We start from the raw sequence: 72089 nt of genomic DNA on the forward strand, positions 1-72089 counted from the left end.
TAGGTAAAAGAGAAGGACATCACTTTGCTATAAATCGGTATTATTCAAAGACAAAATGAACTACGACGGTGGCTAGCCGCATACAAGTCTGACTAAGTAATTAGATGGATCTCACTTCAGACTGAGACGTCGCCGGTGCAATATAACGCATTATTCGTTGACAGTCTTGCTTGAGAAATTAAGCTGGAGCTCACCATCTGCAGCATCGTCGATAGAACCGCCTGTGGTCCTTTGGTGCACAGCCGAGTGGAGGGTCTGAATCTGAGGCTCAGTTGGTTCTGTGACCGTGTAGGCTGCAGATTCCTTGACTTGCACCATCGGGTGGTGGGTTTCAGGGTTCCGCTTAATAGGTCAGGAGTCCACTACACACAGGAGGCGGCTACATCGGCAGCGGGGGCTGTGTGGAAGGGACTGGGCGGTTTTATAGGTTAGAGGGTCTCAGGAAACCACAGAAGTGACGTTCGTCTAATAGTGGGCAGGTAAAACACAGTAAGGTAGTTGCAGAAACGATTGGTATTGTAGTTGTAAATTGTCGTAGCTATGTCAGGAAAGAACCAGAGCTCCAAGCCCTAATGGAAAGCACTGAAGCTCAAATAGTTGTAGGTACAGAGAACTGGCTAAAGCAGGAAATAAGTTCAGCCGATATTTTTTCAAACGATCTAACAGTGTTCAGAAAGGACAGATTAAATACAGTTGGTGGTGGAGTATTTATTGCTGTCAGAGGTAGTTTGCCTTGTAGCGACATTGAAGTACATAGTTCGTGTGAAAAGGTGTGGGTAGAGGTTGCATCTGACAAACGGGCTAAACTATTAATTGAATCGTTTTACCGACCCCCCGACTCAGAAGATGTAGTTGCTGAACAGTTCAAAGAAAACTTGAGTCTCATTTCAAATAAGTACCCAGCTCATACAATTATAGTCGGTGGTGACTTTAATATACCCTCGATATGCTGGAAAAATCATACGTTTAAAGCCGGCGGCAGGCATAAAACGTCATCCGAAACTGTACTGAATGCTTCCTCAGAAAATTATTTTGAACAATTAGTTCATGAGCCCTCTCGAAGCGTAAATGGTTGCGAAGGCATACTTGACCTTTTAGCAACAAATAATCCTGGACAAATAGTGAGTATTGTGTAGAATACAGGGATTAGCGATCACAAGGCAGTTGCAGCACCTGCAACCATCGAAAAGAAATGAAAAGTATATCTATTTAAAAAAAGCTGATAAAATGCTCTTAACACCTTTTTGAGAGACATTCTTCACTCCTTCCGATCTGATCACGTACGTGTAGAAAAGTTGTGGAATGTTTTCAAAGAGATAGTATTGACAGAAATTGAGAGATATATACCACATAAATTAATAAGTGATGGCACTGATCCCCCACGGTACACACAAAACGGGTCAGATCGTTGTTGCAGAAGCAACGAATAAAGCATGCCAAATTTAAAAGAACACAAAATCCACAAGATTGGCAAAGTTTTACAGAAGTTCGAAATACGGCGCGTACTTCAATGCGAGATAGTTTTAATAATTTTCACAACGAAATTCTGTCTCGAAATCTGGGAGAAAACCCAAAGAGACCCTGGTCATACATAAAGCACACCAGTGGCAAGACGCAATCAATACTGTCACTGAACGATAACATGGGTGAAGTCACTGATGACAGTGCCACTAAAGGAGAGTTATTAAACACGGTTTTCCGAAACTGCTTCACCAAAGAAGACGAAGTAAATATTCCTAAATTACAATCAAGAACAACTGCCAAGATGAGAAACATAGAAGTAGATATCCTCGGAGTAACGAAGAAGCTTAAATCACTTAATAAAGGCAAGGCCTCTGGTCCAGATTGTATACCAGTCAGGTTCCTATGCTGATAAACTAGCTCCATATTTAGCAATTATAAACAACCACTCTTTCACAGAAAGCTCCGTAACGAAAGACTGGAAAATTGCTCAAGTCACACCAATACCAAAAAAGGGAAGTAGGAATAATCCCCTGAATTACAGGCCTATATCACTAATGTCGATTTGCAGTAGGGTTTGGAACAAATACTCTATTCGAACATTATGAAGTACCTTCTAATGTATTACTATCTTTGCGACGTTGCTCATCGAGCCATATACGTTATCTCGCATTTCTAGATGCTTCTCTCACACAATTAATGATAAAAATTCAGAAATTCAGGATCGCCACCAGCCCAAGCGCTTCCTAAACATTTAGAAAAAAACGGAGCTGGAAAATTATTAGTTTAATTACTTTAATAATTTAATTACAAGTACGCAAGTTTCTTTAAGCAGCCAGATAAATAGCACTCCATGTCGTGCATGAAGAAAGTTGATTAATTAAGGATTGGAAATAGGAGTAGGGGGGTAAGATCGACACCAAAGATTTTATGTTTCACGTAGATTATTTATTGTAACTAAATATTTGGTTGTACATCCTAACTACACATAACTGGTGCCTGACTCGAAATATTTAAGTAAGAATTACGTGAGAATGAAACAGAGCACAATTTAACTACAGCAAGAAGAAACACAGAAGACGGGGGTGGGAGACAATTATACTATCATCTCCTTTGCATTAATGCTATAAAAATGTCTAAGTGAGATTTGCATTACGATTCTACGCATGCACAATTCTGGACAGAGGTTTAACCAATACACAAGACTGTGCGATAATTATTTAACATACTAAATGCGTCTGCTGCTTGCAAACGGCCGAACTAGAGCACGTGGTGCATTCTGACTCAAACTGTTGTGCTGCTTTGTAGAAAGCGCACGATAGAACAGATATTCTTGCAGAAACTGCAGCTCATTAAACAAGCAAACTGTTAAAAATAAAGCCTATTGCGGTGACGTGGAGGGCCAGAAGGGTCATTGATTAATTGATTACTAAATACGTGGCACAAAATCGGCACACAAAGACAAAAGCAATTTCCACAAAATATAAGATTAAAAATCATTAAAAGAATAACTCGCTTCACACACTTCAGTTAAGCTGAAGTTCTTAAGTATTTCACCAGTTAAACATAAAGAAGTCCTAACTCAACCTGCTTCCTATCACCTGAAACCCCCTTAAGAGCTACGATCCGGACCCACCAAGCGTTCACCGAAGAGTGCCCCTTTCTCTTTCGAGATTAGCTAGCTCCCCGTGCAGCGGAAGCTACCAGAGGGGTAGCTCTCCGTCACCAACCTCACACACAAAAACAGCCTTCGACTAAGATGGGTAAACCTCTCTGTTCAGGTATTGGAAACCTAAGTTGGTCATCCTGTGCTCTCCTTCGAACGAGAAGCAACATCGTCTGCTCCCAGTAGATTATTTCAGTGCTCAGTCTTTCTGGAAGAGTTCATGAATTGAGCTAAAAATCAAGCAGTAAAGTGAGTAAGTTGTACCGAATTCGACAAGCGTCTTACGAAACGACTTCACAGAGACGTTTCAACCTCGAAGAAGACGATTTATTGACACATAGTCAGCACGGTTTCGGAAAATATCGTTCTTGTGAAACACAACTATCTCTTTATACTCATAAAGTAATAAGTGCCATCGACAGGGGATGTCAAATTGATTTCATATTTTTAGATTTCCAGAAGGCTTTCGACACCGTTTTTCACAAGCATCTTCTAACCAAACTGCATACCTACGGAGTATCGCCTCAGTTGTGCGACTGGATTCGTGATTTCCTGTCAGAAAGGTCACAATTCGAAGTAATAGACGAGAAGTCATCGAGTAAAGCAGAAGCAATATCCGGCGTTCCCCAAGGAAGTGTTGCAGGCCCTCTATTGTTCCTGATCTATATTAACGACATAGGAGACAATCTGAGTGGCCGTCTTAGATTGTTTGCAAATGAAGCTATCATTTTACCGTCATGTAAAGTCATCAGCTGATCAAAACTACTTGCAAAATGATTTATATAAGACAAGTGTATGGTGCGAAAAGTGGCAGTTGGCCCTGAATAAGGAAAAGTGTGAAGTTATTCACACGAGTACTGAAAGAAATCAGCTAAATTTCGATTACGCGATAAGTCACACAAATCTGAAGGCTGTAAATTCAACTAAATACTTAGGGATTACAATTACAAATAACCTAAATTGGAGCGATCACATAGATAATATTGTGGGTAGAGCAAACCAAAGACTGTGATTCATTGGCAGAACACTTAGAATGTGCAACAGGTCTACTAAAGAGACTGCTTACACCACGTTTGTGGCCCTACCCTGGAGTATTGCTGTGCGGTGTGGGATCCGCATCAGATGGGACTGACGGATGACATCGAAAAAATACAAAGAAGGGCAGCCCGTTTTGTATTGTCGCGAAATTGGGGAGATAGTGTTACAGACATGATACGAGAACTGGAGCGGCAATCATTAAAACAAAGGCGTTTTTCGTTGTGACAGCCGGCCGCGGTGGCCGTGCGGTTCTAGGCGCTGCAGTCCGGAACCGCGGGACTGCTACTGTCGCAGGTTCGAATCCTGCCTCGGGCATGGATGTGTGTGATGTCCTTAGGTTAGTTAGGTTTAAGTAGTTCTAAGTTCTAGGGGACTGATGACCTGAGATGTTAAGTCCCATAGTGCTCAGAGCCATTTCGTTGCGACAGGATCTTCTCACGAAATTTCGATCACCAGTTTTTTCCTCCGATTGGGAATACATTCTGTTGGCACCCACCTACATAGGGAGAAATGATCATCACGATAAAATAAGAGGAATCAGAGCTCGTTTTTCCCGCATGCCGTTCGAGAGTGGAACGGTAGAGAGACAGTTTGAAGGTGGTTCATTGAACCCTCTGCCAGGCACTTTATTGTGAATAGCAGAGTAATCGTGTAGATGTAGATGTAGAGATGTAGAGTATGTATCAGTGCATTTCACGTGTGTTATTGTTTTTATACTTAACAATAATAAACAAACATTACCCACAGTATTCTGTTTTTTGCTTATAGAGTGAAAATTACGTCAGGCAAAAAATGGATGCGAGTACCTTCTGCTCTGCGCAACAAACGAATACAAGAAGTTGTGGATTTGGGATTCTACATTATTAGTGAGATCTCGTATTAACGCCATTTCAAAGAACATAGTGTTGCCACAATCATACAATAAGCAACCACGTCACTGAAAAGATCAGCCTGACAAAGGAAATGAAACATCCAGAAGAAGAAGAGAAAACGAAATGAAACATTAGGGACAGAGAGGATAAGTGATGCTATATTAGTGTTTTCAATATTGAGCCAAATGTAGAAAGAACTTGGCGGCGTGAACCCACGCATATGAATGGCGCTGCACCACCTGTGGCCTGGATGGGTCCATTGATTCGGCTGGGTAGCGTATCGTGAAGTGTCTTCTCCACAGGCGTCTACCCAAAAATTTTTAAACTGGCCTTTGATATCCAGGCTACTGGCACTGGTACAGACTTGACATCCGAGATGGTCCCACACATGTTCTACTGGGGACAGATCCGGGGATCTTGCTGGCCATGGGTGTACCTCAACATGACGCTGACAGTTCTCGGAGCCATGTGCCGTGTGTCGACGAAGATTGTCCTGCTGACAAGTAGCACCACGTTGACGTCAAATGAAGGATAATGCGTGAGGACAAAAAACGTCCCTTGTAACACCCCACCCGTCACTTATCTGGTTTTGGCGTGTGTTCATCCCAGTTAATTGACTAACAGATCAACAGAGAGTGCAAAACTGCCGCAATATCGGATAACGCAAAAAAAGTAAGAAGGCGCTGTGACTCCTGATTGATCTTTGGTGGCAGTGTTGACATTAATTGATTCAGAATTGATCACTTTTAATTAAAAAGGGGTGCACATTGATGTTATATTCAGCTATTGAACACCAGATGCAAATGTTGAACATAAAATTAATTAAGAAAGTGACTTGGGATTTCAACTACTTGATTGAAAACAGATGCAGTCGATTAGCACAAATTTATTTTAACTCCCGACCCTCAATCATCACATTACAAGACTCTCCTATCAGGCAGTGGTAATAAATTGCGTTTACGTGGAGTAAAGTGCGATAAATCAAAATTAATTCCTATCGACTGACCCAGGCGTAATGCCAAGTGCGAGAAGAATTCCCCAATACACGGCCCATGAAACCCTCGTGGAAACTTTGCCGACGTGATCCAACAAATTAATCTGCGGGAGCGTGTGCAATATCACCGAATTCAGCGTGGCAGGGCGGCGTCGTTGTGAGGACGTCGACCGGCCTCGTGGTGCTGCAAGGCTGTGCTCGTCTATTCACTCCTAGCTATCTTGCTCAGTACATAGCTGAACCAAAACTTTTTATCTCCAAGCTCAATTGTTCCGTTTGCTAAGTCCTAAACTGCAGAGATGCTGACTCTTTCTCAGGCAAGCTGAGTAAAGAACGCCACGTCCGCACTCTAGGCAAGCTGGGAATGGAAGACCGCTACGAAGACTTTTCCCACTGTGCTCTTCGTCTCGGTTCCCCCTCCAGCAAAATCACTTACGCCAATTGCAGCGCAAGTCGCGTTAATTATGCGTCGCTTCCCAGCGCCAACCAATGCCTGCTCTGGGAAGTGAACACATTCCCACAAAATCTGCCTTCCTCTCAACTTCTGCTATTTAGCTCCTCCCAGGCCACCCATGAAGGTTAGCGTCTGCACAAAACACCAATTTTTCCGGAATTCTGACTCCCAGAAGAGTATTTCAAATTCCTTGGTCGTATGTTCCCATCGGAGGTCGGCGTATTTCATTCTGTTGCTCTTCACCTGATTTACTTCAGACTCTGCGGACCATGAATTCAGCGTGAAGTTGCTGTAGTCACAAACACGCATATTTTGACCTCTGTTGACCGCTCCACCGTAGCTTTGCGCGGCTTTCTCGCATGTTTAACTGAAAACAGGATGACGGAAATTTATCAACAGGCGTACATGTTCTGCGTCTGCTTCCCGGTACACCAGCATAGGGTCAACCACCCACTCACTGCCACTCATCTTAAGGCAGCTGGAGGCCGCACCCCGTTACCACTTTCTCAGAGCTTGAGCCGCCCTAAGCTGCCTATCGTCGCTTCCCTTCGCCGCTTCCCAGCTGTCCATGTTCAACTCTGAATACTTCCCTGGGATAAACTAGCCTCCAGTAAATCGATGCGTTTCCACAAAGTTTTCAAGTCGTGTGAATTACTTTACATCACCTGACATTAATTAATTCAATATGTCCATACTATACCCTCTACAAGCTGCATTGTGCCTTGTGTGTCATTTTTGTTCAGCCCTACTGTTCGCTCAACGTGAGTTAGGTGATCTTTAATGACTTCATGTAAGGGGCATAGTTCTTGCCATCATACACCCTCACTCACTACCAGACGTGACCTGAATCATGCCCCATAGCTTCCCATTCCATGACGCCAAGAGTAACACTGGTGTGGAAGAATAGGACTTCTCCCAGATGTCATCGCATTACTTGCTCACTATAGTCATCCGGGGTAGTGTACTGCGATTCATAGCTGAACACAGTGAGACTCCATTCATCAGGAGTCCATCTCTTCTGGTCATAGAGCCACTCCAGTCGCAACCGTTTGTTTTGAGCTGGTACCGGCACCCCACGCATTGGCAATGGTTCTCTTGTACTGTGCTGCTAGTCTCTGATCAATGGCGCGGATCACACAGACCGTTGCAGCGAGTCCATTATCTGTTTTTGGATGGCAAGCACAGATTTAAAGGGGTCACGATACGTCCGGTGCACAATAGGGCGTTCCTTCACTGTGGTGATCAGAAGTAGCAGGTCGAAACCTTCACGATGAGTGCGCCTGGTCCCATGTTCCCATGCAGTTCAATATCGGGCAAGTGTCTTATCCGAATGCCACACAAATCCAGGTATTGCACGATTCGACCAACCAGTCAAACGGAGATCCACAATGAAGCCCCCTTTGAAACTCTGTCAGGGTCACAGTAATCACTCAACATCACGCCACTTAACACATCCTACGAGGCATGGTAAACCTACTTAAGGCGAACAACATGAATGTACTCAGGCGTTCGCCATATATGTGGCAGAGAATTTCAACTCTTGTAATTTACATATCGAAATGACATTGAAATCCGACTACGTTTTGCTGGTGCTTCACTTTGTTGTCAGGCAGTGTACACTGTGGTGACAAAAGTCATGGGATATTTCCTAATATCGTGTCGGACCTCATTCTGCCCGGCGTATTGCAGCAACTAGACGTATCACGGATTCAACAAATTGAAAATTCTTTGTTTTTATTGAAGCTGCTGAGTGCAACTGAACCCATTGTCTCGTTACTTATTTTTATCATTTTAACACTGACCTACAGAATTTTCCCTGACAAAGACAACTCAAACTTAACCTATTCATTTATTACCCACAACATACAAACGCAACGCAATCTGACTGCTCGAAAATGACAACATGACTTCAAATAATTAACTCAAAAGAATGGGCCGGAGTTAGAAGGAGTCCTAACAATAACCCATACATTTCGTAAGTCACGTACCTCACAGAAAATCTTCATAACACGAACTTCAGAAATTACAGCAAGTAGCAACTACAGCTAGCTGAATAAAAAGATTCTAACTGCTATAGGCTCTAACTACTAGTAGGCAGATGGTTAGCAAAAGAAATATGTTGTTGAAGAGCTAACTGTATTTAGCTGATTTTACCTTAATCATGTGACATCCAGTTCGAAAAATTATATAATTGTCAATAATTCCACTACCCAAACATTAGCAAATACATCAATCATCATTTTACAATGTATGTAATACCAATACTGAATCTCCAAGAACTCATACGTCCAAACAGTCCGCCCGCTAACTGCAAATCCGTCCAACCGCAGAGTTTCTTACCGAGAGCACAGAGCGCTGTCAGTGATGTTAATACAGTATATAGCGCTACCAACGTACGAACAGACTATTTACATAGCCCCCTTGCTCCCCTCAAAAAATTTTACAAAGTGTTTTGGGCAGTGGCCAAGACTAAATTGTTAAAATTTTTTATATTAACAATATCAAATAGATCAGGTGCACACAAAGGTTAAGTAGTATGATGTTGGTGAATAAAGTAAAAATTCTCCTCACAGTCCCTAAAGACAGCTCTAACAATTCGGCAGGAGTCTATGCCAGTTTTATGTACAAAGTCGGAGCAGTAAAAGAAAAGGCACACGTAAGTAGTGGACCACCATGCAATCTTAAAGAAGTAGTGTTGTCCTCCCCACGGAAACACAGTTTTAGTTGAAAAGATTGGTAATGGGCCACAACACAGCAGACCCACAACAGAGTCAGTCGAAGTCTTGAAGAATATTGGTAGAATTGGCAGGTCACCATAGAGCAGACCCACAGTATTCCTTGTAGAGATTATGGTAGTAATGGGCCACCAAAGGTACAGACCACTGTAGTTATTGTAGAGATGGTCAACAGCCATCCATTGCGACTGTACAGGTGCAAAACAACACATGCTGAGTCTTAAGAATAATGTAGAAAGTCCATGAACCACCACTTGCGCACTCACTAATTTTTTTTTGCAATATCCTTAGAACAAGCGATGCTGTTAACCAGTCCTTGCTGAATTATTAACATACACGCAGGCACTAACACAGTCATATACTTTTTGAGATAGTATGACCAACAGACAAATGTATGCAGTAAAATGAATCCCTACTATGTACATAACTTGAAGAATTGGTGTCAATACAATTACAATTTAACAGCATGTGGATTCAGTTACAAATGTAAGGAAAACATCATTGTAATAGAGAACATGATATCACGAATAACATTTGTAGTAGTACAAGCTTTACAAAAAGGATAAAAATAAGCATATATACGAGTATTACGGGAATTATGACATTAGTAAGTAAATGAAAAGTGTAAATATCAGGAGAAACATTAACTTGACACACGAATATTACAAGAAAACGTAACAGAATAAGTAATGTCTGAACATCTTCCTAAAGTAAAGAACATGGTACAAAAACAGAGATTAGATTTGAGGATAACAGTTTTCCTCATCATAGTTAAAACGTCCCCTTAGAAAAATTGTGAATTACTGTGCTGGTAAAAAATGGTTCAAATGGCTCTGAGCACTATGCGACTTAACTTCTGAGGTCATCAGTCGCCTAGAACTTAGAACTAATTAAACCTAACTAACCTAAGGACATCACACACATCCATGCCCGAGGCAGGATCCGAACCTGCGACCGTAGCGGTCGCTCGGCTCCAGACTGTAGCGCCTAGAACCGCACGGCCACTCCGGCCGGCACTGTGCTGGTAAACTTGTACGTTATTTGATACAAAGACAGCTGAGTAAAACTGAACGCATTCAGACAGTTCTCTCTTTACTTATTCTGATCATCACTAAACTGACACACTACTTTTTTTTTACCGCAACTCAGTCTGACTTTCAATAATCCCTACGAAAGAATGGCCCAGACTAACAATAACCTATACCTTTCATCAATCACTTACCTCACAAAAATCTAACTACGGAAGGCACTAACTACTGATAGGCATAGTTAGCAAATATATATATATATATATATATATATATATATATATATATATATATATATATATATAAAACACGTCCACATCGTCCGCTCTCAAAACTCTGGCATCTCTAAAAAATGATTCAAATGGCTCTGAGCACTATGGGACTCAACTACTGTGGTCATCAGTCCCCTAGAACTTAGGATTACTTAAACCTAACTAACCTAAGGACATCACACACATCCATGCCCGAGGCAGGATTCGAACCTGCGACTGTAGCAGTCGCGCGGTTCCGGACTGCGCGCCTAGAACAGCTAGACCACCGCGGCCGGCCCTGACATCTCTGTCCCCACATCCACCACTGCTGGCGGCTGACCTCCAACTGCACAACGCTACGCACTGTTCACATCCAACTGCCCAGCACTACACAAGCGAATATTCCAAGAATGAGTCCAACCAACGACAGACTGCACACAGCACAATCAGTGATTTTCATACAGAGCGCTACACGGCGTTACCAACATAAAAACCTAAACAGCCCACTTACATAGTGAATGCAGCCTATTATTAGAAGGAAAAAAATTCTACCACATTTATCTTATCAGGTAAACACAAAGAGATAGGAAGAACACAGAGACTCAGGGGAACACATAAATATCTCGGAATAACTCAAAGGAAAGGACAGGATCTGTTTTCAAGTGTAAATGTGTAAAAGTGTAGGTGCAACATCTTATAGTGCAGTACTTGTGCTGTGCATTTTATACCTAATATACTTAATTCTAATACCTTCTTTACTTTCAACCAAAACTACTTCATTTCCAACCAAAACTTTATTTAATTCTCTCAGACCTCTCTTACTTCAACATTTGTTTCCACAAAAAATATCCTATTTATCTGTATTTAACCAAAACTACTTCATTTCCTCTTTCAGAATAATTATTCCTCGCTATACAATACTTTTTGGCCAGACCTTTTCCTTATAGCTTCTCATTTCATTTTTTCCCAACTCATCATTATTTATTTTCTTATATAGCATACCGCCTCTTAAGCTAACTTAAATCTACTGAGCTCAGATACATAAATTAGAGAACGAGGCAATGCAGCAGCACAAAAAAATCAACACAAACACCAACCAACAATAAAAATGCGAACTGGTGTAAGTAGGCTGTTTAGGTTTTCTTATTGGCAACGTTACGTAGCGCTCTGTGTGAGAGTCGCTGGCTGTGCTGTGTGCAGTCTGTGGCTGGCTTGCATTGTTGTCTGCCATTGTAGTGTTGGGCAGCTGGATGTGAGCGGCGCGTGGCGTTGCGCAGTTTAAGAGGAGCCGCCAGCAGTGGTGGATGTGGGGAGAGAAATGACGGAGTTTTGAAATTTGTAAGACTGGATGTCATGAACTGCTATATATATTATGACTATTAAGGTAAATACGTTGTTTGTTCTCTATTAAAATCATTCATTTGCTAACTGTGCCTATCAGTAGTTAGTGCCTTCCGTAGTTTGAATCTTTTATTTAGCTGGCAGTAGTGGCGCTCGCTGTATTGCAGTAGTTCGAGTAACAAAGATTTTTGTGAGGTAAGTGATTTGTGAAAGGTGTAGGTTAATGTCAGTCAGGGCCATTCTTTTGTAGGGATTATTGAAAGTCAGATTGCGTTGCGCTAAAAATATTGTGTGTCAATTTAAGCACAGTCATGTATAATTGTTCAAAGGGGACGTTTCACTGGCAAAGCAAGCTGCAGCATATCTAAATTAGCAAAGCAAATGAAACATTGCAACTAATATAAGGCAATATGCAGCAAACAAGAAAAATAATTCAGTGGTATAGCTGGCTTATCACAGTAACGCGAAGTAAAATTCAGTAGGACATTGCCTGACAAATAGCAGCCGCTAATGCAATAACTTATACCTAAACATGACAAAACACAAGCAGAAAAAATATTATAATAAAGACAGCAATGCAGATAAGGGAAAGATATGTGTAAGTTTACAATAGCATGTATGCATCTGCGATCATCAAAACTATGCAAAGCTCCAGCACAAGGAACAAGATGTATTCTATATCCCATGTGAAATGCAACGATTCTATGTCACATCTTAACACTAAAGTCGTGCACCACCGGTAGGCAGCTCGTGGTCTCGCGGTCTCGTTCTCGCATCCCCAGCACGGGGGCCGGGTTCGATTTCCAGCGGGGTCTGGGATTTTTACCTGCCTTGAGATAACTGGGTGTTTCTGTTGTCCTCATCATTTCCTCACCATTCATGAAAGTGGCAAGATTGGACTGAGCAAAGGTTGGGAATTTGTACGGGCGCTGATAACTGCGCAGTTGAGCAATCCACAAACCAAACATCATCATCATCATCATCATGCTCCACAACAACTTATCGTACAAAAAGAAATTACTAAGTTCTTGAAAATAATTATGCATGCAGTTCCTGTTACTAGTCTCTTCTCTTTATTGTTCTTTCCTTTCCAAGAGCTTTTTTTTTTTTTCTTGAGAATGTGGATCATAAAATCATTATTTAATGGATCTTATTTATGTGACATCCAGTCCAAAAGTTATATAATCGTCGATAATTCCACTACCCAAACATTAGCAAATACATCAGTCATCATTTTACAGTGCGTGTCGTACCAACACTGAATCTCCAAGGACACACGTCCAGACCGTCCGCCCGCTAACTGCTATCCGCTAACTGCAAGTCCTTCCAACCAAAGAGTCTCTTACCGAGGGCGCAGAACGCTGTCAGCGATATTAATACAGTCTATAGCGCCGCCAACATACGTACAGACTACTTACAAAATCGTTGGAAGTCGCCTGCAGCAATATTTAGCCGTGCTGCCTCTATAGCCTAAGTGTTGCCGGTGCAGGATGCAGTGCGCCAACCGACCTCTCGATTATGTACTTTAATGTTCTATGGAATTCATGTCGGGTGATCTGGGTGGCCGAACCATTCGCTCGGATGGCCCAGAATGTTCTTCTAAGCAGTCGCGAACTATTGTGGTCTGGTGGCGCGTCATCGTTATTTGGGAAAATGAAGTCCACGAATGGCAGCAAATGGTCTCCAAGTAACCGAAAGTAACCATTTACTGTCAATGACTGGTTCAGTTGGACCGGAGGACCAAGTCCATTCCACAGCCCACACCATTACGGAGCCACTACCGATTTGCACAGTGCCTTGTTGACGACTTGGGTCCATGACTTCGTGGGGGTCTGTGAAACACACCAACTTAAATCGGGACTCAGCTGACCAGGCTACGGTTTTACAGTAGTCTAGGGTCAAACCGCTGCGTCACGAGCCCAGGAGACACGCTGCAGGCGATGTCGTACTGTTTGCAAAGGCACTCGCGTCGGTCGTCAGATGCAAATAGCCCATTACGGCCAAATATCTACGCGCTGTCTTAACTGATATGTTCGTCGTATGTCCGACATTGATTTCTTTGGTTATTTAACGCGTAGATGGCTGTCTGTTAGCACTGACAACTCTACGCAAACGCCGCTGCTCTCGATCGTTCAGTGAAATTCGTCGGCTACTGCGTTGTCCCAAGTGAGAGATAATGCCTGAAATGTGGTATTCTCGGCACAGTATTGACACTGTGGATCTCGGAATGTTCAGTTCCCTAGCAATTTCCGAAATGGAATGTCCCGTGCGTCTAACTCCAACTACCATTCCGCGTTCGAAATGTATTAATTGCCGTCGTGTGGCCATAATAGCGTCGGAATATGTTTCACATGAATCACCTGAGTACAAATGTCAGCTCCGCCAATGCACTGCCCTCCTATGCATTGTGTACGAGATACTTTCGCCACATCTCTATGTGCATATCGCTATCTCATGACTTTGTAATATTTCTGGCTTAGTCAGGTTCCAAGAAGCTGTTCCCAGAGCAATAGAGTATAGATGACGAAAAGTGGTGTGAGGTACCTGTGACAGATGTTAGATTCGGTACCATTCCCGTGAGAAAGACCGCCTGCATAATGCTACTGCTCTGTCATTGGCTGCTGTGTTCGGAGCAAGGGCGCCAAAACGTTAAAGTATAGTTATTATTTTTAGTTAAACTACTCATTGAAATGACTTCACTTTTTGATATAAATATCTCGCAACAACTGACTATCAGTCAGTCATTTTAGAATTATTAAAAACAATTTAAATCAAAAAGAATAGGCTGACGAAATTGCAGACGAAGCTCTTCGGAAGCGTTCGGGTCACGCCTTTTCTGGTATGGCGCGCTAAGTGTTTCGGGCTGTTCGTCACTCTGGATTAATCAGTCGAGAAGAACGGACATGTTGTCTGTCGTAGGATGTGTTTCCAGATTTTATTTAAGTTCTTGTTCGTCACTCTGGATTAGGTAGTCGAGATGTACGGTCATGCTGTCTGTGGCAGGATGTGTTTGCCAATATTCAGTATTAAAAGATTCACTCAGGTAGCCATGAGGCACACACACGTGCCACAAATAGTGTAAAGATACGTTTTCGTAAACGTTGTGTTTGATAATGTACTGTGCTGTATCAGAAGGTGTTGTATGAAGATCATATAGTCTTCTCGTGTGACTATATTAAAATACGCGAGTGGCATCCCAAAGAAGTGATACATTATTGCAGAACAGAACCTCGTTAAAAGTCAGTTTCAGCCTCAAGATACAGAAACTACGACCTGCGTGCTGTTTTCTGCGCTGGGGACATCAACTTGGAGACAGCAGGTTAGTGAACTATAACAGAAACTTCGTATTCCACACAGTGCAGTGGAAACAACTAGGCGCCTCATGTACTGTATGCACAGAACATATGCGCTCAGTGAGACGTCATCTGCAGTAATGCAGAGAAGGTAAAGGAGGATGATCATTATTAACACCAACAATCAATTCATTCTTCCTTTCTTGCCGTAACTTCTGTCACCTCGGTACGTATCACGGATGCGACAGAATTACGGTGTACGGCGGCTCTCCGGAAGGGCTAGCGTGTCACCGCGGAGGAAGCAGCAAGTGGCGCGAGAGGACAAAAGGGCAGGTGAGCGGACGGCGCCGCCAGACGCGGACAAGGTGGCGCAGAGGAACGGCGGGCCGGCCCTTGTAGCGGTCCGTGCTGCGCCGCCCTGTGTGAGGTCTACACAGGAATGCCGTGTCGCTAAGATACAGCGCCCATTGTACGACAAGATAACACCGCGGCGGCAACAATGAGCATTAAATAAAGAGCGAGCAGGCGAGGCGCGGCCCGGCCGGGAAGTGGAGGGCCGGCCGTGCGCGGTAATGTATACGGCGCTACACGACTCGCTACAAGCGCCGAGCCGCAATTTGCGTGCCCACAACTCAGCCCGAACGCGACTCGCCGCTGCGCCCTCGCCGGCGAGGCACTGGGCGCTTCCCCTCCCCGCCACTGCGAGCGCTGCTAGCCGCCGCCGGCACCTCCGCGCGCTGACGTCCCGTTCAGCGGTGAAGAGGGGCTTCTAGATTCCCACCAGACATCACGTAACCTTCATTACACGCTGCAACGAACTAGAATTATAGAAGAACTGGTCTTTAATTTATTATTCAAATGACAGGTTGCTTATAGAACTAGCAGACGAACAAGGTCGGGGGCGGGCGGGGACGCTAAAGGAAACAATGGGTCTCATGGCAGTCTCATACACACATTTTTCAAGTGTTTATACAGTCAAAGAAAACAATATATATACCACGAACGAATTATCCGAATGGCACGAAACTAAGTAGATGTGATGTATATCTGCAGCCAAACAAATTTACGATTTCAGAAACACTAGATGATTTATTCAAAAGAAATAGCTTCACAAATTGAGCAAGTCAACAGAGCCCTGGTCGACCTCAGGTCCTTATGTTAATTATTATTCGGCTTAAATGGTCCAAATGGCTTTAAGCACTATGGGACTTAACATCTGAGGGCGTCAGTCCCCTAGACGTAAAACTACTTAAACCTAACTAACGTAAGGACATCACACACATCCATGCCCGACGCAGGATTCAAACCTGCGTCCGTAGCAGCAAAGTGGTTCGGACTGAAGCGCCTAGAACCGCTCGGCCACAGCGGCCGGCTATTTGGCTTAGGTTTGATCGATAGAGTTGTTGGATTTCGTGCCAAATTGTGTCCAATTACCGCGTTAGATCCTCAAAATTCTGAACTGCTTGGAGGGCCCTGCCAATAACGCTCCAAACGTTCTTCATTAGGGAGAAATCCCGCTACCTTTTTAGTCATGTTACCATGCAGTTCAACAGCGGTCCAGTGTCTCATCCGAAACCGGCCGGTGTGGCCGTGCGGTTCTAGGTGCTTCAGTCTGGAACCGCGTGACCGCTACGGTCGCAGGTTCGAAACCTGCCTCGGGCATGAATGTGTGTGACGTCCTTAGGTTAGTTAGGTTTAAGTAGTTCTTAGTTCTAGGGGACTGATGACCACAGATGTTAAGTTCCATAGTGCTCAGAGCCGTTTGAACCATTTTTTAGTCACGGTATTGATTGGCAAACACGAAGTCGAGCAGTAGAACCTCTCGCAGTGTGCGGACGGCTATTACTTTGTTGGAAAGTAAGCTCGTGATGGCATCCCATTAGTGACAACAAAACGGAGCGTAGAATATCGTCGACGTACCGCTGTGTTGTAAGGGTGCAGCATGACAAACAAACGGGTCCTGCTATGAAATGAACTGGCACCCCAGAAAATCAGTCCTGGTTGTCGGGTTCTGTGGAGAGCCACAGTCAGGTTGGCATCCCACTGCTGTCTGGAGCGTCACCAGACACGTCTTCGCCGCTTATCAGAGCTCACTTCGAGGTGGGACTCATCGACAAAGAAAATACTACTCCAGAGATTCCAGGCCAAAGAAATGTCTGGAGATTCCCCAGGCTGCAGTGGGAAACGAACCAGGCAGTTGACCGCTATATGTCCCGACAATCAGAAGTTATTCTCTGCGATGCTATTTCGTTCCATAGCAGGATACCTTTGGTTGTCATCCACGGCACCTTTATAGCACATCGGTACGTCAACGAAGTTCCACGTCCCGTTTTGTTACCCTTCATTGCAAGCCATCCGGGGATTACATTTCATGAAGATAATGCCCACCCGCTAATGGCGAGAGTTTCTGCCTCTTATCTTCGTGCCTGGAAAACCCTCCGTTGGCCAATAAGGTAGCGGGATCTCTACCCAATTGAAAACATTTGGAGCCTTACGGGCAGGGTGCTGAAACCAGCTCGGAATTTTTACAGTTTAACGCGCCGATTGAATCCAGTTTGGCACAATACTCCTCAGGAGGATATCCAATAAGTATCAATCAATGACAAGCCAATAACTGCTTGTGTAAGGGCCAGAGTTGGACCAAAATCTTATTAACTAGCTCAATTTGTAAAGCTCTTACTCTTGAACAAGTCATCCAGTGTTTCCGAAATTGTGATCAATTGTATGTCTGTACATGTACGTCACATCTACAGCTTTCCGTCCATTCGAATGACTATTAAAGAAGAGAGTGGCACGAATACTTAGAGTCTCGAAAATAGCAAGGAATTCTACAGATTCTATGATAGTTTTACTGCGGAACACCTTTTAATTGCTTGCTTGGTAGCTGGGCCATGTGGACTTTCATTCTGACGTACTAGCTAGGAAATTTTTGAAGGGATTACCTTGTAAGAGTGTAGGTTACACCAAGGAGAAAAGAAAAGCTGAGAACATATACTCAGTGGCTGCTTGCCTCAAGATTTTGTTCTTGAACCTGTTTATCAGTCTGTACAAAACAGATCTGCCGATTTCCACCCGCCCGAAATTCCAGTATGCAGATGAACTTGCAGTTCCATATTAGAGTCAAGGTCTTTCTGAATGTGAAGAATGCCTAACAAATAGCCTCACTAATCTCTATGGGTATTGTAAGATGTGCTGACTTAGGCCTAACGTTTCGAAAAGAGAAGTATGTCTTTTCCAACCCTCTAATCGTCAGGCATCAGGAAAGATTAGCCCCCTGTTTGGCTAGAATAGTAGGATATAACGTTATGCCAAAGTACCTTTGTATCGCATTAGATGGAACATTGTCATACCACAATCGTCTTTCCAACTATGAAGGAATGGTTCCATGAATACGTCAGCTGTAACAGTTGTAAGGTGGGCGTCCATTGCCACTCTGTCCGTTTACTCATAGAATTGGCTGTCCCAGCTGACCTTTCTCTTTCCGTTAATAGACGAGTTACCGTCAGATCGAAGGCCATGCCTGTGTCTTATGTTCAGTAAGAGAATGGCCTGATACAGCAAACGTACTAGTCTTACACACTGTTTAAATCTATCAGGAAGATTACTATAGAGGTGGAGCCCCTCCACGCCCACACCGGCATGAAGACCAATTCAATAGGTCTACTGCCATCTCTGCATAAGGGTTAGTTTTCACTAAAGTGAGGTGTCGCAGGATGTGGGTACTGCGATGTTTGTGTACGTCTGGTTAAGGTTAACCTTTAATACGCGCTCATCTGGAGATAGATTGGGTCGAAGTCGAACGAAGGGTAGCGGTTTGAAGGGCAGAGGGAAAAAAGTGCCAAGGCAAGAGCCAAGGGGAAAAAAACTATGCGATAGTTAGGTCTGGTGGTAAGAGCAGTAGCGGATGTCTTGCTGCCTGCGATAGGTCGTGCAAGGGTAGGCTTTGTTAGTAGCGGGTATCATGCACGTCGATACCTTCGACGTTGTGCGGTGGTGTTGCTCGGAGACTGCCGCTGGGTGCCAGTGTAGAGCTCTCGTTCAGCGTCAGCAACCTGCAACAGTTAGGTTCATTATCGTTTTTGTGTCCGATAGGTCATATATCGGATGCACAGTTCAGGGTGTTGTTGGCGAATTGTTTGTGCGTCAGTGGGCGAGCTCGTTGGTGTCCCTGCTGTGGCCTGTTGGTCGGCTCTAATAGCAGCTGGTAATTACCAGTCAGTGTTGCTGATATGCAGGGGCTTGCCGACCTTTGTCGCTTGTTTGTGTGTGTTAGTTTACCATAGGTGGCTATGCCCTAGCTAGTAGTGTCTTTGGCCGCATGTGCTTCCACCTATGGTTGTGATCGTAGTTTCCCAGAGTGAGGATGAAAGGATTGTTCGAGTGTCTCGAGTTCCTATATAGTCGTGTGGCGTGTTTTTTGAATACTTCATTGAGCGTTTCAAGGTGGTATTCTTGGTGAAGATACACGGTGCTAATGATTCGTAGCACTTTGTTCTGTATGGTCTGCAGGCGGCACAGTGGTGTAGGAGCTACATATCCTAACTGTTTTTATTTATAAGTGCAAATAGCTTGAGTAATCAAAAACTAAATCACTAAATTATATTTTAGACTAAGAATTACAAAATTAATGTATTATAAAGCAGTTGTGGAAATACGTACGCCTAGAAAAATATGACAATGTGCACAAGGCACTTCAGGAAATCATACACTGTTCAGACCACCTGTCAAAAACCTGAATAAACCTCTTTTGCAGCACGGACCGCTTCGAGGTGTGCTGGAAGAGAGTCAGTGAGGCTCTGGAAGGTACCGACAGGAACGTGGAGCCATGCCGACTCCAGTACCGGACGATCCCCGGCAGGTTTCCATTTTCAGAAGAGATGGCGCGAACAGCGCTGTCGAGATGGTCCGACAGATTCTCGATTGGGTTAAGATCCGGCCAGCTTCGGGGCTAGGGGAATATGGCAAGCTCATCCCGGCGCTCTTGGAACCACGCACATACACTGCGAGCTGCGTGACGCGTTTCATTGTCCTGCTGGTAGAGACGCCATAGTGCCGAGGTAAATGGACATGGGATTCAAGAAAGATGCACACATGTGTTGGTTCATTCTGCTTTCCCAATGACACGAAAACATTCCCCAGGCCACAACGACTTCTCCTCTGGCCTGGACCGTTCCGACGATACAACGGCCATGGGTCCGATGGAGAACAAAATGAGACTCATCTGTAAAGCCGCATGACGCCACACGGTGGATGTCCAGTCGTGGTATTATCGTGCAAATTCCAGCAGTCAGCATGGGTTCATGAACCAGGCGTCTTCTGAGGAGGCCTATACGCTGCAACGTTCGCTGAACGATCTTAAGGAGACACTGTTGGTAGCTTCTTTGTCCATCTGGGCTGTTAGTTGCTCAACAGATACACGTTTGCTTGCCCGTACACTTCTCCGCAGCCTTCGTTCACCCCTGTCATCTATGGCCCGTTGTATATTGTATGTTAACCGGGGACCTAGAAACGACGGAGAGGCTCCGTCCCTGCCGCAGCCGCAGTAGTCCGCAACCCTACGACGATTGCCGAAGTCCTCTTCAGCCCTCCACCGCCCCACACCGAACTCAGGGTTATTGTGCGGTTCGGCTCCCGCCGGTGGAACCCCCCCCCCCCCCCCCCCCCCCCCCCACGTAACGTCTCACACCAGACGAGAGTAACCCCTATGGACTTGTTTGCACAGCAATCGCTGACGTAGTGTAGCTGAGGCGGAATAAGGGGAACCACCCCGCATTCACCGAGGCAGATGGAAAAATCGCCTAAAAGCCATCCACAGACTGGCCGGCCCACCGGACCTCGACACAAGTCCGCCGGGCAGATTCGTGCCGGGGACCAGGCGCTCCTTCCCGCTCAGGAAAGCCGTGCGTTAGACCGCTCGGCTAACCGGGCGGGCATCTACTGCCCGTGGCGCACCACAGTTGCGTCAGCACCGGTTTTGGATAGCATCATTTTTCCAAGCACGGTATACTTAACCACGGCGACACGCGAACAGTTTACAGACAGCCATTTCGGAAATGCTTCCACCCTCGGCATGAAAGCCAATGATCATACTCTTTTGGAAGTCAGAGGCATTACGACAACGACTGCGCAGTTTTTCTCGTCTCCCTGACACGCGTTTTATACGGTGATTTTTTCCACAGTGTACAAACTCCAAGGATTGACCAATGAGAGGATACAGAACAAAAAAGATCTAATAAACTGATGTCCGGAAATGCATGGTGTCCATGCTAGAGACCATTTATTCAGTCATACGTTGTTATAGAGACTGCGGTCTAACACGCGCTGTACCATGCAGCTACAGTTTCAATACGCATGGTTTCCGCCTAGAGAGTGTTACTGTTCCTCATACGTCATGCACTAGTGCCCTGTCCTGACGTAGTCGTTGGTAATGTTGCGTCCGATTCACTTCACCTGCTGACTCACCTTGTAGCGGATGTGATACAGCGTTGTACACAATGATTCCGTATTCGAATCGAGAGGCTGCCGACTTGGCGTTTACTTACGGAGAGGCAAATGACAACTACAGATTCAATGTTTGCAACAGTGTTTCGCCGTTTGTCTACGACAGGGTTGTTTCAGGAAGCAGGAAATCATGTAGGACGTAGCTGAAATGTTCGGACACCAGACTTGGAGGTAAACGTGGTTAGCATTGTGGAAGGTGTCCGCTATGTCAGTACCAGGCAGCTGGTCCTACAGCACAAGGTAAGCCAGACGACCGTGTGGAACATTCCCATGGCAGTTGTTACTACCCTTATCACTTACAGCGTGTGCAGGGCTTATTAGCGACAGAATTCTCACATCGGGAGCAGTTTTCTCACTGACATCTTCAGCAGGCAACCACAATTCCGTCCTACTCACAGATGAGGCCACGTTTACGCAGAGTAGTATCTTCAACTTTAATAACGGTCATCTGTGGGATAGTATGCAGAACCTCCATGATATAGTGACAGCGAATCATCATCATCGGTGTACCCGGAATGAGTAACCGGGATAATTGGCGCCCGTATTTGAAACCAGTTTTCCTTCCGCGTCACCTAACAGGCCGGAACTGTCGGCGTTTCTTGCTGGTGGCTTTTGCTCCCCTGCCAAAACGAGTGCCATTGATGATTTGAAAGGTTATGTGGCTGCTACATGATAGTACTCCAGTCCACTTCGCCATTAACATCGGACGCAATCGTGTCTTCCCTAGTCGATGGATCGGATGAGGGGGTCCAGTTGCATGGACTGCTCGTTCATCTGATCTCAACCCGTGCGATTTCTGGTTGTGGGGCCATCTCAAAAGTATCGTGTATGCAGAGCCCATTCCGGATGTAGAGACACTGAAGCAGCGTATTCATCCTGTCTTTGACACTGTTCGGATGCAGCCTGGCCCATGCGAAACTGTGAGACAGAGAATGCTGCTGCGCGTATGGCATGTCTTGAGGCACATGGAAACAATTTTCTACACATACTGTAAATGTGGCTGCATGGTGGTACACAGCGTATTAGACAGCAGTCTCTGTAACAGTGTATGAGTGAGTAAACGGTCTGTATCACGGAAACCATGCGTTTCCGGAACTAACAAGGGGAGGCCGCCAATTGTGAAATTCAGATTCGATTCATACTGCGCATAATAAAAGCTCATGGCCAGAGTTGTAATGTGGCAAAGCATCAAGATGCACTTCTCAGCCGTTGTCGAGAAAATCGACAGTTAAAATAAACCGTTGAGGTGAAATAGTCTCTACGATTAACAATTTTCTACAGCGTCGTGGCGCAGCGGTAAGCGCTCGGGTTCGTAATCCGAAGGTCGCCGGATCGAATCTCGCGCCATGCAACACTATTTTTAATTATTAGTTTTTTGTATTTCATATATATATATATATATATATATATATATATATATATATATATATACTTTTAATGAACTGCTTATGCATGTTGGTGAAGGCGGATCGCTCTACAATTATACCGCCTCCATTTTTCCGTTTGTTTAACAGGGTGTACCAAAGCTCTCACGTCCGCACTGATTTTCGACGATGTTATAACTTGCGCTAGGGACCGCATCTACCTTCTTTCGAAGTTAGCAGGCAACTACGCTGTTATGCGGCGGCTCGTTTCGGCCCATTCAACATCTGTCCTTCAAGTGTAACGAGCGAGTAACGGAGTTTATACTTCATACCTGCCACAGCAAATTTGTGTTCGTGGGGTTTCTACTCTAATTCGAACGTTTGATTTACGCTATACGTATTCGTTTCGGAGTATCGTTCCTACGTCTTCCGTTAACTATACGTGGTTAACATTAGGAAGACAATTAATAACATTTGTGAAATACAACTTTGTTTGCGGAAAACATAATGATGTTCGAAGTCGCCAGTTTTTCCACGACAAACGACTTTCAACAACTTATTATATGCTTAATTGTAGCAACTGATTGCCGGGAATTATATATATATATATATATATATTTGTGTGTGTGTGTGTGTGTGTGTGTGTATGCATACACACATTTGAATTACAAAAAACAAATACAAAAAAAAGGGTTGCATGGCGGGAGATTCAATCCGGTGACCTTCGGATTACGAACCCGAGCGCTTACCGCTGCGCCACGATGCTGTAGAGAATTATCAATCGTAGAGAGTATTTCTCCGCAACGGTTTATTTTAACTGCCGATTTTCTCGACAACGGCTGAGAAGTGCATCTTGGTGCTTTGCCACATTACACCTCTGGCCATGAGCATTTATTATGCGCAGTGTGAATCGAATCTGAATTTCACAATTGGCGGCCTCCCCTTGTAAGTTCAATAGGTTCTTTTGTCTCCTTTTTTGTATCCCTTCATCGATCAATCCCTAGAATTAGTACACGGTGGTAAAAAGCACCCTGTACACCATCCACTGCTTGTGCTGCCACATGTCGTCTGTGAATGGTTGTTAATGTTGACGTCGAACATAGGCGGCAGTCACATTAACGAGACTTCATGGTGTGCGATCAGAGCGAGTAGGCTGATTGGCAATGAGTGTCGCCGATAGCGAGTGTTCCGTAGCTTCGTTAACTTCGCAGTTCGAAAACTATTCTTAAGAAAAGACCCAAAGCTGTTTACTTGGCTCTTGTGACGGCAGGGACTACCACTAGCTAACATTCCATTGGCTGAGGTCACGCATTTACCGCAAAGGATCTCCTCGCGTTGTTATAGCCGTAACTACCAGTCATGTTTTCATAATTACAGTACTAAAGAGCATTTAAGGCAAGAGGAGCTATTATGGTTAGTCTAATGGCGTTGCAGCTGCGCATGACGAACACGGGCTGGAAGGTAATTCCTCGCTTGGAATGCACATCAGTGCATTATAGTTATGCATTAAATAAAAACTGAGCAAAAAAAGTATCTGATAACGAGATTTTTTTAGATCAGATACCTTTTCAACTGGTGGATAAGACATAGAAACTGGTGGAAACAACTTTAAACCACTGTTGAATCCTTCGTGGTTAGAGCACTAACAAGGGAACCTCCCCATCGCACCCCCCTCAGATTTAGTTATGAGTTGGCACAGTGAATAGGGCTTGAAAAACTGAACACAGATCAATCGAGAAAACAGGAAGAAGATGTGTGGAACTATGGAAAAATAAGCAAAATATACAAACTGAGTAGCCCATCTGCAAGATAAGCAACATCAAGGATTCTGTAAGTTGAGCAGTGCCGTGGTGCCGGGGTTAGCGAGAGCAGATGCGGAACAAGAGGTCCTTGGTTCAAGTCTTCCCTCGAGCGAAAAATTTATTTTCTTTATTTTCGCAAAGTTGTGATCTGTCCGTTCGTTCACTGACGTCTCTGTTAAATGTAATAAGTTTAGTGCCTGTGTTTTGCGACCGCACCGCAAAACCGTGCGATTAGTAGACGAAAGGACGTGCCTCTCCAATGCGACCCGGAAACAGTTGTTCGCAAGACCATAGTCAACCGATTCCTCCAGAGGAAAACACGTCTGATATATTCTATTCGACACTGGTGACGGCATGTGCGTCACATGACAGGAATATGTTGTCGACCCACCTAACTTGTACACTTGGCGAATGGGTAAAAATATTCTTCTACCTTGCCCTGGTTAGGTTTCCTTGTGGATGTGATAATCACTCCCAAAAAAGTGATGAAAACATAAGAGTTTCTGACATAAATTGAAAATAAAAAATTAAATATTTTCAATCGAGGTAAGGCTTGAATCAACGACCTATCGCTCCACAGTTGCTCACGCTAACCACGGGACCACGGCACTGCTAACTTCAAACTGTCTTTGATGTTGCCTATCTTGAACATGAACTACTCAGTTTGTATATTTTGCTTATTTTTTTGTAGTTCCACACAATATCTTCCTGTTTTCTCGATTGATCTGTGTTCAGTTTTTTAAGGCATATCCACTGTGCCAACTTTTAACTAAATCTGAGGGGGTTGCGATGGGGAGGTTCCCTTGTAAGAAAACGCGGAATGTGATTGGACTTTCAATTGAGGAAGAGTCTCATGTAAGTCGATACTATTGTGCAAAAGGAATTTAAATGTTGGACAAAGCGTGCAAAAGATATTACCTACCGATGTCAAGAACAAATTACAGGTTTTAATTGTCAACTGTGTGACATTACCTGGGAATATGCTGAGGATAGAGAGAGGAACGTAGTTAAATACACACGCATATTGGGAATATTGAACTGAGGAAAGAAAACAGGGAATAATATACAATGGAATTTCCTAAGAGTTATTTAAAAGTTGCTGAATCGAAGAGAGTCGTATGTCACAAATAAACAGGAGGTTAAGACTGTTTAGATCGATGTAAGTGTGTAGTAGAGAAGAAGTACTTACGAACGATGACATAAATTGCGCATCGACTATCATAAAATCGTCAAATACACAACAAATTCACGAGAACTTGTAACGTCCTTTAAAAATGTTTTGTAATACTTAAGTGAGTGCGTGCGCGCATAACATACACTATGTGATCAAAAGTATCCGGACACCTTCAAAAACATACGTTTTTCATATTAGCTGCACTGTGCTGTCACCTACTGCCAGGTACTCCATATCAGCGACCTCAGTAGTAATTAGACATCGTGGGAGAGCAGAATAGGGCGCTCCGCGGAACTCACAGGCCTCGAACGTGGTCAGATGACTGGGGGCCACTTGTGTCATACGTCTGTACGCGAGATGTCCACACTCCTAAACATCCCTAGGTCCACTGTTTCCGATGTGATAATGAAGTGGAAACGTGAAGGGACACGTGCAGCACAAAAGCGTACAGGCCGACCTCATCTGTTGACAGACAGAGACGGCCGACAGTTGAAGACGATCGTAATGTATAATAGACAGACATCTATCCAGATCGTCACACAGGAATTCCAGACTGCATCAGGATCTACTGCAAGTACTATGACAGTTAGGCGGGAGATGAGAAAACTAGAATTTCACGGTCGAGCGGCTGCTCATAAGCCATACATCACGCCGGTAAATGCCAAACGACGCCTCGCTTGATGTAAGGATCGTAAACATTGGACGATTGAACTGTGGGAAAACGTTGCTTGGAGTGACGAAGCATGGTGCACAATGTGGTGATCCAATGGCAGGATGTAGGTATGGTGAATGCCCGATGAACGTTACCTGCCAGCGTTTGTACTGCCATTAGTAAAATTCGGAGGTGGTAGTGCAATGGTGTGATCGTGTTTTTCATGGAGGGGGCTTGCACCCCTTGCTGTTTCGCGTGGCACTGTCACAGGAGAGGCCTACATTGATGTTTTAAGCACCTTCTTTGCTTCCCACTGTTGAAGAGCAATTCGGGGATGGCGATTGCATCTATCAACACGTTCCAGCACCTGTTCATAATGCACGGACTGTGGCGGAGTGGTTGCACGAAAATAACATCCCTGTAACGGACTGGCCTGCACAGAGTCCTGACCTGAATCCTATGGAACACCTTTGGGGTGTTTTGGAACACCGGCTTCGTCCCAGTCCTCACCGACCGACATCGATACCTCTCCTCAGTGCAGCACTCCATGAAGAATGGGCTGTCATTCCCCAAGAAACTTTCCAGTACCTTACTGAACGTATGCCTGCGAGAGTGGAAGCTGTCATCAAGGCTAAGGCTGGTCCAACACCATATTGAATTCCTGCATTACTGATGGAAGAGGCCACGAACTTGTAAGTCATTTTCCGCCAGGTGTCCGGATACTTTTGATCACATAGTGTATGTAACTGTCTTTAAATATTATTGAATTAATGCGTGACTGAGAACTGGATACATAACTGGAGTTATCGTGTAGCGTGTTGTAATGGCAAGTGGTGTACTTATTCTTTGTTATTGTTAGCAATAACATTATACGAACTGATTGGCTAGCGCAACTTCCAGTACCAATAAAGAAATACAGTGCCCCTTAGGCACTGAATACTCTGGCCCTGTTCAAAAGTGATAACTCTGGTTCCTGTGCATATAACAAATAAACTAAACTGTCTTGCTTTTAAAGCAGCAACGGTGGAACTCGATATATTCTGGTGTCTCATAAAAGAAAAATAAATATGCTAGCCACAAGCTCAGCGGTGTGCAGTGCAGTCCGTAATACTTTGAAATGAACATGAAATTCTTTTGACTGATAAATGAGAACATTTAAGAAAAATCAAACTTCTTTGAAAGATATATGGCCTGGACAAGGAGGTGGTACTGATGGTGTTGAATTACTACCACTGATTTTTTTTGTGAAATTATATTCCATGTTAAGTTTGGCTTTTCAGAATATCTGACAAATTACTGAGCAAATTACATCGTATTTCTAATTGACTAACAAACAATGAAGTTTTTACAGCAAGTATTATCTAAATTCACTAAAAAATCATAAATACAAATCATCAAATTACATATACCTGCGTTAACAAATCTTAGAAACATTACAAAAGGGAAGGATCGAACTAGCCTGTTCATCAAATCAGTTTTCGTACATTCTGGGGTTGCTCAACAATTACGAATTATCAGCCATCTCATCTACACTAACACGCTGACAAAACGAGAGTCATAAATATTTAGCATGTCTACTTCGCTTGCGAGAAGACTTCTGCTTCCATGTTCTCTTAATTCCTACATTAATCTAACACTTGGTGGCTTCACCCAGCACACCACAAAACTGCTTATTCCATCCTCTTTCACGCACAGACAGTTACCCACTAGGTGCGCCAAGCGGTCTCTTACTCCAACACTACAATCTCAGACCAGTATATTTGGCTCTGAGGTCGTGCATAGTCTGCGATCCGCTTTACAAAGCCTATCAGAGACATAAGTCGTTTGTAATATAATAGTTTCATTTTAGTTTTCATTAGTATTATTATAGTATACGTGTGCCATATACAAGTGTACTCCAGTAGACTCCTTTCAAACTCTTTAAAAGAATCTGTAGGCAAAAATTAGCTCTCACAGTCGCAAGATATTAACGTGGAAGAAGAAGACGTCGAGGAAGACGTAGTTTCCTAAGATACTAGAAGCAAAAGCCTGGGTGGTTCCCACTGTGTGGACACGGCCAACTATCTGTCCCATCCTTCTCATACTAAACCCGAAATTATGTAAAAGTCTGTATATGTGAATTACTTTACTTTTATTGCCTTTAATTCTAGTACCAAGACTTGTCAGAGTCGCTGTAAAAGATGTCCATGGACAAATAAAACTACTAGTGTTAGAAATTAGGCATATTATAAATACGGATTTGTGATTAGGAAACAGTGAGGCAAACGCATGTAGGTTTGCTCCAGACGGCTATCAGGGTTTGCCACTTTCCAGTATTGTTTTGACAGCTTTCCTCTTCTAATATTCAATTTTATATTCTTCCAGTCGCAATAATAATTCTACGTTATTGTGATTACATGTCAAAAAAAAGTGGTTGCCTGTCACGCTTGCTAACGTAAGTTTTCCATTAAAGTATGAATTAAAACAGTAATTTGCACTGAAATTATAATAAGGATAGGAATCCAAAAATGCTTCATGGAGTCTCAATACTAACCGAAGAGGAAGAGGGAGAGAGAGTAAGAGACAGAGACAGATAGAGAGAGAGAGAGAGAGAGAGACAGAGAAAAAGTGATAGCGTCGGCTCCCCATATTTATAAGTACTTATGTTGTCACACTTATCTTTGTCAATATTAGCGTGATTGATGGGTTGATGGCAGGCGACATTGACACCTGTCAATAGGAATTCTGCGCGACACTTCAGTGTGGAGCTTGTTTTATTTCTCTTATCTTGAGTACATAGCCCTTATTTGGCTTCGATAAGAGCTTGTCAAAATAGCGGGGACACGCGCAGTCGTACTGATCTTGCCTCACTGTCTCTTTCGAAAGGTTAAAAAATACGCACTGTAATATCATTCACATGCTATGAATTAGTATATTGCTCTTTGAACTTTACCAGCGAATGGGATATTTAATACACTGTATTTACAGCGTAGCCCATCGAAGAAATAACTGACGTAATCCGTCCCGATACTTTCCACAATGGTGTACTCCACAGGTTGCGTACTCTCTCACTATTCGTAATATGGATAACTGTATGTTTTCCTATATTCAGTGTCCCTCAGAGTTATGCCGGTTTCAGCTGGATATAATAAGTTTCTGTATTTTTCCTTCGGATGTATTAGAAATTAGTTAACTTCTTCAAGTAGCTTCTTTCGTTGATATAAATGATCGTGTTAATAGGCGGGACCGCATCTCACACGAATATTTCTTCGTATTTATTTTATATCATTCTTAAAGGAAAATGGATTTCTTTCTCTTCTTATATACAGCAGTCTGCCTAGCCGAGATGGGACTGCTTGTGACATTACATGTAAATCATCGTCGTAGTGGGAGAACTGCTTTAGTTGTTTCACGAAACAACGAAACGTCGCGTCACCACAAAAACGTTCTGAGGGCTCTGGCGCGTAATATTTAAATACGTCACTTTAAAGTGTTTTTCTATCGAAATTTCAGTTAATACTTTCGGTAAGAATATAAAATCTGTTATTCCTTTAAGTTCTTTTGTTCACTCTGACGTCAAACTCATATGTAATTTAAAACTGTTATTGAGGAAGCATCACACATGCTATTACTTGGGCCAAACTCGCATAAACGCACTATGTGGTCACGGAGGTATAAAAAAAAAAGATTTGAGATGGCACTATAGGCTTACACTGTACGTTGTTTTGGAGTCACTTTGGGCGGGGCCTGCGACCGTCTTAAATAGCTCAAATATTGGCAGACTACTGTTTGCGATTGCTTCTTTTCATTATTTCTGTCGTGTGCACGTAACAGCTGTTTTAGTTATTAAAAATTATAGTGCTTAAATGAAAATCATAGTGCAAAGATGGCAATTTCGAGCGGTTATCTGTTCTTGAATGCGTTTTTGACCTAAGAATGCGATACATGCTGCTTCTAACTTGTTTTTCCTGATATATTTCGAATAACCAAGAATAGAAGCATGTGATACGAAAAGGATGCTTTCATAATGCATTTTATTCCGGTTTTATTATATATGAATCGAAAGCAAATTGAGCTATAACGCCGAAACCAACGCGTTTTTGCTCACTGGTACTGCTTCTTGTTCGTCATATTTTCAACTTTCAACTCGTATGCACCACATTTTTAATGTTCACGTTTGCAAAAAACTTATCTATGTGTTCTTTGTTAGCCCATAAACGTGTGCAACGAGAAAAGATGCTAGGCATGGGCTATCGTATTTTGTGATGGCAACAAAGTGAACGATTATTGAAATGTCAAACAAACAGAACTGCATAGCATAGTGTACTTGTCTTATTAGACTGTCAGTGCATTATTGTCACTGAAGTTTACACATCTTCTCAGTTTGAAATCTTACGAAGTGTCATTCAGTGTGAGGACAATAATAGCAATTTATAGGGTAAAAAAACTATGTAAATTTTTAAACAAAGGAATGGTCTCAAACGCTTAAGACCACGTAAAATGGATTTTTTGCATTAACATGTGAGTAAGTAACTTTTTAGTAATGATAGCCTAACCTGTGTAAGACGTAGGTCTGCCTTGCCAACAGTAGCTTATTTGCGTATGTTTTTGGGGGTGTCCGGATACGTTCGATCACATAGTGTTCATATTTTAGCGTTTTCAACATTTTATGTATTTAATTGATATCTGTTTGCCAAGTTAGGCCAGGACATGTATAAAAAATTAAAAAATGTTTTTTTATTTTGCTTATCGGCTAGAAACTATTAAGAAGGGATCTTTGTAATTTGTGTCAGTGCTATTAGGTGGAGCTTAATTTTCTCTCACTCTGTAAGCTCACTTATTTTAACGTAGGAAAGACAACTTGCCTGATGATATACAACTATTTATCTGTTTATATTGAGAGGCACCCACATGCCTTGCTCATACTGTGGCATCAAGCAGTCAGGCCTGCAACATGAGTGGTCTGCCAAGCGAGTGGATTCATTCTTATTTATCAAGTAACATGAGCTCTAGTACTCACAATTAAGTTACAAATTATTCTCCTGTTTGAATATTACGCAACAGATAACTCACATCTGACTATTAGTAATTTACACAACTCTGACTGTTCACTACGCACTGGTAATACCACATTTTCTTTCTTACCCAACGGCTTTGATCAACACGTGGCCATCGCACTGAATATGAATGGCGCACACATTATAAATTCTGGATATCATGACAACATACTATTCGAAGGAAAAGGCCATCAATCTTTTTCTTTTCACGATCTTTTTTATTCCGATCAATTCTATAACCTAAACACACCATTACATTTGCTACAACAATTACACATGAGAAACTCCGCCCAGAGGGTATGGCTTTACATTGGTGATTCTCTATATTATGGTCTCGTAATTATCTAACACTACAGTGCACTTTCTGGATAGGATGGTGGATCTTTTGCTATATCTCACACTTCGACTCTCACACTCATCATCGAAAATTTCCTCCAGACCGAGCGGTGCAAAAGGAACATGCATAACCCACTGCCTCTGTACCTATCTTGCTACTCTCCCATACAAACCACACATACTTAAATTACATGAAATACACCACACTGGCAACATGGAATACAACACAAAGAATAGTCACAACGTTATAATCACATCACTTTCAGCTTTCCCACTTCAATTAGTATTCACCCCAGTTTCACACGACACTGCCCCACTTCGTTACATTTATTTCCTACTATGAACTCTGGAGGATACATGCACGTATTCCTGTGCAATACAAGCCAAGTGGCGTTGCTGGATAGACGGCTGACTCACCTTGCTTCACTCTCAGAGTATTATAGTTTGAATCAAGCGTCACACGGAAACATAACACGCAAAGTAGTATTAAGAACATATTCGTCACACACGCGAGTCCTCAACTGATACCATGGACGAGTACTTCTCTTTATCCTTTGTCTCACACACAGATTGAGACTCACACAGTACTCACCACGTGGAAGTACTCGTCTCTAATTTCAAGTCCTGCACACGCCATTTCTTAAATATTTCCAACTTATAGTATACACGCCAGTAATTCAGCTTAACTTAAGCACTCGGAAGTATTTCAACTTATTGCTAAACGTGGTTTCATTGTGACCGTTGGTCACTTCCGAAGATTACTACGATCCCCTTAATATTACTTGCCTGACATTTAATTCTCCCCACAAAAGTTCCTGAGATAGAGAAATTAATATTCCAAAGTACTCTTAAGTATTCCACATGCATACCTTTCTATCCACTCTTTTGTCTTTACGGAGCACACCTAAGACAGGTCTTACCAACACAAGATCCAGCGCCAGAATGCCGAAACATGGCCGTTCTTCAGGTCATCTCGCACCTCTGCCGAAGTGTGGGAGCACCTTGCTACCGTATTGGTCAGCCACATTTCAGGCGCTCAAAGCTCAGGTAAATTTCATCTCTTTGGTTCCACCAAAGGTGACCCAAGGACCGTCTCAAAGATAATCATATATTGCACCTTCACTATCTGTGGTTAGCAGACGACCATACATTGATTCATTTCGCAGATCTCACCAAATTGGGTGTAGGGATTTATTTTGTGGGAGTGCACATGTGATCAATTAAATAAATAAATTGTCATTCTTTCCTACACTGGTATCCGGCTTCTGTGTATTAAGTGAAATTGAGTTATTATTACAAAAAAATATGTTGTTATGACAGGAATAACGAAGAATGTTGTACCTGTTTTCAATGTGAGGTGGTACTGTACCCTTTCAGTATATTCATACTTACTTTATGATAACTTATTATGTAAATTCCATATTATATCAATATCTCACGTTTTGTGAAGCGTTTACCATTGTCTGGGGCGCTAAATTTGCTCACTGTTTAATACGCGGCTCTGCAGCCATCAGTCAGTAATTTACGGTCGTGTTGCCATGTGAGCAGTCGAGGAGCTGCCATCAGCAGCCGGAAGGCCACTTCTACATGAAGTCGAAACCAGTACCTAATATAATACTATTGAAATCCAGACTGTTGTTTTAACCCGGTTGTGTTACCCGATCGCTGTTACTCCTCTGGACCAAGCTGTCGAAATTTGTGGAAGTTCACTTCATCGTTCCGTCATGCCAGTATTAGTGACGAAAATAACCACTGAATGAAATACTTACTTGTGAATTTTAAACTGGTATTGAAATGTGCAAGGGGAGCTATTTCTCATTCTCAAGTGAAATACGTTTTTACATGTTTGCTGTCTGAAGTGATGTGTTACCTATCAGCATGTATGCTACCCCTCAATGTCATGGAGACATGTGTCCTAAAAGCGACAATGTATTTCTGCCAGTGGGACATTCAGAATCGGGTTTTCAGTATATCATCTGTACTCCTGGGTACCACATGTGATCAGTTTTGTCTATAAGGCCACAGACGATGGTTTTCGAGAATAGTGTTCCAAATAGTCGTCAGTTTCTTGTAGAATATGTAAACAAAACAAACGAATTATTTCTGGAACACTACATTCTGGTACTATTTGCAGGAACAAAAACACAAGGGGGCAAGCGTGGTTCTTAGCTCATATGAAAGAAGGAATTTTTCTGGTGTGAGCGTCTTGTAATGAAGCACTGCATTATTATTTTAACCATAAATAAGTAAAGATACTATACGAATGAGAAACGGCCATCATCCCGCTCTTTTGAAGGGTCTCGCTGTTGAGGGTGTCAACTGTTCAGCTGCTGATGAAGATTAGAATCGAAGGGTAATGGTGCGCCGTCGATTTGAAATTACATCGTAGCGCGGGCCGAAAAAGCTACAGTATTTAATAATTATGGCAGCATTTCTCGAATGACCGCTAGGTAAGTGCACCATTCAAACTATGTGAAAACATAAAATTCTATTAGTTATATAATTCCAGCCAGCTGCTGCATGAAAAATTCATTTCTGGCCAATGTTTACCTTATCTCAAAATAATCATAGATTATTCTTACTGTTGGTGTAAATGTGACCAAGAAGGCTTGGGAGACCCTGCACGGTATGGATCAGGTGCTAGTAGCCTCCTGAATATCTTTGACGCCCAACAGGTTTCCTACGTAATATTTTACAGGTCTTACCTAAAGAATAAGCTACATTCGACAACAGATTTGGCTTTCGAGTACCATAGTTACAAATTCGTTTGAAACGAAAACTCCGAAATTTGTATAGTAATTCAGATAAAGAAACGTATTGACTGTTTTTAAAGCGTAATTTTAGATTAGAAGGAAAAAATTAAGATCAAACTACATGGGCTTGTGTGGCTATGCAGATGAGGTAATTTGCATGTACAAGTCAGTATTTTCGAAACTTCGGAATAAAAAACGAATACAAAATAAAGGTTTGAAGAGCAAGTTTCTTCATATTCTGCAGTAAATGGCTTCGAAATCTAAAATATCTGCAAACATTGTCTCGCTCTGATGTTACCTGAACACAGCGTAGATAAGGAATAGCTCTGTATCTCGTGTCTGAGTGAAAAAGGGCAGAACAAAATCGAGGCCGGAAAATTCGGTTCACAATGTCAAAAACAATCAATAATGTTTTTGAAAATGATGTTGTAACAGTAGATGAGGCACAAATTTAATTAAAGCATTTTCTGCCGAAAAATTTAGACGCACTTCAACTTTCGAAACAAGGCACTGAAAAAGTCAATGAAATCTCAAGAAATGTTGAGCCCCTGCGGCTCGTTAGCAATAGTGACATCTGTAAGGAACTAAACATCTCACGAAACAGTTTAAACCGTTTACATAAGACTGTACAGCAATAGTTCAAGCTGTTTAAAACAGCTGAAACAGGAATTTTTGGTGCTGCTCAATACGGGCGGCCAAATTTGGCCATGTGCGACAGTGATGCGTAAAGAAGTTATCGTCAAACTAGGTGAACCCTCTGTGAACGGAGGCTAAGTGAGCATAGGCGTGGGAACAGTGCTGACGCTGTATCTGGGCGGAGGACAGTTGTTTCAAAGAACACACAAAAACTCAGTTTTGTCACGTGTTTCATGATCACATGACCAAAACGACGAAGGCAACCTGGCGCTGGTTGCCAACAACTCGTAACGGGTTAAGGATGAAAGGCAGACACTGCTGTAGATAATCAGCAACTTTGTGGTCCAATTGGCGCTTTTCACATAAGAAACTTCAGAGCAAAATTATGAAATAAAAGATGATGACGCTTCGATGTCTCATCAAAGACGAGGTCTTTATAGACGAAAATCAGACTCGGATACGGTAAGGACGGGCAAGAATGCCAGCCATCACTTGAATTATTCGAATCCGCGGAAAACCTAAATCTGGATAGTCAGAGGTAGATTTGCATTCCACACGTATGTAAAAGTCTAATTTCTTCACCATTGCTCCACTTCGCTCTGTCATTACCCTACAAACGCTGAGTTTCTCTGTCCGGCCTCGAAGCTTTTGATTATTCATCGGAAACATTATGAGCGTTACAGAAATCTAAAGATACTGCAAGCGTTTACACTGCAATACCAAGCATGATGGGCAACGTGTATTTAATAGTCATATGTATACTACTACTACTACTACTACTACAACTACGTTATCAGGCCCAGTGGACCTCACGCTGCTACAAGTTTCCTCCTCGATAGTATTCTGTCCATTGCTGCTATCCGCCACGCGTCCACAACTACTGATGCTTAATTTAAATCCTCATGAAGGCCATCACTCCAACGCTTCTTGGGTCTCCCTGGAGGTTTCCTTCCTGTAGGTGTGAAATCCTAGAGCTTCCGAGGCCATCTGTAATCTTCCATCCGGGCCACGTGGCTAGCTCACTGCATTCGATTGGCTTTGACAGTTCCTGCTGTGTTGGGCTGCTGGTATAGTTCCTCAACCTTTTGATTGTGTCTGATCCTCCATTCCCTTGTGTCTGCATCCAGAACCGGACCGAAGATCTTCGAGAGTACTTTTCTCCCATAGAAGAGGAGCTTATCGAAGTCTTGTTGCGGGTTCAAATGGTTCAAATGGCTCTCATCACTATGGGACTTAACATCTGAGGTCATCAGTGCCCTAGACTTAAAACTACTTAAACCTAACTAACCTAAGGCCATCACACACATCCATGCCCGAGGCAGGATTCGAACCTGCGACCGTAGCAGCACCACAATTCTCGACTGAAGCGCATAGAACCGCTCGGCCACAACGGACGGCTCTTGTTTCCGGATACTCCACGTTTCCCAGCCATATAGTACAACAGACTTGATCAGGGTTTTGTATAATCGAATCTTGAACTGTCTGGAGAGATATCTGGACCGAAGCAGTTGTGCTAGGCCGTGGTAGGATCGGTTTCCTGCTTGTATTCTGGCATTTATCCCTGCTTCACGTGACGAGTTCTCAGTGAAAAGTACCCCAGGTATTTAAATTCACGTACTCTGTTGTAGGACTGGTGTCCCACCTGCAGTGATCGTAGATGACCAGCAGTCTGAATTTTACCAAGCATCATAACAAAGTACTCTGTCTTGGCTACGTTTATGTTCAGCACAAATTTGCTGTCAGCCTCCTTTAGTGCTCTGGTCATTTGCTCCAACTCCTCTGCAGACCTAGGGAGTAAACAGATGTCGTCTGCATAGGCTAAATATGCCAGTCTCTTACCTTCGATTTCAATCTCTCTGTTCTCTTGGAAGGTCCCGCGTACGATCCTCACGAGGGCAAAGTTGAACAGGATAGGGGACAAACCATCTCCTTGCCTGAATCCTGTCACAATTTCAAATTCCTCAGTTACGCTATTTCCCCATCTTCACCTTAGCACGGGTTTCGCTCAGACAGATCTTTATCAGATTGATGAGTTTCTGTGCCATGCCAAACTCCCTTAAACAGCTGAGCAGGCTCTTGCGATGTATACAATCGTAGGCCTTCTTAAAATCAACTAGTAAAATATGCAGATCTTTACCATATTCACCCAGTTTCTGCTAGCTTCCTGCAAGTTTCTCTCCTCCTGCCAGGATCATTTCAGCTTCTATTCCATCTTCACCTGTACTCTTATTCTGCTTAAGGTGTATGATTCTGATATTTATCTCATCCAGGGTAGGTGGGGGATAATCTGCATTCGTTGTAACTGGGTACTGGAAATCAAATTGCAGTTCGGGTTCAGAATGGCTCTGAGCACTATGGGACTCAACGTCTGAGGCCATCAGTCCCCTAACACTTAGAACTAATTAAACCTAACTAACCTAAGGACATCACACACATCCATGCCCGAGGCAGGATTCGAACCTGTGACAGTAGCGGTCGCGCGGTTCCAGACTGAAGCGCCTAGAACCGCTTGGCCACAACGGCCGACGCAGTTCGGGTTCATCACTATTTAGCAGCTGTCGAAAGTACTCTTTCCATCTCTCAGCTATATCGCTGTCATTCGTCAGGATCTTATCATGGGAATTTTTGACAAATTTCTGCTTGGCCTGGTGACCTTTGCAGAGATACTTCACCTTCAGAAACATTTCCCTAGTCTTTTGTCCTCTGAAGTCTGCTTCTGTTTCAATGGTGATATCCCTTAACATATTTCCTCTTTTCTCAGAGTTGCTTATGTAGTCTTTCGGACCTCCTTAAATTGTGCTTTGCCCTGTGACAGATTTGTCCCCTTCAGCCACTTGCTCCTGACTTCCTTCCTCCTTGCCAGGGCATCTGCACATTCCTGTCCAAACCAGATCTTCATTCCCACTGTGTTTCCCATAAGCTTTTCCTTTGTCATATCCCACACTGAGCTCTGGATGTATCCCCACGCTAGTTTAAGGTCCTGATTCGCGTCCATTGCGCCGAGTGCTTCAAAGCAGTTACTATGTTGCACCTGTTATTCCGTCTTCGTTGCTTCATCTTTTAGTCTCTACACATGGTACCTGTCAACCGGTTTTTCCTTTCTTGTACTGACAAGGGAGGCCGCCAATTGTGAAATTCAGATTCGATTCATACTGCGCATAATAAAAGCTCATGGCCAGAGGTGTAATGTGGTAAAGCACCAACATGCACTTCTCAGCCGTTGTCGAGAAAATCGGCAGTTAAAAGAAACCGTTGCGGTGAAATACTCTCTACGATTAATAATTCTTTACAGCGTCGTGGCGCAGCGGTAAGCGCTCGGGTTCGTAATACGAAGGTCGCCGGATCGAATCTCGCGCTATGCAACCTTTTTTTTTTTAGTATTTGTTTTTTATAATTCAAATATATATATATATATATATATATATATATATATATAATTCCCGGCAATCAGTTGCAACAATTATGCATATAATAAGTTGTTGAAAGTCGTTTGCCGTGGAAAAACTGGCGACTTCGAACATTATTATGTTTTCCGCAAACAAAGTTGTATTTCACAAATGTTTTTAATTGTCTTCATAATGTTAACCACGTATAGTTAACGGAAGACGTAGAAACGAATACGTATAGCGTAAGTCAAACGTTCGAATTAGAACATAGACCCCACGAACACAAACTTGCTGTGGCAGGTATGAAATATAAACTCCGTTACTTGCTCGCTAACACTTGAAGGACAGATGTTGAATGGGCCGAAACGAGCCGCCCCGTAACAGCGTAGTTGCCTGCTAACTTCGAAAGAAGGTAGATGCGGTCCCTAGCGCAACTTATAACAGTGTCGAAAATCAGTGCGGACGGGAGAGCTTTGGTACACCCTGTTAAAAAAAAAAAAAAAAAAAAAAAAAAAAAAAAAAAAAAAAAAAAAAAAACCGGAAAATTGGAGTCGGTACAATTGGAGAGCGATCCGCCTTCACCAACATGCATAAGCAATTCATTAATACTTTATATATATATATATTTGAATTACAAAAAACTAATAATAAAAAAACTGCATGGCGCGAGATTCGATCCGGCGACCTTCTGATTACGAACCCGAGCGCTTACCGCTGCGCCACGACGCTGTAGAGAATTATTAATCGTAGAGAGTATTTCACCGCAACGGTTTCTTTTAACTGTCGATTTTCTCGACAACGGCTGAGAAGTGTATCTTGGTGCTTTGCCTCATTACACCTCTGGCCATGAGCTTTTATTATGCGCAGTATGAATCGAATCTGAACTTCACAATTGGCGGCCTCCCTTGTGAGTCTGATTCTTAACTCTGTTGCTTTGAGTGCTCTTGTGGACTCGAAAATCATTTACTTGCGTTCAGCAACATTGGAATCAGTTTTCAGTTCACTTCTTTTTTATAAATCGAGACATAAATACAGGTAGATATGTGTGTGGGCATTCGAAAACTAGTCCTCTGCTATTTTCAAATAGACATGGCACTCCATATTACATTAGGATTGGTGTAAAATTCAAAAATTTCTTCTTTATTAATTCACAATATCACGCCACGTTGCACGGGCGCTAGGTCGTTGTATGGTGCGAGTCCGTCTCACGACTCATGAATGTTCTGGCGGATTGGCAATTACATATTACGCTGCAGTCACAAGACATCAGTGTGACCTTACATTATTATTATTATTATTGATTTAAGCCCACTATGGAGCGCTTATGACTAGTTTTTCTTCGACTCTCTCTTCCGTTCCTAATATCTCTTGAACCCTGCTGATAATTTCTCCTTCCTCTCCTGTGAAAGGGCTTCCAACGTTTAGGGACTCTAGGTGGTGAGGTCCAACACACTACCACAGCACAAAATTTGGAACGATCTTCTACCTCAAGATCAGAGATCGCAGCCGAATCCAAGTCCTTTAGTACTTCATTAAGCTACAGGCTTCCAGTCTTGTAGCTTTTAACCAATGAGAATATCTTCTTGGTAAGCCTATTGTTGTTCATTCGTTGTAGGTGCCCATAGAACTTGAGCCTCCTACGTCTCATACGGAGTTGGCTGATTCTGTTGATACAGTTCAGAATTAGACTTCAATCGGTAGGTTCCATCTGGAAGCAAACTCCCGCCGTGAGGTTTTCTGAGAATATGTCTTCCGGAATTCTCCAGGTCATCCATCGTGCCTTGTCTGTTCGTCAAGAGGGCCTCTGTGGCATTCAGAAACTGTGGTCTGACAGCAGTTCTATAATGACAGACCTTAGCGTTCTCCGAAATGCACTTCTTGCTGTACAGATTGTGGCACAGATGGAATGCTGCGTTGAGTCTGTTACGCCTTTCTAAGATGGAAGAGCCCTTTCCACCATTGGGATGGGCCCACTCACCAAGATAACGAAAGCGATTGACCCTCCCAATCGTTCCATGTATAGTCGTCAAAGGGCTGGAGTGCCGGTTCTCAAAGTATTTGGCCTTGTCATACGATATTTGCAACCCTGACTTCACCGCTATCTCATGCAGGGCTTGGACAGCAATGACAGCAACCTTAGAGTTGTTGGTTAAGATTGCAATGTCAGCTGCCCCTTATCTCGATTATTCGGGTAACTGGTTTGATCTCACATATTAGTATGACGTTATATAAAATTGATATTCAGGATTTAGATGTTTATTCAGATGGTTTAATTATTCTCTGTAAATGCTTAGAAAACTTAGAAGGCATCTTCACAAGGAGAAAGCTAATACTGGTTCAGTTTTGTCCACTGCTTTACGAATGAGTACATGCGGTGCAGTATTCAAATATTAGGTATGCAAACCAAGTTCTTTGTTATCCGGGATTATGAAAGTGCTTGAGGATGTGGCTATTTCTGTTAAACTTTACGAGTCGTACAGCACATCCAAATTATTTCCTTGGGCATAAGAATGCACCTTCTGCACAGCTTGTATATTTCAGGGCTTAACTCGTTGGCTACCGTGTAGCCGCCGGCAGCCAAAACAGAACCGCACGTCTATGCTCTGAGGTGACGTGTCATGGGATAACCTCCTACTATCGCGTCATACCTCTGTTTACCCGGCGTCGTACAGCAGCTCTGCGCAGCATGGACTCAACAAGTATCTGGGAGTCCCCTGCAGAAATATCGAGCCATGCTGCTTCATAGCCGTCAATAATAGCGAAAGAGTTGCTGGTGCAGGATTCTGTGCATGAACTGACCTCTCGATTATGTTCCATAATCACTACTAGTGATTCTCCAGCTGAAAGAGGTTCCTACTCAATGGTCTGAAGATGACCACAGCAGTGGTCGAAACCGGTCACTTAATAAATAAATCGTGATCAAGACTGTTTTTAATAGTAAATATTTGTAACACACTGATCACCGCCCATAATGTATTCAAAAGTAAATAACTAATTCCAGTCAGTGATCGATTCCACTCGATGCAAACACAGCCCACATCATTATATGGTCCCCACCAGTTTGCATAGTAGCTTGTTGACAACTTCAGTTCATGGCTTATTGGGGTTTGCGCCGCACTCGAACCGTAGTATCAGCTGAAATCATGGCTCATCTGCTCAGGCCACAGTTTACCAGTCGTCTAGCGTCCAACCGATATGATCAAGAGCCCAGGATAGGTGTTGCAGGCGATGTCGTGCTGTTGTCAAAGGCATTCGCGTCGGTCGTCTGCTGCCATGGCCCATTAACGCCAGATTTAGTCGCACTGTCGTAATGGATACGTTCGTCGTACGTCCCACGTTGATTTCTGCGGTTATTTCACTCGGTGTTGTTTGTGTGTTTGCACTGACAACTCGGTGCAAGCAGCGCTGCTCTCAGTCGTTTAGTGAAGGCTGTCGGCCATTCCATCGTACGTGCTGAGAGTTAATCCCTGAAACTTCGGTATTCTCGACACACTCTTGATACTGGAGATCTCGAAATATTTCGGAAATAGAGTCCCATACTTCTCTCACCAAGTTGCATTCCGTGTTCAAAGTCTGTTGATTCCCGTCGTACGACCCTAATCACATCGGGAACCTTTCATCTTGAATCACGTGAGTATAAATGACAGCTCCGCCAATGCACTGCCCTTTTATGCCGAGTATGTGCATATCTCTACCCTATGACTTGTCACCTCGGTACTGCCAGTTTGCCTGGCCTGCTCTGATGGAGAAACGTCACTATGCAGTCTACCTGTTTAAAATCAGTACTTATGGGAGTAGTATTTGCTTTTCATCGCTCTTTCACGCTGCATGTATCGATATAACTGGACCACAATTTCTTTGATATGTACGCGATTTTGCTCCACACCTATGATTAGTGTTCTCTCTTAGTGTTCAACGTGTCATCCACATGGCAGTCATAACCGATTTGGGATAAAGAGATGGAGGAAATAGCCTGTGATATTGTAAAAGGAACAATGCCAGACTTTTTCGGAGGAAATTTGGTGAAAAAATTGAAATTTTAAACAAGGGTTCTCTGAAGGAAATCCGAATCTGTTTTTCTCCTATGCAAGTCAAGTACTTTCTCATTGCAACGTGTTCGGTCCCAAATTTACAGCAGGGATCTAAGGGGTTAGCTAAAATAAAAGTTTGTGTTTTCCCAGATTCTTCACAGGAAGAGTCACTGTGGTTAACAGAACAAATATTAACAGTAAATCGAGCTAGAGAAAAAAAGACAATAAGGAATAGATAACTTACAAATGTAGGTCACAAAACGAATCCACGCAAGAGAATATTACTAAATTTAGGAGAACAAAGAGCGAAAATAGTGTTAGATGTCACTAGGCTTTTGTATCAGTTTACGTTATGGCTGTTTTATTGTTTACTTTAACCAGGATGTAGAAGGTATCCAGCATCGGCATATCTACTCCTCATTAGCAGAAGACGTCCAAGGTTATAATAAACCCAGGAGTTTAGCACAAAAACCAATATAGAAAAAGTTACTGACGAGACGAGGATTTCTGGAACGCTGTAAAACGTATAAAGAATTCGGCAATGGGTGCAGCTGACAGCCATAAAATAGCCCCAGGAGGGCGCTGATGGATCGTTTGCCACTAAAACAATCAGGACGAACGATGCGGGTGGAGCAATTTAACCGTAAATATGGCATACCACAGAAAAGTTTGTGAAACATGTTTTTACTGCTCCTGAATTAGACGGACGATCTACGGAATCTCGACCCGTCCTCGACGGTTGTTACCGATCAACGTCAGACAAAGAAACCAACCCGTCTCGGATGTAATAATTCAGCCCTGACACTTCTTCAAAAGCCGACGTGGTGTTTAGTTGTCCTTTTTCCTCATTTAAATCCAGGCAGAGAACAATGGACCTGAGAGGCAGAGAAGCTATTCAGGGTGATGCCTTGACGTCTGCTACCAAACACCACTGTTGTCGGGCGCCACTCCGTCGCGGACAATTAAAATTCCGGCATAAGAGAGACGTGTACAGTACAAGTCAACGATTTATCACCTACAGTTCGTGTTTAACACTGAAATGCTGTGTGTCTGCTATTGCTTTTCTTTTATCGTTTCGTTGATCAGGAAGACCAAAAGACAGGGAGTTTAGTTTTGATTGATGCTTTCTTTATGTTTGTTAGTGTTTACATTCCGCATTAGTACGAACAAATTCACTATGAGAGAGCGCAACAGGTAGCAATAACTTTAAGTCTTTTTTTTACGTTCATCGTTATTTTCAAGCCGCTGTAGTAACGTGGAAAAAATTGGATTGACTTTTATAAATCCAATATCATAAATGCAGAGTTTCGAACAGTCCTCAAGATTCACATTGCCGTCCTGAACGAGATGGTAAGTTGTTAGTAGTTGAATACATGTGATTTGCTTTTCCGACCCCAAAGGTGTCAGGTTTCGAGGCCCGTGGGTGCCTTTCCATTTTTCTTATTCCTACCTCTAACCCAACTCCCGAGGGGAGCCCACCCCTTAAGACAAGCCAGCAATCCTGTAAGTTGTGAGGGCAACACCGCAGGTTGGACGAGAGGCCAGCACCCTCTCTTCGTAAAAAAATTAAACATGTTTTCAAGACCACAAGTACGCCTCGGAACATTACTGATAAAACTAGACGACGTCAGTGGCAAAGAAACGGTATACGATTTTGAACGTGGGATGCAAAGTCTGTGCAAGACAGGAGCTGCAATCAGTTTTGTCAAAGAAATACAGAGGTGCGAACTAGATCTAGTTGCACAGCAAGAAATCCAGTGGGAGGATGCTGGCAGCATTGATATTGAAAACTGTACTATTTTGTTTGGAGCCTGTGAACGAGGTCGTCTGTTAGGTACTGGTTTTTGCGTCAATAAGACTTTGGCCACTAATGTTTCAAAGTTCGTGTTAGTCAACCCACGAATATCTGTTCTAACAGTGGACGTAAAGCATATTAAGGTGGCTTTTGTGAACTGTCATGCTCCCACGGAAGAGAGCGGAAGTGAAGTGAAAGACGAGTAAACTAAAAAAGCAAGTCACTGAGCTATTTTTCTCACATGAGTATTTGTCAATACGTACAAGAAAAATCATTCATCAAGTTTTTTAGGTCACATATTCCTTCTCACGACACTTCTGAACCTGTCATCGTATGTCACTGCATCATTTTCTCTGTATGATTACGAGCTGACATTTGTAAGCTCTTGCTAAATCTTAACAGTGACTTACTAGCATGTGATATCTGTGCTGATGCATCTTTACTTATTCCTCTACTTTATCTTGTCGTAAACTGTCTCTCCAAATAACAGACAATTTACAGTGCATTTTTTTTCGAAATGCAGTCCAAATTGCAGCGTCCATGTAAATGTTATCCATTTCAGCAGAAAGTTTTCAGTTTTTCCTCATTGATATCATATCCATGAAAAAGAAAAACTTCGAATACTTTCCGAGCAGAGATTTCCGTCTCATATGTTAGTAATCAACACGATAGTCAACTAGGCGAAAGATTCTTTACGTCATGGATAGTAAGAAAACCCACGTGAAGACTATTAACATTAAGCTTACTCCTATTACTTTCAACTGAGAAGCTTGATTTGGATAGTATTGTGCGCATAAGACGGCCTTAACTTTCTGTCGATGACCGCTGTCGGCAGAAATCAAGTCTAAAACAATAAGCAGTTCTATATCGTAGGTATATATTCCCCCCTTACACGGCCCGGAGCCATGATTAGATCCGGAAGCTACTTTTGCAGATGTATGTTCCAAACGTCTGTTTGTCAAGATTTACAATCTTTTCCGTGGTATTATGTAATTCCTTCAAATAACATGCGACTCACATTCATTATGTAGCTATACAAAAGACGTGGTTTACTTGTTATGTTTCCCGTATTATATTCATTTTAATTCATACGTAATTATATCTTGTAATTTCTCTATTATTATCTAAGTCCCCTTGGTTAACAGCAATATTTAATGAGTATCATTCACAGCTAATGACTTCCGTATCCGTCCCTCGCTCGCTAACATTACATTTACGACCGGGATCACACCACTTCGTTTGCGCTCGCTAGATTCGCTTCTTGCTTCCCACTTGATGTGATTCTTCCTCATTTACTTGGGTATAATTACGACCTTTATAATACTATGTTTTTTTCTCTCTCTCGCCAATGTACAGTGGCATTTCTCACGCCACTGTTAATCGTTCTATGACGCTATTTATTTCAAAAACTACAAAAAATTAACGATTCTCATCATCTTTATTGCGCCCTCTGGCTTAGGATTTCACTACCTGTTCATCTTCTCTTTTACGCAATAATTTGTCTGTGCACCTGTCTCTTCATGTATCAGGTAAATGAGTAAGGCAAAAGAAAGTATTATAAGACTGGTGCAGAAGTTCTTTTTTGTTTTCAATGGAGGTATTCCGGCTGCTATGGATTTATTTCTCGACTGTCATTTTTTAGATGCAGTTAACTGTCGACATCTGAGTTTACATATTGTCATTTTTTTTCATTTGGAGATAGTGAGTGGAACTGTCGACGCTGGAAAATGAAATGGAATGCCAAGTGAAGAAGTCGGAATATTTCCGACATATTCTTATGTTTGAGTTCAGTAGATGTGTGACAGCTGCAGAGAGTCAGAAACATTTGCGCTGTGTGTGGGGGTAGTGCCATTGGACCGAGCACGGCAAGACAATGGTTTTCTACTTTTAAGGAGGATCGTTTCAACATTAGTGATTCTCCACTATCAGGGAGACCTTCGGGGTTTGATGAATATTGTTTAAACGTATTAGTCCACAATTATCTTCGTCAATGTACTCGAGAACTGCGAAATGTGATGAACTGTGATAATTCCACCATCGTGCGACATTTGCATGCAGTAGGGAAGGTTCAAAAATCGGGTTTGTAAGTATCGAATGCTCTTAAGTCTAAAGCATAAAAATCAGTGGGTGGCAATACGTTCGCTCGTCGTCAATTCGCTCTTGAACAACACCGACCATTCCTATCCTGTGTCGACACTGATGACCACAACATAAGGAAAAGGAAGCAGCAGCTCCCCATACAAAAACCTATGTATGCGTCTGGCTCTGAGCACTATGGGACTTGACATCTGAGGTCATCAGTGCCCTAGAACTTAGAACTACTTAAACCTAACTAACCTAAGGACATCACACACATCCATGCCCGAGGCAGGATTCGAACCGGCGACCGTAGCGGTCGCGCGGGTCCAGACTGTAGCGCCCAGAACCGCTTGGCCACACCGGCCGGCGTATGCGTCTGGCAAAACAGCGACGATGTGATGTACTAAGAACTACTTCCCTGAAATGTAAACAGCAATGCTGAAATTATTGTCAACAATTGAAATTTCTTGCAGAAGTAGTCCAAGAACAACGACAAGGAAGACTGCGTGAAGTGATGTTTCTCCTCGTTAACGCCCGCCCGCCTTCTGCTAGACTGACAAAAAGCATCACCTGATCTTACATCCCCAGATTTTCACCTTTTCCGCTCTCTCTCGAACAGCCTGCAAGGAACATCCTTTCCGGACGGAAATGCACTCCGAAAATAGCTCGACGAGTTATTCGCCACAAAAGCACGTGATCTGTACAGTCGCGGAATCGAAAAATTACTTCAGCGTTCGAAGAGTGTTGCAAATAATGAAGGAGAATATATCACTGATGACTAAACTCTGTTATGCGCATTTGCTGTGGTTTTTTTTTAACTTGTGGAAAATCGCTACGAACCTATGCACCAACCCAATATTTCTCTTGTTGTTGTTGTTGTGGTCATTAGTTAGTTACGTGTTCCATTGATCAATAGCACGGAAAACCGTTATGATGTTCAACGAGTCAAATAACAAGAAACGCGCATAGGAAACAAGTTTTTTTTCTTTTCCCTTTTTTTTGTTTACATTATAGTGTTATACCTAAATATTTCTATTATCTGTCCCATTCCCTTAAATGGCACAAAATGCTTATATTATATCTCCAGATTTATTTACTCATATTCAAGAATTACTCTATGGTATAGAAGGAGTTGTCAAGGGGGTATGATTTCAATTTGTTTTTGAAACTATTACTGCTGCCTGTCAGACATTGTATTTCATCTGGTAATTTATCAACAAGTTTTATAGCAGCATATTTTACCCCTTTCTGTGCCAAAGATAGGTTAAGTAAAGGATAGTGTAGGTCTTTCTTTTTTCTGGTAAAGTAATCATGAATGTCGCTGCTGATGTTAAACTGGTCCGTGTTGTTGAGAAAAAATTTCATTACTTAATAAATGTACTGTGAAGCAGTTGTAAGAATTCCTAACCTTTTAAACAGATGCCTACAAGATGTGCGACTATGAACCCCAAACATTATTTTAACTACTTTCTTTTGAGCAGTGAATACCTTTTGCCAGTCCAGAGACTGGTCTGATGCAGCTCTCCATGCTACTCTATCCTGTGCAAGCTTCTTCATGTCTCGCTAACTACTGCAACTTACGTCCTTCTGATTCTGATTAGTATATTTATTCCTTGGTCTCCCTCTACGATTTTTACCCTCCACGCTTCCCTCCAATACTAAATTGGTGATCCCTTGATGCCTCAGAATGTGTCCTACCTATCGATCCCCTCTTTTAGTCAGGTTTTGTTACAAATTCCTCTTCTCCCTAATTCCATTCACCTTGTTCGAACACCAGCCAGCACAGTCATGAATCAAGCCAAGGAAGAGCTTCCTGGGAACAACCGAGGTGCTCGGGGAACCACCTTAGCTAGCAAGGCTTCTGGAGGACGCACAGGAGACAGTACATCCAAGACGGCTGTTAGCAGACGATAGAATACCCCTCTCCACACAAACGACTGGGCTGCGTGGAAGACACTCAGTTAACTTCGAAGAAGGGTAACACGGTGCAGATCGAACTTCCACAGATGAGGATACACCGTGGAGTCAACACTGCGTGAGTGTGGTGATGAGCAGGCTCCATATCACCTGTTGCAATGTGGTCTGTGCCCAGCTACGTACACTGCCGAGGATCTGGCCAAAGCTTCAGTCAACGCACTCTCTGTGGCCAAATAGTGGACCGTGAAAATTAAATGCACAGTGAATAGCTATTTTTGTTATAAATATCATTACACACACATACAAACATTATTTACTACTTATCTCTTTTTTAATTATAACATATGTAACTAAATTAGCTTTTTGATGTATGAGTATGTCTGACACTGGGAGTAAATACGTTGAGATCAATACATGTGACTCTAAGTTCATACTGAACGAGGACAACTGACCTGACTTCATCACATAAATCATCATGTCGTGTGAAAACAACAAATAAGCAGAATCAGAATGCATGAAAGACATAAGTATAAACACCACAGTTTCCTCCGAAATTTTTCTTTATTTCAGTGACTAGTGGGCATCTGTGATACTTTTTGACAAAGAAATGCACATAACTGAACGAGACAGGAGCAATCATGAAGTCGTCCTACGATTTTAGCGTAGTATTTGTAGGAGTATATACCAATATCTGATGAAGAGACTGGTCTCTGACTATTGTGTTTCTCTTAGGTTACCCAGCGAACAGAAAACAGACGAACGGTGTACTTCTTAACAAAATGTGTAAGGGTTGTTGACATCCTCGTTCCTTACCAGAAGTTGGTAAATCCTCCAGTCAGTATGGTGACAGTACCATGATACATAAATACAGCGTACATGGTAAGCCTACAAAAAAAGCAAAAATTTACAAAAAAAATCTGTTGAAAATTATGAGGAGCGATCAAAAAGTTTTTTTTGAGGCTGTTGCTGCAGTGTATGAGCATACCATCCCGACTCCGATGAGGGTATATACGCACCGACATGTAGGCAAGGGGATAGCGTTACCTTCGAACAAAAACTTTTGTCGCCGTTTATGTAAAACACCTAGCTGAGAGTTTGAATCCAAACTATCCTGAATACGAGTTCAGAGTGTTAATCACTGCGAATGAGCATTCAGCTCATGAGATTCTGGATGTGATTATCTGGACCAAAAACACAGTACTTACAGGAGTTTTTGACCCCCTGATATTCCAAGTAAGACAGTTTGCAGTCATGAACTTTTCTTTCCAAGCTGCGTTATGAATACTATGGCCTACCATCTTATTGATTTATGCAGGCCGTAGCGCTCCACAGAGGCCTTTAGCCAGCATCCATGGAGAAACCAGGGTAGCAAAATTACGCTACATAGATGAGGCCAGAAACCACTGATGCCAATGCAGCACCACGTTGTCTGCTCTTTGGTGTTATCTTTAGTTGCAGCAATAATTTAAAGAAAAATACATGAATGTAGAGGAATAGGCTCACTAGACTGAAAGAGTGGATGTAGATGTCCCTTCATCAACACCAATTAGTGAAGGGGACTTGGTATTGAGCTTCAAGCTCAGCATGTCTGTGTGCTGCTACCCATGTTAATATTGTTCTCATGATCATCACTCCTTGGGAAAACTCGATTTGTTCATCCCATGCGTATCTAATCCCGAAGAGCCAAAGAAACTGGTACACCTGCCCAACGTAGTGTAGGGCCCCCGCGAGCACGCAGAAGTGCCGCAACACGACGTGGCAGGGACTCGACTGATGTCTGAAGTAGGCTGGAGGGAACTGACACCATGAATCCTGCAGGGTGTCTATAAATCCGTAAGAGTACGAGGGGGTGGGGATCTCTCCCGAACAGCACGTTGCAAGGCATTCCAGATATTCTCAATAATATTACGGTATATTGATAATTTTTACTGATGGACCGTCTGACACCAACTGAATAAAACACAATTTTAGTGCCATAGGCGTTTCGCCTTTATTTTCTGCAATGCATCATCAGTGGCCTGGAATATGTACATATGATTGGTATTTAATTTACATTTTCGACACTGTACCTACATGTTATAAACAGTTCTGGTGGCTGGTATTTCCTATTAAGTAGTGATGTTTTGAACTGTACTTACAGGTTGCGTGGACAATTTCCTGCATATTACGCTCCTGTCGCATTTTTGGTGTTGTTCTTCTTCTTATAAATGCCAGTTTGCGGTGTTTTCCACATTTCACAGCGCTATGAATTGAACAGTTGTTTCAATGCAATGTATTGGTTCCTGTTGCTGACTGTCAGAAGTTTTTGCCAAAGATCTAATGTTGTTGCCAAACTTTCGAGTGTAATTATTGAAGTATCTGTGATCTGTAAGTGTATGCATTTGTGTGTGTGTTTTAAATAAAAAATATATTAATTAATTTTTAATTTTTATTTAAAAAAATTTAAGTAATTACCTACAAACTTTTTCGGAAATACAGGGATAGTCGACCTCCAGACCATATGAGAGGAAACGCTCTTGGTTGCCAATAAGAATTCCACTACTGTGAGAGACGGAACGTCATACACGTTTCCGTTCGTCTTACAGAATAATTACTAATACAGTTTCAACGGCATCACAACTATTATACATGGCAATGCCCAAAATACATGATCCAGTGACAATAATGTGACCATCGGCTACGTTAGACGTCAACGTGCAGTAACTACTCACAGACGGCAGATGGGAGCGCTAGCAGTGGAGGGTATAAAAGCGGAATATAGGGAGAATACATCGAAAGAAATACACTGTCGAAATTTTAGGGGCAAAGGCGCACTGCAAGTACTTTTTAAAAAAGAGTAAAGTTGTTTATTTTTGTCGCATGAAGAAGCGCTTAAATGGCGGTTTGTCCAGCCCTTCCTGCCTGGTGCGCCAATCGGCGAATAAGAAGGCACAGCCGTGGCAAGAGCAGATGCACGCGAGAATTTTATGGACTTGCACCATAGCAAAAAAGTCTCAAATCATCATTTTTGGGATTAACTTTTCAAATCGTCAGCCAAAGTGGTGGATATGTAATTGTTGCACAAGTGACTAGCGGAAGAAAGAAAACTAAAGCAGTGTATGATGTTACATTACTGCAGACGACTTCTATCACTCGAGACTTAGAAATGTCGACATGAAATTTTTTATAACAATTTCTGTAGTGCATTTCTCTTGAAAGTTTTTGAATAATGTTTATTTTATTAACAATGAGACAGTTCCTTGATTAATTCCAGTAGTCGTCACAAAATGCAAAGTGTCTATTGGATGACGAACACAAACAGCTTCTTTACATCAGGCGAACTTGATAAAAGAAAATTATTGCATTTAGGCACGTCACAGTAATTACTAATTTTATTTAAACAGAATTGGGGTGGAGTACGAAATGATCGCGGCCGTTGTTCTGAATATTGTGCTGCATACCAGGCATCCGTGATCATATTGGTGAAACATGGTCATGAAAACCGACTTTGCTCAGATGACTGAAGTTTAACAATATTGTTCCACTAATAAACCTGATGACAAAGAGCTATTTGAAATGACATTGTCGGACAATTACCTAAAAACTGTTATATAGTGACGAAAAATTTCTTAATCAAAGACTGAATCATACCGTCGACCTCCTAGAGACAAATGCGCTTTTAAATCCAGGCCAAGAGTTCAACAAAAGCAGTGAATTACTTGCTGTAACTAATAAGAAGACGTATCGAAAGTGACGTTGAAAATGGTGTTGTCTTCCATTTTCCGGGTTATGTTTTGTCGATTACAACGTTTTTGCTACTAAACATTCCTTTTATTAATGTTTGATCTTAATTTGTCTTGAGGTTCCTGAAAATAGGTATGAAGCTGTGGAAACAATAATCCACTGATCTTTATCAGTGGCGCTGTTGTATACGAATATGTAATAAGTTTCATCGACCGAACAAGCGACTTCCTCATTCTTTCGCTCGAAATTATAAAGTGCTATCTACGCGCAGTTCTTGCACGAAACCAGACAGGCTTTATACTCTCCTTTTTAGAGGGTAACATGAAGCTTCGTCTTTGCGTCAACTATGAATTTGTCTTTAATATTGCCTTTTAATGACATCTCCTCTGCATGTTTACTTGAAGTAAATTTTGTAATTACCCCACTTCCTTTTCTGTAGAATTTCCCGAATCTCTTTAACTATGTCGAATAAAGATGGAAATAAGTAACTTTAACCTCACTCGCACTTCGGAAGGCCCAGTCTCATCTCCCTCCCTCGGTAACGGTCCATTAACTCTCACGAACACTTCTTTATCTTTCAAATAGTCGGCTCCCCCTGTCGGAGGTTCGAGTCCTCCCTTGGGCATGGCTGTCTGTGTTGTCCTTAGTTTAAGTAGTGTGTAAGCCTAGAGACCGATGACCTCAGCAGTTTAGTCCCATAAACTTACCACGAATTTCCAATTTCAAATAGTTTTTCTTTCACAATTTTGCGAGTTCCACTTTGGCGTGTGTTTCGAACTTCGTGTAGGTCTTTGCTCCATTTATACAATTCACGTTCAGATTTTACAAAACGCCAATGTTTAACTTCAAACACACTGCTCAACTTTAAGTGTTTTTCCTCACCTCCGTTTAACCAAAAAATATAAAGCCTTTTCTTTTGCCACTGAAAGCTATTGCCGTACTCGTTTATTTTCGGCGTAGGAAGATATGGTATTTTTCTTCTGGACTTTAAGTAGCAGAACAATCATCGTTCGAATCCCAATTCACGGAGTCATCAGTTGTTTCCTGCTTTTCCATTGTATCAACAATTGACAACGAAATATTGACATCATTCGAATTAATGTCTAAGAAATTAATTAATAAATAACACATATGAAGATGTTCAGGAGAAGTAGATGATTTCGACTGAGTAGCATTTCCTTCATATTTTATCTTTGCAAGGTTAAAAAATTAATTGAATTCCACATTACTTCGAAAGTTTGGAACATACGCAAAGACAAATGCCATTAGCTAGCACATACGAAGAAACTACAAAAAAATTAATGTACTTGTGTCTCCTCCGTGAGCTGTAAACTCGAACGAATAGTAACTGAGAACAATTATCTAAGAGGACGTATCAACGGAAACTGAAATTCACTTTACAGATTGTGCCATGTTGTCTGTTTACTGGTTTGTCGTCGGAAAAGACTATGCACCCGCCATGTTGCAAGTGCGCTGTCTGCTCTGTTATGACAGGGGTGTACATTCTTTCAGCCGCCTGGTGAGCTACTAGTCTGGCAACTTTCAATGTTTTCTAAGAAAATTTGTGCGTAAATTAGCATCTTAAGTTTAGAAGTTGTGTTTCTTTCTGTGTTTCCTCCCGAATAAAAAATTTCAGGGTAGCTTTCGACGTGTCGGATTGGACAGTAGCCCTATGAATATGCCCTCTCTCAAATAAGCGTAACTTGAGGTGATGACGAAGCCAGGTTGGGAACGCCGGAGTCGCAGCAGGTGTTACAGAAGTTTGATGTTTCACTGTTTTGTGAACACAACCAGAAGCAGTGCAATATTAATAGTGGAAGACGACAACGTTAATCTTATTTCAGCATAGAGGTCCGTTACAAACATAATTCGCAGCAAATCACCAAAGGAGTGCACAGGAGTATATTATTCATCGTTTGCTGACAGGGTTAGCGACATACAAGGTCAGACGGAATGTGAGATGTGGACAGCCGACGTCTGGCGTTACAGGGAAACCTGTTTATGCTAAACAAATCAACTGGGGAACGGGACTGACAGGGAAGACGCCATCAGACCAATTGGTTCTTCAGCTGTTCCAGGGGTGACCAAAGACCGATAACAGCCGTGCGAGCTAGAAAATCCATGAGAGCGTCTTAATTAAATACGAAAACCGGTGGATGGTAATTACGCAGAGGTAATTGGCGGACCACGCAGTGTTAATTAATAGTGGGAAGGGGAAGAGGAGAATGGAACGGCCGGTCTGCACGCTTTTCTGCGTGTTCCGGATGCGTCCTCCAGGTGCGCAATGCGCAGGTCGTTGACACCGCACCGCCAAAACAGGTACTCGTAAAAGAGCCACCCCACAATCACAAGGGTGTAGCGAGAATTGTTGAAAGTTTGTCAGCATATATTCTCACTGTGAAAACATTTGTCTTCCATCTCGATGAAGCCTTTATCTGCAAAGTTTTTCGCTGTGTCGAAATGTTTTGCTTGACATACATTCATTTATGTCAAATCCAACCACGCTTTATTACCTGTGTGTGTCTGCTAATTCAGATGCGCTTTATCCTTATTGCGAAACGTTTTCCTTGCGATGCCTTTGTTTGTTTCAAGAGCGATGACCGTATGTAACATATACACACATCGAAAAAAGTTTTGCATCACTCCGGTCCCCACAACTCCTGAACATAGACGTCGACTGCCATATGATGGTGTATGTCTGCCAAATGATGTTGAAATTTATTTGGTTATGCACACAGGGAAATCGTAATTTGCACTTAAAGGCGTTGAAATCAATATCATCATTTCCCTATGCAGTTATTTTGGACGCGTGGTTTAATGCCCTGAAATATGTTCTTACCATTGTCGTCCTTTCCTTAACCCACATAGAGGAGCTACGAAAATGAGTGAGGCTGTTTGTACGTAGACGGTGAATAATCAGAAACACACGAGCTATGTCAAGTGACTAGTTAATCAGAGTAATCATTACTCTAGAAATACATTTACTGCATGTGAGTTAAACCTGCAGAACACGCGGGCGCTACACAAAACAAAGAAGGAAATGCGAATTTCATGAAGAGCGTGTCCACATCAGAGCACTATTGGTATACAAGTAGGAACCCCAACTTTATAAGAAAGTAACTCTATCTTAAGTTCAGCTCGAAACCTGGATTCAGGCTACGTGTTCTTTCCATCTGAAGATGTAAAATCAACAATAAGCTAACTTCTCAAAACTGGCGTGAAGCGCCTACATTGATTTGATATGAATCGTTTATCTTACAAAAGGAGAACTTTAAATCACAAAGCGTCGTTGAACATGGATTTATCTCTCTCCTGCACTATGTGACCCTGATCATACCGTATGTAACATATACAAACATCAAAATAAAGTTTGGCATCACTCCGGTTCCCATAACTCCTGAAGATAGACGTCGACTGTGGATATTGTATCGAGACACAGTCCCTTTAACTGTTCAGACATGTCACTAAACCCGCCCAAAAATGTAAACGACCATGCATGAGCAGCGCCTATTAGACGGAGGGGGTCCGACAGCCGATCAGACCCAATCACTCCACCGGGAAGGAGGTACACTGCCCGTGTTGTCTGTAGTTCAACCGTGCCTAGAAGGTAGTACCACGGTTCGATCACGCCCGGATTGTTGTGCCAGGAGAGGCTCTCAACAAGGAATTGTCCGGGTGTCTCAGAGTTAACCAAAGCGATGTTGTTCCGACATGGAGGAGGTGTCATGTCGATGACATGCCTCGCTCAGGCCGCTCAAGGGCTATACTGCAGTGAATGACCGCTACCTACGGATTATGGCTCGGAGGAACCCTGACAGCAACGTCAACATGTTGAATAATGCTTTTCGTGCAGCCACGGGACGTCGTGTTACGGCTCGAACTGTGCCTAATAGGCTGCATGATATGCAGTTTCACTCCCGACGTTCATGGAGAAGTCCATCATTGCAACCACGACACCACGCAGCGTGGCACAGATGGGCCCAACAACATGCCGAATGGACCGCTCAACATTGGCACCGCGTTTTCTTCATCAATGAGTGTCGCATATGCCTTCAACCAGACAAGCGTCGTAGACGTGTTTGGAGGCAACCCGGTCAGGCTGAACGCCTTAGACACACTATCCAGCGACTGTAGCAAGGTAGAGGTTCCATGATCTTTTGGGGTGGCATTATGTGGGGCCGACGTACGCCGCTGGTGGTCAAGGAATGCGCCGTAACGGCTGTACGATACGTGAATGCCATCCTCCGACCGATAGTGCAACCTTATCTGCAGCATGTTGGCGAGGCATTCGTCTTCATGGACGACAATTCGCGCCCCCATCGTGCACATCTTGTGAATGACTCCCTACCGGATAACGACATCGCTCGCCTAGAGTTCTCCAGACATGAACGCTATCGAACATATTGAAAAGGGCTTTTTATGGACGACGTGACCCACTAACCACTCTGAGGGATCTACGGCGAATCGCCGTTGAGGAGTGGGACAATATGGACCAACAGTGCCTTTATGAACTTGTGGATAGTATGCCACGAGGAATACAGGCATGCATCAATGCAAGAGGAAGTGCTACTGGTTATTAGAGGTACCGGTGTGTACAGCAATGTCGACCACCATGTCTGAAGTTTTCGCTGTATGGTGGTACAACATGCAATGTGTGGTTTCCATGAGAAATAAATAGGGCGGGAATGATGTTTATGTTGATCTCTATTCCAATTTTCTGTTCAGGTTCCGGAGCTCTCGGAACCGAGGTGATGCAAAACTTTTTTTGATGTGTGTACTACCTGACTAAAATATGGAGTACGACAGGGTGGTGATGTCATTTTCAAACAGGATAATGCTCATCCACACACAGCACGTGCCTCTACCGACCGTGTCGCGATGTTGAGGTACTCCCAAGGCCAGGAAGATCCCCACATCTGTACCCGGTAGAACATATGTGGAACCAACATTGACATAAGCTCTGTTGCAGGATTTCAAGCACGAGTTGCAACAACTGTGGGCCAGTTAGCCTCAAGAAAAAAGACTCCGTTTTATCACTTTTTTCAGCCGAATCAGTGTATTCATCTGGGCCAAAGAGAACGCAACGCCATAGTGATAAGTTGACTAACCGGCCGATGTGGCCTAGCGGTCCTTAGAACTTCAGTCCGGAACAGCGCTGCTGCTACGGTCGCAGGTTCGAATCCTGCCTCGGGCATGCATGTGTGTGATGTCCTTAGGTTAGTTAGGTTTAAGTAGTTCTAAGTCTAGGGGACTGATGATCTCAGATGTTAAGTCCCATAGTGCTTAGAGCCATTTGAACCATTTTTTTTTCTTTTTCTTTTGATAAGTTGATTCACATTGCCAAGTCCATTGACTCGATTTTGTTATAACTGAAATACCATCACGTTAGCTCCCAACCCGTTTCCTCCTCTCTTCTGTGTTTTTCCCTTTTTCTGTGAGGCAGTATACGATCTATATAAAAAGATTTCGAAAAAAATGCGAGTGAATAAAATGTAGTAGTTCTGACGACCATTTGCAAACATCAAAATCAACCAAGCCGAATAACTTTGCGTGAGATATTTGTTACTCTATAACAACCCGAAACTCTGCTTGACGGGCAATGCGATCTCAACTAGCACTCAGAATACAAGTAAGGACAAAGCACACAGCGTTCCCCAAAACTGTGGGCGTCAACGCACTACTAGAGAATATTAGCATTGTTAACACTTCAAGGAAGGTCGTTCATCCGAGCGACCAGCGTTATGTCTCTCAGATGGCTTTGCGAGCAGGAAGTCCATTAAACGTCAGTAGATGCATACTGTATGCACCTGTGAGACCATGAGAAGAGTTTGAAATAGACTAGACTGTAGACTACTAGGCAATCAAAGTTTTTATCAGAGTACAGCTCTGAATGTAGTCCAACAGAAATATGACAATGAAAGGTGACACGATTTAAGCTCTGGCACAAACGGATTCATCATGCTGCCAAACTGTAGGTTTGCTTAGCCATACTGTACCCATGTTTTCTTGCAATACTTTCAATGATTTTCAATGAAGAAATGAAAGCTCATAAAAACAATACTTAGATACAAAGTAGGCTGAAGGAAGTTTACATGGACATACACTATAACTGATTTGATAAAGAAATTAATTCTAAGAGAAAAGGAAAGCATAGTGATGAAGGCAGGTGTGCAAAAATTGTCGATGAGAGATGGTCTTTGAAGATATGATAAGAATGAGACGTAGAACATGATGACAAGTAGAAGTGCTTTCTCGAATCATTGAAAAGTCGTTTCATAGCGCGCGGTAAAGTGTAACAGCAAGAAGAGGTGCCCCACATTCTGAAAATGTAGAAGAACAAAAATGACAAGTTACCAAGCACAAATAACATGTAGATTGATTCTTGAAAAAAGAGAACAATAATTAGCCACTGTTAATAATGCTATTCATTCACATAAATAGTGCCGTTACCGGTTTGGAAGCGTCCGGTTCATCTCCAGATGGCTATTCACATTTATATGCACATTTGTTGACGTTAGTATTAGTTTTCTTTGGTGAAAATCAATATATGTCTGTCTAAATCTGAACAGCCGTCTAAAGAAGAACCTGTTAGTTCGAAACCATTTGTAAGCAGGCTGTTTACGTTTTTATATTGGTAACGCCACGTAGCGCTCTGTATGAAAATCACTGGCTGTGCTGTGTGCAGTCTGTTGCTGGGTGGCGTTGTTGTAATATTCGCTATTGTAGTGTTGGGCTGTTGGCTGTTAACAGCGCGTAGCGTAGGCAGTTGTAGTTGAGCCGCCAGCAGTGGTGGATGTGGGGAGAGAAATGGCGGAGTTTTGAAATTTGTAAGACAGGATGTCATGAACTGCTATATATATTATGACTTTTGATGACTATTAAGGTAAATACATTGTTTGTTCTCTATCAAAATCTTTCATTTGCTAACTATGTCTATCAGTAGTTAGTGCCTTCAGTAGTTAGAACCTTTCATTTAGCTGGCAGTAGTGGCGCTTGCTGTATTGCAGTAGTTCGAGTAACGAAGATTTTTGGTGAGGTAATTGAGTTGTGAAAGGAATAGGTTAATGTTAATGAAGGCTATTCTTTTGTAGGGATTTTTGAAAGTCAGATTGCGCTGCGCTAAGAATATCGTGTGTCAGTTTAGTGTTGATCAGAATAGGTAAAGAGCGAAATGTCTGAGTGCGTTCAGTTCTGCTCAGCTGTTTGAAAATAAAATAATGTAAGAGGTTTATCAGCACAGTAATTAATTAATTTTTCTAAGGGGACGTTTCATATGATGACCCTTAGCCGAGGATACCTCACTGGAATCTTCTGATTTTTTCTTGTAGTTTGTGCAATTAGTGGAGCCTTTGTTTATTGCTAGCACGTAATTGTAGAGAGAATTTCCTTCATAGTTGTAGTTTTTCATTCTTGTACAGTAAAACAGTTGTGGCATGAATGTAGATTTGCACCAAGTATTTCGCAGCTGCGCTTGCAATTAACGAGATATTGTTTTCAATGCTATGTTAATGTGTTTTCTTATTTTGCTCTTCAAATTGTGCTTTTCTGTGTTGTCGTGTGAAATATTGTGACAATAATGGCGTGTGAAAAACGTTATACTAGGCTCCAAAGTAAAGTGAGAAATGACAGTGAAGACGAAAGCAGTGTGTTAGCGCCACCGTGTAATGAATTAACTAATGTTCAAAGTAGTAATTTGGTAAATGGAAAAGGGGGCTGCAAATAATGGTGTAGGCAGTGAAACAATTAGTGAACAGGGACGCATTATCGATCGATCGGTCGGCAACAGCTTGCCTCAGGAATCCGAAATGACAGGACAGTCTTGCAAATACTGCAGATTCAGGTTTTGCGTCCTCGCCGTTTTCTCAAATAAGTCAAGAGACATTTTCTGCTTTTCAAAATGCGAATATTGACGGTTCAAATGCATTGCCAAATAGCACTGAGGAACATGTTTCAGACACCAGTGCCATGTTATTAGAATTAATGCAACAAATGAGACAAAAGCTTCAAAAGTTAGACACAATGGTACAACACCAGAGACAAACACAGCAACAGTTAGAGACAATGGAACAAAATCAGAGACAAACACAGCAGAAGCTTCAAAAGTTAGACACAATGGAACAAAATCAGAGACAAGCACAGCAAAAGCTTCAAAAGTTAGACACAATGGAACAAAATCAGAGACAAACACAGAAAAAGCTTCAAAAGTTAGACACCACACTTGAACAAACACGTGAAGATTTAACTACTGAGTTACATAACATTGAATCGAAGTGTCAAAAAGTCTGTAATGACGTAAAAACACAAATTTGTGAACATTTTCAACCCATTTTTTCGCGGCATGAAATTGCATTACAAAATCACGAAGCAGCCATAAAAGAACTGCAAACCATTGTTCATGAAAATCATGAGACCTTGTGGGCTAAAATTGACTCAGTTGCATCTACCGATTCAGTTACGCTACTTGCAAAACTCAGGAAAACTTAAAGGACACAGTAGATACGATTTCAACACAAATGGTTACTCTGAAACTTGGTTCAGAAAAACACACTGAGGAAATAAGTACACTATCAGAGAAAGTAGCCGAACTTATCTGCAAAGGTAGATGATGATCTGAATGACACAAGACCTGTAGCCATCACTGACACACAAGACTATGAACAAATTAAGAAATTTAAACAAAATCAGAATCAAATTAATACGCAATACAAAAGAGAAATCCGGGAAGTAAAAGATCAGTTGGCACAAGTAATACAAAAATTACATATTTCAGAGGACACCTGCGCTCCAACACGGGAAGAGGAACTCAGAAATACGGAAAAGCCACAAAATAATAACACAGGGCATTTCGGAAATTATGAAAGAAATTGGCAAGGTGCACCGAATTTTGAGATGGAACCGCCGAAACGACGTAACAATGACCGATATACTACTCGCCGACACGATGATTTTGACTATAAGCTGTTCATTACTACACGTAAATTCAAAACATTTAAGAATTCTAGCAACGACATTCATGTACAAGCGTGGCTCCATCAATTCTCTCCTTGTTTCCCTCCCAACTGGTCATTAGAGCACAGATTAGAATTTATGTATGGCTACTTAGAGAATGAACCAGCTGAAGGAATGCGATCGGTCATTCACGATTGCCACAGTGAAGGAGAATTTTATCATGCCTTCCTCTCAGCATATTGGTGTCAAGCTACACAAGACCGAGTAAAAAATAGCATCATAATGATGAAGCATTTCGAACAATCTGAATTTTCCAGTCTTGTGAAATATTTTGAAGACATGTTTCACAAGAATCAGTACCTATCAAACCCATACAGCCCCTCAGAACTCATCCGCATTTGCTTAATCAAATTACCTGAACATTTACGACATATTATTTTGGCAGGACGTTGCAAAGACGACAATGAAGCTTTTCAGGGACTCTTACAAGAATTAGAAATTGACACTGACAGCGCGGAACGTGAAAACAAGAACACAACAATTACAGGTCACATCCGTCACAATTCCGCGATGAAAGAAATAATAACTGGACACGACAAGGCTACTCTTACAACGTACATCGTGACCAAAACAGACGCCACCCGTATGACAACCATTGGCAGAGTAGTAGTAATTACAGGGAAAGATCACATCTCTGCAGTAATAACTATCAAAGAGACTATCAGAGAAACAGACAACATGGGAACCAAAATAATTATTATCACGGGAGACAGAATAACTTCAGATGCAACGGTCCACTGTGCAGTGATAATTCAGGGAGAAATTCTCCACCACTTAACCGACAAGAAAGAAACTACAGGAACTACCGACATGACGGCAGATGATGTAATCATACTGACAGACCTGAATTATATCAGAACTGGTGGGATTCAAACAGGGCTGGGCCCTCTCGGCAAGGTGAATTTGTAGAAGTTAGGTCTCCTAATCCTAATAACGACGTGCGCCAACAAAGAGACAGACAATGACTCGCACCGCAGGCAGCCACGTGCGCCGGCTGGCTCAGAGAAAAATAACATTGACGCTAACCTTGAGAAAAATTCCAGTATTCTGTACCGACGTATACCGCATGATAATTGCATTCAAGTTCAAACTCTGAGTACTATGAAGAGTAAAGGAATGCACCACACTTCACACGTAAAACAGCTCATTGAGAGATAGTCTGCTTTTTAACTTAGTCTTTGCTATAAAATTTTTCACTTCACGTTACTAGTATGCTTTGTCAGACTTAGAATCTGTTAACATGCAACAATGTTTGAAGTTAAATATCCAGTCAAGAACCAAGAGAACTTATTTAAACAGAAATTACGAATGCATTGTTATTGTGAACAGACAGCACAGTGTTATTGTGTGTGTACATTCTTGCTTGTTAGTTGCACGATTACGTAACGACTATAAGGCTTACATACTTAGAACATATACTGCTAATGAGACTTTAATGCAACATTTTGGTTTACTTGAAAAGACATTCTTTATTTGAAGTACTTTCTGTGACATTAAAGACGACTTAGTATTTGGTTTCTTTGACAGCTACACGATTTTGTCATGACGCTACTAATGAGTGACAATTTACAATGTTGCTTTTGCGGTGTTTCTGTTTTATATCTGCACAGTTTTTCTGAATTATTCTGGAAAGTAAAACATGTTTTAGTAGTACCTTTTGTGGTATAGCTCCAATGAGACAGTCTTTTCTGTAGCACAACAATACATTACAGCACAGTACTTTCTTCATCATGGCAATAAGCGTAATAACTAAGATATCTATACGCAAAGCATTTCACTTTTGTGTATCATGAGGTAAGTACATTGACTTCAGCAGAACTTAGCTTTCGGAGGACGATAACTACGACACATCCACAGAGATTATCTTACAACAAGACGCACAGTTTAACGCTACAGTACACGTATTTGAGTGATTAATTTTGTACTTAAAACATTTATTTTTAAAGATATTTGAAGTACAATGATACAAAGGTTTTCTGTGATTCATTTCATTCCATTGCTGTAATCTGTAATACCTGAGGGTATAATTACATTAATCCTCAGGGGTGTACACGCTTACATTGTGTACTATGTGTCTGGCAAGCACAAGGAGCCCTAGTTAATATGGTATTTGCTTATACAACTTTACACATCGGTACCATATTCCTCTAACACAGAATTACACAGCTATCTGATTATTTAACAGAGAAAGAAACATCTTTTTAACTACGTTAGTGACAGATGTTTACGCAATTACACAGTTGGATAACTTCACACTTATGAAATTGTATTTTGTATGTACTTTGTGAACTCTTTATATTTTTTCGGAACCATTGTGATACTATGAGAGCTTTGAATGATGTATTTGGTATGAGATCATGATTTTTAAAGTACGTTTGAGGTAGATGACACTATTGAAATGAGCAGAGAATATTGTTTTAGGTTTTGACATTATTGCAGAAAGCTATGACATTTTTGAAATGTGACTGAGGTGTTATGATGTTAGTTTTATGACGACGATGTGTATTACGCTGTTGAGGTATGTTTATGATCAATAAGCTGATGCTATATGAGGAATTTGATTATGCTACATATTTATTATGATGAAATATTGAAGAAGTGTCGACGAATATGTATATGTGCGATAAAGTAAGGAATAATGAGTAGTGGTTAGGGACTCTGGTTTGTGAAAAAGGATGTTGGAAACTAAGAATCGTACTTTAAGAGTTATGAAATGTGTGTACATGCGTGAATGTATCACAATGCCGGCAAAAACTTTTTGCACACTGTTATATTCATAGGATTTTGTTTCTACACATTTGCAACACAAATTCTCGACCTGTGAAATTTTTATATGAGACTGCCACTGTAGCAGAAACTGCTGTCGTAAATATTTCGGTAAGAAAGGTAAGTGACCGTGACGTAATGCGTTGTGAGTGGCCAGGTGTGCCAGCCACCTTGAGAAAAAGCCATTAGGCGGAGAAGAAAGAGACCAGTATCCTCGCTATTGACATTTCTTTGTAGGAAGCATCGCAAATATGACACGCTCAAACTTGAAAACATGATTACATTGTAGAGTTCTTAATTTATGATATTTACTGAACTGAAATGATGAGAAACATTTCACATCTATTGTCTTGCTAGTTGAAAGATTGTTTACTGCATTATGAAATGCCATATGGCTAGTAAATGACGTTTCATGCCTTGCTTTGCCTTTTGTTTAATATCTAGTTTCTAGCTGCACTGCAGCATTGGTTAAAATAAAATTTTATAGATGTACTAATATAAATATTTTCTATCTACAGATCCAGTAAATAATAATTTTGTGATATACTTCCAAAAATATGAGGGAGCACAGAAAGACATTTCCCTTCACAGGAACTGCATATATAATTCTCTTTTCAAGTACTTGGTAATTTATTTCATAGAATAAGTCTCTGTGGTGCACCAGTTTAATTACATAGACATTAAGATGTGGATATACATGTCCCTTATATGTGTTGTTGTCTTTAATGTACTATTTTTTCTGTTTGAGCTTTGTCATTTTTAGATATTAGTAATTGCATTTGCTGCTGCTGTTTGCCAGGCATAGTGCTACTAAATTTCACTTTTTATTACTCTGTGAAGCCAATTTTACTACTGATTTTTTTTTTTTTTTGCTGCACATTGGCTCATATTAGTGATAATGTTGCATTTGCTCTCCAAATTTAGATTTACTGCTGCTTGCTTTGCCAATTTGCATTTTTTTGTCATTGCTGTTTGTATTAATTGTTTTGTGCTGCTGCATTGCCTCGTCCCTTAGTTTATGCATCTGAGCTCAGTAGATTTAAGTTAGCTTAAGAGGGGGTAGACTATATAAGGAACTAACTATGATTAATTGGAAGAAATGCATTAAGAAGCTATAAGAAAATGGTTTGGCCAAAAAAGGATTTTGAAAGTGGATATGAACAAAAAAAGTAGGGTTTAGGGACAACAGGTTTAGGTAGGATTTTCTTGGAAATAAATGATGAGGTAAGATAATGGAAAATAAATAATGAGGTAAGAAATATGTGAATATATAAATACAGAAAGCATACTTGGACAGGATTTTTTTTTTTTGGTGGAAACAAATGTTGAAATAAGACGAAAGATCTATGGAATGAAGTTTTGGGTTGGAGTGCAGTACCAAATGTTACACTGAAAACAAACCCTGCCCTTTCCTCTTGTGTTATTCTGCTATGTGTTTGTGTACTCTTGTGTATTTGTGTTTTTCCTGTCTTTATGTGTTTAGCTGATGAGAGTTATGTTGTAGAATTTTTCTAATACTATGTTATTTACTTTGTAAAGATGTTTAGACATTATTTATTCTGTTTTGTTTTAATGCTCATGTGTGAAGTTGATGCTTCAAAAGTTATTCTGATCTTTTATATATTTACTTATGTTATAATTCCTTTAACACTGATGTATATGTTTATTTCTATTCTTTTGTAAAGCCTGTGTTACTACAAATGTTATCTGTATTGTTATGTTCTTTAATGATGTATTTTGTACCTTTGTTATTGTATTCTTATGTTATAAAATTGTGATTGACACCAGTTCATCAAATTAAGTAACTTGTAAGTTACATTTCACTGCACACGTTTCTGTTGGTCATAGTATATGGACAATAGGTGAGAAGTTGGGACTGTTAGTGTTTGCACATGTGTTAATAATTCAGCAAGGGACAGGATAACAGCATTCCTGGGTCTAAGGACATTTCAAAAAAAATTTTTTTGTGTGTGCACAATTGGTGGTTTATGGACTTGCTATACTCTCCGCAAGACTCGTCAATGGTGATTGCGCACCTGCACAGTCGCAACGGATGGCTGCTAGCCATCTCTACATGGACTACAGTGGGTCTACACCTTTGATGACTCACCAATACCATTATTTCTACAAGGACTTCAATGGGTCTGCACCTCTGGTGGCCCACCAATACCATAATCTCTACGAGAAATCCAGTGGGTCTGCTCTGTGATGACCTACCTACCAATATGCTTCAAAACTTCGACTGAATCTGCAGTGGGTTTGCTCTGTTGTGGCCCATTATCTGTCTGCATGTCAAGAGTCAGCACTGTCTTTCCGTTGGAAGGACAACACTACTTCTTCAAGACTACATGGAAATCCACTACTTCCGTGTACATTTTTTTCTACTACTCAGACTTTGAGAAAGACACTGCTATTTTACTGTGATGAACGATCAGGACTGTCTTTATGGACCGTGAGAAAATTTTAGCCTTTGACCAACATTGTATCAATAAGTGTGTACATTTGATTTCTTTGTTATTGTAATTATGAAAAATTTTTTCAAATCTGTATTGGCCAGTGCCCAAAACAATTTTTAAAAGTTTTTGTGGGGAGCATGGAGGCTATGTAAGTAGGCTGTTTACGTTTTTATATTGGTAACGCCACGTAGCGCTCTGTATGAAAGTTACTGGCTGTGCTGTGTGCAATCTGTGGCTGGGTGGCATTGTTGCAATATTCGCTATTGTAGTGTTGGGCTGTTGGCTGTTAACAGCGCGTAGCGTAGGCAGTTGGAGATGAGCCGCCAGCAGTGGTGGATGTGGGGAGAGAAATGGCGGAGTTTTGAAATTTGTAAGACTGGATGTCATGAACTGCTATTTATATTATGACTTTTGATGACTATTAAGGTAAATACATTGTTTGTTCTCTATCAAAATCTTTCATTTGCTAAGTATGCCTATCAGTAGTTAGTTCCTTCAGTAGTTTGAATCTTTTATTTAGCTGGCAGTGGTGGCGCTCACTGTATTGCAGTAGTTCGAGTAACGAAGATTTTTGGTGAGGTAAGTGATTTGTGAAAGGTATAGGTTAATATTAGTCAGGGCCATTCTTTTGCAGGGATTTTTGAAAGTCAGATTGCGCTGCGCTAAAAATATTGTGTGTCAGTTTAGTGTTGATCAGAATAGGTAAAGAGCGAAATGTCTGAGTGCGTTCAGTTCTGCTCAGCTGTTTGAAAATCAAATAATGTAAGAGGTTTATCAGCACAGTAATTAACTAATTTTTCTAAGGGGACGTTTCACATTTACCGCGCTTTTTTGTGTAAACAAATAGCATTATTGACTGTTGCTAGTTGATTTTTTTCTTCTTTGTAAGAATCAAACTGTATTTTGTACGTAATCACGGTCTCAAAATGCCAATTTTCTACAAAATAGCGTAAATATAATATGCTGATGACACAAAGAAATGGTTTTTTCGACTCTCTGTGCAGGTATGGAGGATAATGTCTGTTTTATGTTACGCTGTTAGTCGATAGTTTTTGTATCGCTTTCACAGAATTCACTGATGACAAAGCACAGGGTGAAAGTAACGGCTTCAGAGAAATTCAATGATTTATCTTATTTTTTAAAATGACCCAAGTTTCACCTCTTAGTGTGTGCCTTCCTTTATGCTATTTACATAAAGATGGTTATGATTTAGTCGAAACCGTTTCTGAAGGCTATCTGAAAACCAATGTTTCCTTCTTTATTACAGTTTGCTAACATCCAGTTCTCTGATGTGAACCGTAGTTGATCAGAAAGACTTAGTGCAGTTTTCGAGAAAAAGAATCTACAACAAGATACTAGGTATTAGTTGCTGTAGAAAGACGCTATAAGAATATCTGCCTCATTACTACTGCTTTGTGCGACCATAGTAGCCAAAGAAACTGATTAGTTAGGTATGGTAGTTACTTGAAAGGAAGTAGTAAACAGGTCTGATATTACAGATACATCTGTCTAGAATGCAGCTATGAAATACTGACATATTCATTATTTGAAGTGAAAGATATTACTGGGTGTGAGTAAATTACATGGGTTTATCACATATACGTCTTGCAGTAGTATAGTTCCTCAAATAACTTGCAATCCACAGCAAAAGGTTCATAAGGAGCGCGTACGAGAGTGATTCATAAGGAGTCCAAAGAAATCGGTGCGTCGTGCAGCCCATGAACTCGAAATGGCTCCAGTGACAGTGTGGAATGTCCTGCGACAGAAGCCTTCTATGCAACCTAATTGGAGCTAGTGCAGAAGCTCAATGAGACGACAAAGAGAAGCGTTTTGAGTTTTGTTCGCGGTTGCAAGAATTGAATGAGGGTGGGGATGGAATTGTTGATCGCTTACTTTTTAGGGAGGAAGCCACTTTTCACACTAATGGGAAAGTAAACAGGCGTAATTGTCGAATCTGGGGTACAAAGCATCTACACGAATGTATTGAATTTGAGCGTGATTCCCCAAAAATAAATGTTCTTTGTGTCTTGTCACGTCGAAAACTGTACGGGTCATTCTTTTTCACCGAGAGCACTGTCACTGGATATTCCTACTTGGATATGTTGCAGCAATGACTGATGCCTCAAATGCAATCGGACTCTCCTTTTATCTTTCACCAGATGGGGCTCCACCCCATTTTCATCCAGAAGTTCGTGGGTACCTGAACACGGAGCTGCAGCATGGATGGATCGGCCGTGCTACGGAAGGGGACAACTGTTTCGTGAAATGGGCTCCCCGATCACCATATATCACTCGGTGTGACTTCTTTCTGTGAGGATGCATTAAAGATCTGGTGTATGTATCACCTCCACCACGTGATGTAGCAGAGCTCCGGGAGAGAATACGGGAAGCGATTGCCAAAGTCGACGATGCCATGCTGGGACGGGTATAGCAAGAATTCGAGTACCGTATTGACGTCTGCTGGGTCACTCATGGTTCGCATACTGAATGTTTGTTAAAAAAAAAAAAAAACTTTTAGAGTTTCTCTTCAAAATGCAATATATATGACATCTGTACAATGTTTAGTTCTTGTGCAATGAATAATTGAAAGTGCTCACGTACTTTATGTACACCCTGTATACTCGTATTTCGCGGCACACTGCTAGCACATGGGCAGGTTTCGAGTAGCGGGAGGCACTTAACGCACAATGCTACCCGAAGACCTCGTAGAAATACTCGCACTCCCACATTTCCCCGCAAAATTACATTGACATCAACAACTTGTGGCCGTTTCTTTTTCCCTCGCAATTACGTCTATAATCATATTAGGTAACTACTTCACGACTGCAGTCAGATATTTATTACACCCTCCGGTAGAAGTGATCAGAGAAGTTAATGCCATCAGTATCCATTCGTGGCTGCTGTTCCTGTGTAATAACTACCGCTAATGATTCCTTTCGATTTGGGTGTGCGTTTCTCGCGCAGTCCGAAGTGTCGCAACTTGGCTGTACAGAGGGCTCGTAACAATTCCGCTGCTCGTTACCGTGTTGACTGCGGTCCTTATCCCGGCCTCATTAAGATGCATTAACTGCGACCACGCGGTCTCGCTGCGCGCAACGACATGATTACGACAGTTATCGGCGGCGCCATTCTGCGCGCAGACAAACGGCCGTAAATTGGCAGTGTCTGGCAATAAACACGCCAGCAAGGCGAAAAATGATCTCTTCCTCTGGCGGCTTGTTGACTGCCACTGGCTTTTTTATTTCTGTCGATGAGCGAGCCTTCGCTGAGAAATGAGTTGCCTGGGAAACTGAAGACGGTGATGAGGTTGTGAAGCGAATGGAAATACAAATACGGCTACTGGTGTAGGTTCTTCGTAGTTTGAGCGGATTTCATGTTGCACTGTGCTGCTCCCAAGCCTTTTCTCCCGACAGTAATAAACAGCTGCAAGGCTAAAAGTCGTATTGAGGGTATTCACACTGAGATGACAAAAGTCATGTGATACCTTCATTTCGCCCAGCGTACTGCAGCAACTCGACTTGGCATGGAGTCAACAAGTCTTTGGAACGCCACTTCAGAAATAATGAAACATGCTGCCCCTATACTCGTTCATAATTGCGATAGTATTTCCGTTGCAGGATTCTGTGCACAAACTGACATCTCGATCAGTTCACATAAATGTTCGAGAAGATTCATGTCAGACGATCTGGGTGGTCAAATCATTCGTTCTAATAGCCCTGAATGTTCTTCAAATCAGTCGTGAGCAACTGTGGCCCAATGACATGCCGTATTGTCATCGATAAAAATTCCATCTTTGTTTTGGTACATGAAGTACATGAATGGCTGCAAATGGTCTTCATGTAGCCGAACATAACCCTCACCAGTCAATGCTCGGTTCCATATGACCAGAGGACGCAGTCCATTCCATGTAAACACTGCCCACACCATTATGGAGCCACCACCAGTGTGCCCAGTGCCTTGTTGACAACTTATGTCCATGGCTTCGTGGGGTCTGCGCCACACTCGAACCCTACCATCAGCTCTTGACAACTGACTCAGCTGACCAGGCTACGGTTTCCCAGTCGTCTAGGGTCTAACACTCTAACCCATACGATCACGAGCCGAGAAGAGGTGCAGCAGGCGATGTCGTCCTGTTAGGAAAGGTACTCGTGTCGGTCGTCTGCTGTCGTAGCCCATTAACGCCAAATTTCGCCGCACAGACCTAACGGATACGTTCGTCGTACGTGCCACATTGATCTCTACGGTTATTTCACGCAATGTTGCTTGTCTGTTGGCACCGACAACTCTGCGCAAGCCCCGCTTCTCTTGGTTGTTATGTGATGGTCGTCGGGCACTGTGTTCTTCATGTTGAGAAGTAATGCCTGAAATTTGGTATTCTCGGCACGCTCTTGACATTGTGGATATGGGAATATTGAATTCCCTAAAGATTTACGAAATGGGTCGTCCCAAGCTTCTAGCGCCAACTACCATTCCGAGTTCAAAGTATGTTAACTCCAACATTGCAGCCATAATCATGTCGGAAACCTTTTCACATGAATCAGTTGAGTACAAATGACACATCCGCCAGAGCACTGCCCTTTTATACCTTGTGTACGTCATAATGCCGCCATATGTATATGTGCATATCACTACCCCATAACTTTTGTCACCTCATTGTGATTGTAAAGCAACTATGGACACTGCAGCCTACCAAATGAGGAATATAAATATCATATATATTGTTGTGAACAACTTGCTAGTCCAACTTTGGGTAAGTATGTTTCGTAGTTATTGGTCTATACTATCCACCTAATGGACGATTTGGGTTGGTTCAAATGGCTCTGAGCACTATGGGACTTAACAGCTATGGTCATCAGTCCCCTAGAACTTAGAACTACTTAAACCTAACTAACCTAAGGACATCACACAACAACCAGTCATCACGAGGCAGAGAAAATCCCTGACCCCGCCGGGAATCGAACCCGGGAACCCGGGCGCAGGAAGCGAGAACGCTACCGCACGACCACGAGCTGCGGACTGGACGATTTAAGAGGAATCATAGTTGATAATTAAAAAAAATTCAATATAGTGTAACATTTATAATTAATAAAATAAATTTGGAGCACCAGATGTAGGAATTTCAGTTACAAAAGCATATTTTTTGTATCTGCAAAATTTATCTTAGTTATATTACAGCTAAATTAGTAGTGCTACCGTTTACATATTTGGTTAATACCTTGCCTCTGAAGTGTTAATAGAAAAACAACTAACAACTTTTCACTACAAACCGTGATTTAAAAATCAGTATTACATCCATTTTATTAATCATAATGTAAGAGTGGGCTTTCTGGGAGCCAATTATTACTTTTAGTCAAACGGAACATTATCAGGAGGGATTTAAGTGTGTGTGTGTGTGTGTGGGGGGGGGGGGTTGGGGGGAGGGGGGAGGAGAGAGAGAAAGGGGGGCCAAATGTTGTGGCCATCAGTCCAGGTGATTCATGACTGGCATTTCGATTCAGACAACTGGTGGCTTTCATACGTGAGGTGACATATTTAGACAA

This window comes from Schistocerca americana, chromosome 4 (assembly GCF_021461395.2).
Source record: "Schistocerca americana isolate TAMUIC-IGC-003095 chromosome 4, iqSchAmer2.1, whole genome shotgun sequence".
NCBI classification, from domain to species: Eukaryota; Metazoa; Arthropoda; class Insecta; order Orthoptera; family Acrididae; genus Schistocerca; species Schistocerca americana.